Source organism: Heloderma suspectum, chromosome W (genome assembly GCF_057233095.1).
Source record: "Heloderma suspectum isolate Gila_16-S chromosome W, 16-S_ref, whole genome shotgun sequence".
NCBI classification, from domain to species: domain Eukaryota; kingdom Metazoa; phylum Chordata; class Lepidosauria; order Squamata; family Helodermatidae; genus Heloderma; species Heloderma suspectum.
In genome coordinates this window covers 55,549,302-55,621,390 of record NC_139475.1, presented here as the reverse complement: position 1 = coordinate 55,621,390, position 72,089 = coordinate 55,549,302, and positions in this window count along the sequence as shown.

Genomic DNA, 72,089 nt, shown 5'->3' with positions numbered 1-72,089 from the left:
GATGCCATCTAGCCATCTCAGCCATATTCAAGTCCATATTCATTGCATCGGTGATGCCATCTAGCCATCTCAGCCATATTCAAGTCCATGTTCATTGCATCAGTGATTCTATCTAGCAATCTCAGCCATATTCAAGTCCATATTCATTGCAACGGTGATGCTATCTAGCCATCTCATCCACATTCAAGTCCATATTCATTGCATCGGTGATGCTATCTGGCCGTCTCAGCCATATTCAAGTCCATATTCATTGCATCAGTGATGCTATCTAGCCATCTCAGCCATATTCAAGTCCATATTCATTGCATCGGTGATGCTATCTAGCCATCTCATCGATATTCAAGTCCATATTCATTGCATCGGTGATGCTATCTTGCCATCTCATCCATATTCAAGTCCATATTCATTGCCTCGGTGATGCTATCTAGCCGTCTCAGCCATATTCAAGTCCATATTCATTGCATCAGTGATGCTATCTAGCCATCTCAGCCATATTCAAGTCCATATTCATTGCATCGGTGATGCCATCTAGCCATCTCAGCCATATTCAAGTCCATGTTCATTGCATCGGTGATGCTATCTAGCCATCTCAGCCATATTCAAGTCCATATTCATTGCATCAGTGATGCTGTCTAGCCATCTCAGCCATATTCAAGTCCATATTCATTGCATCGGTGATGCTATCTAGCCATCTCATCCATATTCAAGACCATATTCATTGCATCGGTGATGCTATCTTGCCATCTCAGCCATATTCAAGTCCATATTCATTGCATCGGTGATGCTATCTAGCTATCTCAGCCATATTCAAGTCCATATTCATTGCATCAGTGATGCTATCTTGCCATACCATCAATATTCTAGTCCATATTCATTGAATCGGTGATGCTATCTAGCCATCTCATCCATATTCAAGTCCATATTCATTGCATCGGTGATGCTATCTTGCCATCTCAGCCATATTCAAGTCCATATTCATTGCATCGGTGATGCTATCTAGCCATCTCATCCATATTCAAGTCCATATTCATTGCATCGGTGATGCTATCTTGCCATCTCATCCATATTCAAGTCCATATTCATTGCATCGGTGATGCTATCTAGCCGTCTCAGCCATATTCAAGTCCATATTCATTGCATCAGTGATGCTATCTACCCATCTCAGCCATATTCAAGGCCATATTCATTGCATCGGTGATGCTATCTAGCCATCTCAGCCATATTCAAGTCCATATTCATTGCATCGGTGATGCCATCTAGCCATCTCAGCCATATTCAAGTCCATATTCATTGCATCGGTGATGCTATCTAGCCATCTCAGCCATATTCAAGGCCATATTCATTGCATCGGTGATGCTATCTAGCCATCTCATCCATATTCAAGTCCATATTCATTGAAACGGTGATGCCATCTAGCCATCTCAGCCATATTCAAGTCCATATTCATTGCATCGGTGATGCTATCTTGCCATGTCAGCCATATTCAAGTCCATATTCATTGCATCGGTGATGCTATCTAGCCGTCTCAGCCCTATTCAAGTCCATATTCATTGCATCAATGATGCTATCTAGCTATCTCAGCCATATTCAAGTCCATATTCATTGCATCGGTGATGCTATCTAGCCATCTCATCCATATTCTAGTCCATATTCATTGCATCGGTGATGCTATCTAGCCATCTCATCCATATTCAAGTCCATATTCATTGCATCGGTGATGCTATCTAGCCGTCTCAGCCATATTCAAGTCCATATTCATTGCATCGGTGATGCTATCTAGCCATCTCATCCATATTCAAGTCCATATTCATTGCATCGGTGATGCTATCTTGCCATCTCATCCATATTCAAGTCCATATTCATTGCATCGGTGATGCTATCTAGCCGTCTCAGCCATATTCAAGTCAATATTCATTGCATCAGTGATGCTATCTAGCCATCTCAGCCATATTCAAGTCCATATTCATTGCATCGGTGATGCTATCTTGCCATCTCATCCATATTCTAGTACATACTCATTGCATCGCTGTTGCTATCTAGCCATCTCATCCATATTCAAGTCCATATTCATTGCATCGGTGATGCTATCTTGCCATCTCATCCATATTCAAGTCCATATTCATTGCATCGGTGATGCTATCTAGCCGTCTCAGCCATATTCAAGTCCATATTCATTGCATCAGTGATGCTATCTAGCCATCTCAGCCATATTCAAGGCCATATTCATTGCATCGGTGATGCTATCTAGCCATCTCAGCCATATTCAAGTCCATATTCACTGCATCGGTGATGCCATCTAGCCATCTCAGCCATATTCAAGTCCATATTCATTGCATCGGTGATGCTATTTAGCCATCTCAGCCATATTCAAGGCCATATTCATTGCATCGGTGATGCTATCTAGCCATCTCATCCATATTCAAGTCCATATTCATTGCATCGGTGATGCTATCTTGCCATCTCATCCATATTCAATTCCATATTCATTGCATCGGTGATGCTATCTAGCCGTCTCAGCCATATTCAAGTCCATATTCATTGCATCAGTGATGCTATCTAGCCATCTCAGCCATATTCAAGGCCATATTCATTGCATCGGTGATGCTATCTAGCCATCTCAGCCATATTCAAGTCCATATTCACTGCATCGGTGATGCCATCTAGCCATCTCAGCCATATTCAAGTCCATATTCATTGCATCGGTGATGCTATCTAGCCATCTCAGCCATATTCAAGGCCATATTCATTGCATCGGTGATGCTATCTAGCCATCTCATCCATATTCAAGTCCATATTCATTGCAACGGTGATGCCATCTAGCCATCTCAGCCATATTCAAGTCCATATTCATTGCATCGGTGATGCCATCTAGCCATCTCAGCCATATTCAAGTCCATATTCATTGCATCGGTGATGCTATCTAGCCGTCTCAGCCATATTCAAGTCCATATTCATTGCATCAATGATGCTATCTAGCTATCTCAGCCATATTCAAGTCCATATTCATTGCATCAGTGATGCTATCTTGCCATCCCATCCATATTCTAGTCCATATTCATTGCATCGGTGATGCTATCTAGCCATCTCATCCATATTCAAGTCCATATTCATTGCATCGGTGATGCTATCTTGCCATCTCAGCCATATTCAAGTCCATATTCATTGCATCGGTGATGCTATCTAGCCATCTCATCCATATTCAAGTCCATATTCATTGCATCGGTGATGCTATCTTGCCATCTCATCCATATTCAAGTCCATATTCATTGCATCGGTGATGCTATCTAGCCGTCTCAGCCATATTCAAGTCCATATTCATTGCATCAGTGATGCTATCTAGCCATCTCATCCATATTCAAGTCCATATTCATTGGATCGGTGATGCTATCTTGCCATCTCATCCATATTCTAGTCCATACTCATTGCATCGGTGATGCTATCTAGCCATCTCATCCATATTCAAGTCCATATTCATTGCATCGGTGATGCTATCTTGCCATCTCATCCATATTCAAGTCCATATTCATTGTATCGGTGATGCTATCTAGCCGTCTCAGCCATATTCAAGTCCATATTCATTGCATCGGTGATGCTATCTAGCCATCTCATCCACATTCAAGTCCATATTCATTGCATCGGTGATGCTATCTTGCCATCTCAGCCAAATTCAAGTCCATATTCATTGCATCGGTGATGCTATCTAGCCATCTCATCGATATTCAAGTCCATATTCATTGCATCGGTGATGCTATCTTGCCATCTCATCCATATTCAAGTCCATATTCATTGCATCGGTGATGCTATCTAGCCGTCTCAGCCATATTCAAGTCCATATTCATTGCATCAGTGATGCTATCTAGCCATCTCAGCTATATTCAAGGCCATATTCATTGCATCGGTGATGCTATCTAGCCATCTCATCCATATTCAAGTCCATATTCATTGCATCGGTGATGCTATCTTGCCATCTCAGCCATATTCAAGTCCATATTCATTGCATCGGTGATGCCATCTAGCCATCTCAGCCATATTCAAGTCCATATTCATTGCATCGGTGATGCCATCTAGCCATCTCATCCATATTCAAGTCCAGATTCATTGCATCGGTGATGCTATCTAGCCGTCTCAGCCATATTCAAGTCCATATTCATTGCATCGGTGATGCTATCTTGCCATCTCATCCATATTCAAGTCCATATTCATTGCATCGGTGATGCTATCTAGCCGTCTCAGCCATATTCAAGTCCATATTCATTGCATCAGTGATGCTATCTAGCCATCTCAGCCATATTCAAGGCCATATTCATTGCATCGGTGATGCTATCTAGCCATCTCATCCACATTCAAGTCCATATTCATTGCATCGGTGATGCTATCTAGCCGTCTCAGCCATATTCAAGTCCATATTCATTGCATCAGTGATGCTATCTAGCCATCTCAGCCATATTCAAGTCCATATTTATTGCATCGGTGATGCTATCTAGGAATCACATCCAGATTCCATATTCATTGCATCGGTGATGCTATCTAGCCATCTCAGCCATATTCAAGTCCATATTCATTGCATCGGTGATGCCATCTAGCCATCTCAGCCATATTCAAGTCCATATTCATTGCATCGGTGATGCCATCTAGCCATCTCAGCCATATTCAAGTCCATGTTCATTGCATCAGTGATTCTATCTAGCAATCTCAGCCATATTCAAGTCCATATTCATTGCAACGGTGATGCTATCTAGCCATCTCATCCACATTCAAGTCCATATTCATTGCATCGGTGATGCTATCTGGCCGTCTCAGCCATATTCAAGTCCATATTCATTGCATCAGTGATGCTATCTAGCCATCTCAGCCATATTCAAGTCCATATTCATTGCATCGGTGATGCTATCTAGCCATCTCATCGATATTCAAGTCCATATTCATTGCATCGGTGATGCTATCTTGCCATCTCATCCATATTCAAGTCCATATTCATTGCCTCGGTGATGCTATCTAGCCGTCTCAGCCATATTCAAGTCCATATTCATTGCATCAGTGATGCTATCTAGCCATCTCAGCCATATTCAAGTCCATATTCATTGCATCGGTGATGCCATCTAGCCATCTCAGCCATATTCAAGTCCATGTTCATTGCATCGGTGATGCTATCTAGCCATCTCAGCCATATTCAAGTCCATATTCATTGCATCAGTGATGCTGTCTAGCCATCTCAGCCATATTCAAGTCCATATTCATTGCATCGGTGATGCTATCTAGCCATCTCATCCATATTCAAGACCATATTCATTGCATCGGTGATGCTATCTTGCCATCTCAGCCATATTCAAGTCCATATTCATTGCATCGGTGATGCTATCTAGCTATCTCAGCCATATTCAAGTCCATATTCATTGCATCAGTGATGCTATCTTGCCATACCATCAATATTCTAGTCCATATTCATTGAATCGGTGATGCTATCTAGCCATCTCATCCATATTCAAGTCCATATTCATTGCATCGGTGATGCTATCTTGCCATCTCAGCCATATTCAAGTCCATATTCATTGCATCGGTGATGCTATCTAGCCATCTCATCCATATTCAAGTCCATATTCATTGCATCGGTGATGCTATCTTGCCATCTCATCCATATTCAAGTCCATATTCATTGCATCGGTGATGCTATCTAGCCGTCTCAGCCATATTCAAGTCCATATTCATTGCATCAGTGATGCTATCTACCCATCTCAGCCATATTCAAGGCCATATTCATTGCATCGGTGATGCTATCTAGCCATCTCAGCCATATTCAAGTCCATATTCATTGCATCGGTGATGCCATCTAGCCATCTCAGCCATATTCAAGTCCATATTCATTGCATCGGTGATGCTATCTAGCCATCTCAGCCATATTCAAGGCCATATTCATTGCATCGGTGATGCTATCTAGCCATCTCATCCATATTCAAGTCCATATTCATTGAAACGGTGATGCCATCTAGCCATCTCAGCCATATTCAAGTCCATATTCATTGCATCGGTGATGCTATCTTGCCATGTCAGCCATATTCAAGTCCATATTCATTGCATCGGTGATGCTATCTAGCCGTCTCAGCCCTATTCAAGTCCATATTCATTGCATCAATGATGCTATCTAGCTATCTCAGCCATATTCAAGTCCATATTCATTGCATCAGTGATGCTATCTTGCCATCCCATCCATATTCTAGTCCATATTCATTGCATCGGTGATGCTATCTAGCCATCTCATCCATATTCAAGTCCATATTCATTGCATCGGTGATGCTATCTTGCCATCTCAGCCATATTCAAGTCCATATTCATTGCATCGGTGATGCTATCTAGCCATCTCATCCATATTCAAGTCCATATTCATTGCATCGGTGATGCTATCTTGCCATCTCATCCATATTCAAGTCCATATTCATTGCATCGGTGATGCTATCTAGCCGTCTCAGCCATATTCAAGTCAATATTCATTGCATCAGTGATGCTATCTAGCCATCTCAGCCATATTCAAGTCCATATTCATTGCATCGGTGATGCTATCTTGCCATCTCATCCATATTCTAGTACATACTCATTGCATCGCTGATGCTATGTAGCCATCTCATCCATATTCAAGTCCATATTCATTGCATCGGTGATGCTATCTTGCCATCTCATCCATATTCAAGTCCATATTCATTGCATCGGTGATGCTATCTAGCCGTCTCAGCCATATTCAAGTCCATATTCATTGCATCGGTGATGCTATCTAGCCATCTCATCCACATTCAAGTCCATATTCATTGCATCGGTGATGCTATCTTGCCATCTCAGCCATATTCAAGTCGATATTCATTGCATCGGTGATGCTATCTAGCCATCTCATCGATATTCAAGTCCATATTCATTGCATCGGTGATGCTATCTTGCCATCTCATCCATATTCAAGTCCATATTCATTGCATCGGTGATGCTATCTAGCCGTCTCATCCATATTCAAGTCCATATTCATTGCATCAGTGATGCTACCTAGCCATCTCAGCCATATTCAAGTCCATATTCATTGCATCGGTGATGCCATCTAGCCATCTCAGCCATATTCAAGTCCATATTCATTGCATCGGTGATGCCATCTAGCCATCTCATCCATATTCAAGTCCAGATTCATTGCATCGGTGATGCTATCTAGCCGTCTCAGCCATATTCAAGTCCATATTCATTGCATCGGTGATGCTATCTTGCCATCTCATCCATATTCAAGTCCATATTCATTGCATCGGTGATGCTACCTAGCCGTCTCAGCCATATTCAAGTCCATATTCATTGCATCAGTGATGCTATCTAGCCATCTCAGCCATATTCAAGGCCATATTCATTGCATCGGTGATGCTATCTAGCCATCTCATCCACATTCAAGTCCATATTCATTGCATCGGTGATGCTATCTAGCCGTCTCAGCCATATTCAAGTCCATATTCATTGCATCAGAGATGCTATCTAGCCATCTCAGCCATATTCAAGTCCATATTTATTGCATCGGTGATGCTATCTAGCCATCTCATCCACATTCCATATTCATTGCATCGGTGATGCTATCTAGCCATCTCAGCCATATTCAAGTCCATATTCATTGCATCGGTGATGCCATCTAGCCATCTCAGCCATATTCAAGTCCATATTCATTGCATCGGTGATGCCATCTAGCCATCTCAGCCATATTCAAGTCCATGTTCATTGCATCGGTGATGCTATCTAGCAATCTCAGCCATATTCAAGTCCATATTCATTGCAACGGTGATGCTATCTAGCCATCTCATCCACATTCAAGTCCATATTCATTGCATCGGTGATGCTATCTGGCCGTCTCAGCCATATTCAAGTCCATATTCATTGCATCAGTGATGCTATCTAGCCATCTCAGCCATATTCAAGTCCATATTCATTGCATCGGTGATGCTATCTAGCCATCTCATCGATATTCAAGTCCATATTCATTGCATCGGTGATGCTATCTTGCCATCTCATCCATATTCAAGTCCATATTCATTGCATCGGTGATGCTATCTAGCTATCTCAGCCATATTCAAGTCCATATTCATTGCATCAGTGATGCTATCTAGCCATCTCAGCCATATTCAAGTCCATATTCATTGCATCGGTGATGCCATCTAGCCATCTCAGCCATATTCAAGTCCATGTTCATTGCATCGGTGATGCTATCTAGCCATCTCAGGCATATTCAAGTCCATATTCATTGCATCAGTGATGCTGTCTAGCCATCTCAGCCATATTCAAGTCCATATTCATTGCATCGGTGATGCTATGTAGCCATCTCATCCATATTCAAGACCATATTCATTGCATCGGTGATGCTATCTTGCCATCTCATCCATATTCAAGTCCATATTCATTGCATTGGTGATGCTATCTAGCTATCTCAGCCATATTCAAGTCCATATTCATTGCATCAGTGATGCTATCTTGCCATACCATCAATATTCTAGTCCATATTCATTGAATCGGTGATGCTATCTAGCCATCTCATCCATATTCAAGTCCATATTCATTGCATCGGTGATGCTATCTTGCCATCTCAGCCATATTCAAGTCCATATTCATTGCATCGGTGATGCTATCTAGCCATCTCATCCATATTCAAGTCCATATTCATTGCATCGGTGATGCTATCTTGCCATCTCATCCATATTCAAGTCCATATTCATTGCATCGGTGATGCTATCTAGCCGTCTCAGCCATATTCAAGTCCATATTCATTGCATCAGTGATGCTATCTAGCCATCTCAGCCATATTCAAGGCCATATTCATTGCATCGGTGATGCTATCTAGCCATCTCAGCCATATTCAAGTCCATATTCATTGCATCGGTGATGCCATCTAGCCATCTCAGCCATATTCAAGTCCATATTCATTGCATCGGTGATGCTATCTAGCCATCTCAGCCATATTCAAGGCCATATTCATTGCATCGGTGATGCTATCTAGCCATCTCATCCATATTCAAGTCCATATTCATTGAAACGGTGATGCCATCTAGCCATCTCAGCCATATTCAAGTCCATATTCATTGCATCAGTGATGCTATCTTGCCATCTCAGCCATATTCAAGTCCATATTCATTGCATCAGTGATGCTATCTAGCCGTCTCAGCCATATTCAAGTCCATATTCATTGCATCAATGATGCTATCTAGCTATCTCAGCCATATTCAAGTCCATATTCATTGCATCAGTGATGCTATCTTGCCATCCCATCCATATTCTAGTCCATATTCATTGCATCGGTGATGCTATCTTGCCATCTCATCCATATTCAAGTCCATATTCATTGCATCGGTGATGCTATCTTGCCATCTCAGCCATATTCAAGTCCATATTCATTGCATCGGTGATGCTATCTAGCCATCTCATCCATATTCAAGTCCATATTCATTGCATCGGTGATGCTATCTTGCCATCTCATCCATATTCAAGTCCATATTCATTGCATCGGTGATGCTATCTATCCGTCTCAGCCATATTCAAGTCCATATTCATTGCATCAGTGATGCTATCTAGCCATCTCAGCCATATTCAAGTCCATATTCATTGCATCGGTGATGCTATCTTGCCATCTCATCCATATTCTAGTACATACTCATTGCATCGGTGATGCTATCTTGCCATCCCATCCATATTAAAGTCCATATTCATTGCATCGGTGATGCTATCTAGCCGTCTCATCCATATTCAAGTCCATATTCATTGCATCAGTGATGCTACCTAGCCATCTCAGCCATATTCAAGGCCATATTCATTGCATCGGTGATGCTATCTAGCCATCTCAGCCATATTCAAGTCCATATTCATTGCATCGGTGATGCTATCTTGCCATCTCAGCCATATTCAAGTCCATATTCATTGCATCGGTGATGCCATCTAGCCATCTCAGCCATATTCAAGTCCATATTCATTGCATCGGTGATGCCATCTAGCCATCTCATCCATATTCAAGTCCAGATTCATTGCATCGGTGATGCTATCTAGCCATCTCAGCCATATTCAAGTCCATATTCATTGCATCAGTGATGCTATCTTGCCATACCATCAATATTCTAGTCCATATTCATTGAATCGGTGATGCTATCTAGCCATCTCATCCATATTCAAGTCCATATTCATTGCATCGGTGATGCTATCTTGCCATCTCAGCCATATTCAAGTCCATATTCATTGCATCGGTGATGCTATCTAGCCATCTCATCCATATTCAAGTCCATATTCATTGCATCGGTGATGCTATCTTGCCATCTCATCCATATTCAAGTCCATATTCATTGCATCGGTGATGCTATCTAGCCGTCTCAGCCATATTCAAGTCCATATTCATTGCATCAGTGATGCTATCTACCCATCTCAGCCATATTCAAGGCCATATTCATTGCATCGGTGATGCTATCTAGCCATCTCAGCCATATTCAAGTCCATATTCATTGCATCGGTGATGCCATCTAGCCATCTCAGCCATATTCAAGTCCATATTCATTGCATCGGTGATGCTATCTAGCCATCTCAGCCATATTCAAGGCCATATTCATTGCATCGGTGATGCTATCTAGCCATCTCATCCATATTCAAGTCCATATTCATTGAAACGGTGATGCCATCTAGCCATCTCAGCCATATTCAAGTCCATATTCATTGCATCGGTGATGCTATCTTGCCATGTCAGCCATATTCAAGTCCATATTCATTGCATCGGTGATGCTATCTAGCCGTCTCAGCCCTATTCAAGTCCATATTCATTGCATCAATGATGCTATCTAGCTATCTCAGCCATATTCAAGTCCATATTCATTGCATCAGTGATGCTATCTTGCCATCCCATCCATATTCTAGTCCATATTCATTGCATCGGTGATGCTATCTAGCCATCTCATCCATATTCAAGTCCATATTCATTGCATCGGTGATGCTATCTTGCCATCTCAGCCATATTCAAGTCCATATTCATTGCATCGGTGATGCTATCTAGCCATCTCATCCATATTCAAGTCCATATTCATTGCATCGGTGATGCTATCTTGCCATCTCATCCATATTCAAGTCCATATTCATTGCATCGGTGATGCTATCTAGCCGTCTCAGCCATATTCAAGTCAATATTCATTGCATCAGTGATGCTATCTAGCCATCTCAGCCATATTCAAGTCCATATTCATTGCATCGGTGATGCTATCTTGCCATCTTATCCATATTCTAGTACATACTCATTGCATCGCTGATGCTATGTAGCCATCTCATCCATATTCAAGTCCATATTCATTGCATCGGTGATGCTATCTTGCCATCTCATCCATATTCAAGTCCATATTCATTGCATCGGTGATGCTATCTAGCCGTCTCAGCCATATTCAAGTCCATATTCATTGCATCGGTGATGCTATCTAGCCATCTCATCCACATTCAAGTCCATATTCATTGCATCGGTGATGCTATCTTGCCATCTCAGCCATATTCAAGTCCATATTCATTGCATCGGTGATGCTATCTAGCCATCTCATCGATATTCAAGTCCATATTCATTGCATCGGTGATGCTATCTTGCCATCTCATCCATATTCAAGTCCATATTCATTGCATCGGTGATGCTATCTAGCCGTCTCATCCATATTCAAGTCCATATTCATTGCATCAGTGATGCTACCTAGCCATCTCAGCCATATTCAAGTCCATATTCATTGCATCGGTGATGCCATCTAGCCATCTCAGCCATATTCAAGTCCATATTCATTGCATCGGTGATGCCATCTAGCCATCTCATCCATATTCAAGTCCAGATTCATTGCATCGGTGATGCTATCTAGCCGTCTCAGCCATATTCAAGTCCATATTCATTGCATCGGTGATGCTATCTTGCCATCTCATCCATATTCAAGTCCATATTCATTGCATCGGTGATGCTACCTAGCCGTCTCAGCCATATTCAAGTCCATATTCATTGCATCAGTGATGCTATCTAGCCATCTCAGCCATATTCAAGGCCATATTCATTGCATCGGTGATGCTATCTAGCCATCTCATCCACATTCAAGTCCATATTCATTGCATCGGTGATGCTATCTAGCCGTCTCAGCCATATTCAAGTCCATATTCATTGCATCAGAGATGCTATCTAGCCATCTCAGCCATATTCAAGTCCATATTTATTGCATCGGTGATGCTATCTAGCCATCTCATCCACATTCCATATTCATTGCATCGGTGATGCTATCTAGCCATCTCAGCCATATTCAAGTCCATATTCATTGCATCGGTGATGCCATCTAGCCATCTCAGCCATATTCAAGTCCATATTCATTGCATCGGTGATGCCATCTAGCCATCTCAGCCATATTCAAGTCCATGTTCATTGCATCGGTGATGCTATCTAGCAATCTCAGCCATATTCAAGTCCATATTCATTGCAACGGTGATGCTATCTAGCCATCTCATCCACATTCAAGTCCATATTCATTGCATCGGTGATGCTATCTGGCCGTCTCAGCCATATTCAAGTCCATATTCATTGCATCAGTGATGCTATCTAGCCATCTCAGCCATATTCAAGTCCATATTCATTGCATCGGTGATGCTATCTAGCCATCTCATCGATATTCAAGTCCATATTCATTGCATCGGTGATGCTATCTTGCCATCTCATCCATATTCAAGTCCATATTCATTGCATCGGTGATGCTATCTAGCTATCTCAGCCATATTCAAGTCCATATTCATTGCATCAGTGATGCTATCTAGCCATCTCAGCCATATTCAAGTCCATATTCATTGCATCGGTGATGCCATCTAGCCATCTCAGCCATATTCAAGTCCATGTTCATTGCATCGGTGATGCTATCTAGCCATCTCAGGCATATTCAAGTCCATATTCATTGCATCAGTGATGCTGTCTAGCCATCTCAGCCATATTCAAGTCCATATTCATTGCATCGGTGATGCTATGTAGCCATCTCATCCATATTCAAGACCATATTCATTGCATCGGTGATGCTATCTTGCCATCTCATCCATATTCAAGTCCATATTCATTGCATTGGTGATGCTATCTAGCTATCTCAGCCATATTCAAGTCCATATTCATTGCATCAGTGATGCTATCTTGCCATACCATCAATATTCTAGTCCATATTCATTGAATCGGTGATGCTATCTAGCCATCTCATCCATATTCAAGTCCATATTCATTGCATCGGTGATGCTATCTTGCCATCTCAGCCATATTCAAGTCCATATTCATTGCATCGGTGATGCTATCTAGCCATCTCATCCATATTCAAGTCCATATTCATTGCATCGGTGATGCTATCTTGCCATCTCATCCATATTCAAGTCCATATTCATTGCATCGGTGATGCTATCTAGCCGTCTCAGCCATATTCAAGTCCATATTCATTGCATCAGTGATGCTATCTAGCCATCTCAGCCATATTCAAGGCCATATTCATTGCATCGGTGATGCTATCTAGCCATCTCAGCCATATTCAAGTCCATATTCATTGCATCGGTGATGCCATCTAGCCATCTCAGCCATATTCAAGTCCATATTCATTGCATCGGTGATGCTATCTAGCCATCTCAGCCATATTCAAGGCCATATTCATTGCATCGGTGATGCTATCTAGCCATCTCATCCATATTCAAGTCCATATTCATTGAAACGGTGATGCCATCTAGCCATCTCAGCCATATTCAAGTCCATATTCATTGCATCAGTGATGCTATCTTGCCATCTCAGCCATATTCAAGTCCATATTCATTGCATCAGTGATGCTATCTAGCCGTCTCAGCCATATTCAAGTCCATATTCATTGCATCAATGATGCTATCTAGCTATCTCAGCCATATTCAAGTCCATATTCATTGCATCAGTGATGCTATCTTGCCATCCCATCCATATTCTAGTCCATATTCATTGCATCGGTGATGCTATCTTGCCATCTCATCCACATTCCATATTCATTGCATCGGTGATGCTATCTAGCCATCTCAGCCATATTCAAGTCCATATTCATTGCATCGGTGATGCCATCTAGCCATCTCAGCCATATTCAAGTCCATATTCATTGCATCGGTGATGCCATCTAGCCATCTCAGCCATATTCAAGTCCATGTTCATTGCATCGGTGATGCTATCTAGCAATCTCAGCCATATTCAAGTCCATATTCATTGCAACGGTGATGCTATCTAGCCATCTCATCCACATTCAAGTCCATATTCATTGCATCGGTGATGCTATCTGGCCGTCTCAGCCATATTCAAGTCCATATTCATTGCATCAGTGATGCTATCTAGCCATCTCAGCCATATTCAAGTCCATATTCATTGCATCGGTGATGCTATCTAGCCATCTCATCGATATTCAAGTCCATATTCATTGCATCGGTGATGCTATCTTGCCATCTCATCCATATTCAAGTCCATATTCATTGCATCGGTGATGCTATCTAGCTATCTCAGCCATATTCAAGTCCATATTCATTGCATCAGTGATGCTATCTAGCCATCTCAGCCATATTCAAGTCCATATTCATTGCATCGGTGATGCCATCTAGCCATCTCAGCCATATTCAAGTCCATGTTCATTGCATCGGTGATGCTATCTAGCCATCTCAGGCATATTCAAGTCCATATTCATTGCATCAGTGATGCTGTCTAGCCATCTCAGCCATATTCAAGTCCATATTCATTGCATCGGTGATGCTATGTAGCCATCTCATCCATATTCAAGACCATATTCATTGCATCGGTGATGCTATCTTGCCATCTCATCCATATTCAAGTCCATATTCATTGCATTGGTGATGCTATCTAGCTATCTCAGCCATATTCAAGTCCATATTCATTGCATCAGTGATGCTATCTTGCCATACCATCAATATTCTAGTCCATATTCATTGAATCGGTGATGCTATCTAGCCATCTCATCCATATTCAAGTCCATATTCATTGCATCGGTGATGCTATCTTGCCATCTCAGCCATATTCAAGTCCATATTCATTGCATCGGTGATGCTATCTAGCCATCTCATCCATATTCAAGTCCATATTCATTGCATCGGTGATGCTATCTTGCCATCTCATCCATATTCAAGTCCATATTCATTGCATCGGTGATGCTATCTAGCCGTCTCAGCCATATTCAAGTCCATATTCATTGCATCAGTGATGCTATCTAGCCATCTCAGCCATATTCAAGGCCATATTCATTGCATCGGTGATGCTATCTAGCCATCTCAGCCATATTCAAGTCCATATTCATTGCATCGGTGATGCCATCTAGCCATCTCAGCCATATTCAAGTCCATATTCATTGCATCGGTGATGCTATCTAGCCATCTCAGCCATATTCAAGGCCATATTCATTGCATCGGTGATGCTATCTAGCCATCTCATCCATATTCAAGTCCATATTCATTGAAACGGTGATGCCATCTAGCCATCTCAGCCATATTCAAGTCCATATTCATTGCATCAGTGATGCTATCTTGCCATCTCAGCCATATTCAAGTCCATATTCATTGCATCAGTGATGCTATCTAGCCGTCTCAGCCATATTCAAGTCCATATTCATTGCATCAATGATGCTATCTAGCTATCTCAGCCATATTCAAGTCCATATTCATTGCATCAGTGATGCTATCTTGCCATCCCATCCATATTCTAGTCCATATTCATTGCATCGGTGATGCTATCTTGCCATCTCATCCATATTCAAGTCCATATTCATTGCATCGGTGATGCTATCTTGCCATCTCAGCCATATTCAAGTCCATATTCATTGCATCGGTGATGCTATCTAGCCATCTCATCCATATTCAAGTCCATATTCATTGCATCGGTGATGCTATCTTGCCATCTCATCCATATTCAAGTCCATATTCATTGCATCGGTGATGCTATCTATCCGTCTCAGCCATATTCAAGTCCATATTCATTGCATCAGTGATGCTATCTAGCCATCTCAGCCATATTCAAGTCCATATTCATTGCATCGGTGATGCTATCTTGCCATCTCATCCATATTCTAGTACATACTCATTGCATCGGTGATGCTATCTTGCCATCCCATCCATATTAAAGTCCATATTCATTGCATCGGTGATGCTATCTAGCCGTCTCATCCATATTCAAGTCCATATTCATTGCATCAGTGATGCTACCTAGCCATCTCAGCCATATTCAAGGCCATATTCATTGCATCGGTGATGCTATCTAGCCATCTCAGCCATATTCAAGTCCATATTCATTGCATCGGTGATGCTATCTTGCCATCTCAGCCATATTCAAGTCCATATTCATTGCATCGGTGATGCCATCTAGCCATCTCAGCCATATTCAAGTCCATATTCATTGCATCGGTGATGCCATCTAGCCATCTCATCCATATTCAAGTCCAGATTCATTGCATCGGTGATGCTATCTAGCCGTCTCAGCCATATTCAAGTCCATATTCATTGCATCGGTGATGCTATCTTGCCATCTCATCCATATTCAAGTCCATATTCATTGCATCGGTGATGCTACCTAGCCGTCTCAGCCATATTCAAGTCCATATTCATTGCATCAGTGATGCTATCTAGCCATCTCAGCCATATTCAAGGCCATATTCATTGCATCGGTGATGCTATCTAGCCATCTCATCCACATTCAAGTCCATATTCATTGCATCGGTGATGCTATCTAGCCGTCTCAGCCATATTCAAGTCCATATTCATTGCATCAGAGATGCTATCTAGCCATCTCAGCCATATTCAAGTCCATATTTATTGCATCGGTGATGCTATCTAGCCATCTCATCCACATTCCATATTCATTGCATCGGTGATGCTATCTAGCCATCTCAGCCATATTCAAGTCCATATTCATTGCATCGGTGATGCCATCTAGCCATCTCAGCCATATTCAAGTCCATATTCATTGCATCGGTGATGCCATCTAGCCATCTCAGCCATATTCAAGTCCATGTTCATTGCATCGGTGATGCTATCTAGCAATCTCAGCCATATTCAAGTCCATATTCATTGCAACGGTGATGCTATCTAGCCATCTCATCCACATTCAAGTCCATATTCATTGCATCGGTGATGCTATCTGGCCGTCTCAGCCATATTCAAGTCCATATTCATTGCATCAGTGATGCTATCTAGCCATCTCAGCCATATTCAAGTCCATATTCATTGCATCGGTGATGCTATCTAGCCATCTCATCGATATTCAAGTCCATATTCATTGCATCGGTGATGCTATCTTGCCATCTCATCCATATTCAAGTCCATATTCATTGCATCGGTGATGCTATCTAGCTATCTCAGCCATATTCAAGTCCATATTCATTGCATCAGTGATGCTATCTAGCCATCTCAGCCATATTCAAGTCCATATTCATTGCATCGGTGATGCCATCTAGCCATCTCAGCCATATTCAAGTCCATGTTCATTGCATCGGTGATGCTATCTAGCCATCTCAGGCATATTCAAGTCCATATTCATTGCATCAGTGATGCTGTCTAGCCATCTCAGCCATATTCAAGTCCATATTCATTGCATCGGTGATGCTATGTAGCCATCTCATCCATATTCAAGACCATATTCATTGCATCGGTGATGCTATCTTGCCATCTCATCCATATTCAAGTCCATATTCATTGCATTGGTGATGCTATCTAGCTATCTCAGCCATATTCAAGTCCATATTCATTGCATCAGTGATGCTATCTTGCCATACCATCAATATTCTAGTCCATATTCATTGAATCGGTGATGCTATCTAGCCATCTCATCCATATTCAAGTCCATATTCATTGCATCGGTGATGCTATCTTGCCATCTCAGCCATATTCAAGTCCATATTCATTGCATCGGTGATGCTATCTAGCCATCTCATCCATATTCAAGTCCATATTCATTGCATCGGTGATGCTATCTTGCCATCTCATCCATATTCAAGTCCATATTCATTGCATCGGTGATGCTATCTAGCCGTCTCAGCCATATTCAAGTCCATATTCATTGCATCAGTGATGCTATCTAGCCATCTCAGCCATATTCAAGGCCATATTCATTGCATCGGTGATGCTATCTAGCCATCTCAGCCATATTCAAGTCCATATTCATTGCATCGGTGATGCCATCTAGCCATCTCAGCCATATTCAAGTCCATATTCATTGCATCGGTGATGCTATCTAGCCATCTCAGCCATATTCAAGGCCATATTCATTGCATCGGTGATGCTATCTAGCCATCTCATCCATATTCAAGTCCATATTCATTGAAACGGTGATGCCATCTAGCCATCTCAGCCATATTCAAGTCCATATTCATTGCATCAGTGATGCTATCTTGCCATCTCAGCCATATTCAAGTCCATATTCATTGCATCAGTGATGCTATCTAGCCGTCTCAGCCATATTCAAGTCCATATTCATTGCATCAATGATGCTATCTAGCTATCTCAGCCATATTCAAGTCCATATTCATTGCATCAGTGATGCTATCTTGCCATCCCATCCATATTCTAGTCCATATTCATTGCATCGGTGATGCTATCTTGCCATCTCATCCATATTCAAGTCCATATTCATTGCATCGGTGATGCTATCTTGCCATCTCAGCCATATTCAAGTCCATATTCATTGCATCGGTGATGCTATCTAGCCATCTCATCCATATTCAAGTCCATATTCATTGCATCGGTGATGCTATCTTGCCATCTCATCCATATTCAAGTCCATATTCATTGCATCGGTGATGCTATCTATCCGTCTCAGCCATATTCAAGTCCATATTCATTGCATCAGTGATGCTATCTAGCCATCTCAGCCATATTCAAGTCCATATTCATTGCATCGGTGATGCTATCTTGCCATCTCATCCATATTCTAGTACATACTCATTGCATCGGTGATGCTATCTTGCCATCCCATCCATATTAAAGTCCATATTCATTGCATCGGTGATGCTATCTAGCCGTCTCATCCATATTCAAGTCCATATTCATTGCATCAGTGATGCTACCTAGCCATCTCAGCCATATTCAAGGCCATATTCATTGCATCGGTGATGCTATCTAGCCATCTCAGCCATATTCAAGTCCATATTCATTGCATCGGTGATGCTATCTTGCCATCTCAGCCATATTCAAGTCCATATTCATTGCATCGGTGATGCCATCTAGCCATCTCAGCCATATTCAAGTCCATATTCATTGCATCGGTGATGCCATCTAGCCATCTCATCCATATTCAAGTCCAGATTCATTGCATCGGTGATGCTATCTAGCCATCTCAGCCATATTCAAGTCCATATTCATTGCATCAGTGATGCTATCTTGCCATACCATCAATATTCTAGTCCATATTCATTGAATCGGTGATGCTATCTAGCCATCTCATCCATATTCAAGTCCATATTCATTGCATCGGTGATGCTATCTTGCCATCTCAGCCATATTCAAGTCCATATTCATTGCATCGGTGATGCTATCTAGCCATCTCATCCATATTCAAGTCCATATTCATTGCATCGGTGATGCTATCTTGCCATCTCATCCATATTCAAGTCCATATTCATTGCATCGGTGATGCTATCTAGCCGTCTCAGCCATATTCAAGTCCATATTCATTGCATCAGTGATGCTATCTACCCATCTCAGCCATATTCAAGGCCATATTCATTGCATCGGTGATGCTATCTAGCCATCTCAGCCATATTCAAGTCCATATTCATTGCATCGGTGATGCCATCTAGCCATCTCAGCCATATTCAAGTCCATATTCATTGCATCGGTGATGCTATCTAGCCATCTCAGCCATATTCAAGGCCATATTCATTGCATCGGTGATGCTATCTAGCCATCTCATCCATATTCAAGTCCATATTCATTGAAACGGTGATGCCATCTAGCCATCTCAGCCATATTCAAGTCCATATTCATTGCATCGGTGATGCTATCTTGCCATGTCAGCCATATTCAAGTCCATATTCATTGCATCGGTGATGCTATCTAGCCGTCTCAGCCCTATTCAAGTCCATATTCATTGCATCAATGATGCTATCTAGCTATCTCAGCCATATTCAAGTCCATATTCATTGCATCAGTGATGCTATCTTGCCATCCCATCCATATTCTAGTCCATATTCATTGCATCGGTGATGCTATCTAGCCATCTCATCCATATTCAAGTCCATATTCATTGCATCGGTGATGCTATCTTGCCATCTCAGCCATATTCAAGTCCATATTCATTGCATCGGTGATGCTATCTAGCCATCTCATCCATATTCAAGTCCATATTCATTGCATCGGTGATGCTATCTTGCCATCTCATCCATATTCAAGTCCATATTCATTGCATCGGTGATGCTATCTAGCCGTCTCAGCCATATTCAAGTCAATATTCATTGCATCAGTGATGCTATCTAGCCATCTCAGCCATATTCAAGTCCATATTCATTGCATCGGTGATGCTATCTTGCCATCTTATCCATATTCTAGTACATACTCATTGCATCGCTGATGCTATGTAGCCATCTCATCCATATTCAAGTCCATATTCATTGCATCGGTGATGCTATCTTGCCATCTCATCCATATTCAAGTCCATATTCATTGCATCGGTGATGCTATCTAGCCGTCTCAGCCATATTCAAGTCCATATTCATTGCATCGGTGATGCTATCTAGCCATCTCATCCACATTCAAGTCCATATTCATTGCATCGGTGATGCTATCTTGCCATCTCAGCCATATTCAAGTCCATATTCATTGCATCGGTGATGCTATCTAGCCATCTCATCGATATTCAAGTCCATATTCATTGCATCGGTGATGCTATCTTGCCATCTCATCCATATTCAAGTCCATATTCATTGCATCGGTGATGCTATCTAGCCGTCTCATCCATATTCAAGTCCATATTCATTGCATCAGTGATGCTACCTAGCCATCTCAGCCATATTCAAGTCCATATTCATTGCATCGGTGATGCCATCTAGCCATCTCAGCCATATTCAAGTCCATATTCATTGCATCGGTGATGCCATCTAGCCATCTCATCCATATTCAAGTCCAGATTCATTGCATCGGTGATGCTATCTAGCCGTCTCAGCCATATTCAAGTCCATATTCATTGCATCGGTGATGCTATCTTGCCATCTCATCCATATTCAAGTCCATATTCATTGCATCGGTGATGCTACCTAGCCGTCTCAGCCATATTCAAGTCCATATTCATTGCATCAGTGATGCTATCTAGCCATCTCAGCCATATTCAAGGCCATATTCATTGCATCGGTGATGCTATCTAGCCATCTCATCCACATTCAAGTCCATATTCATTGCATCGGTGATGCTATCTAGCCGTCTCAGCCATATTCAAGTCCATATTCATTGCATCAGAGATGCTATCTAGCCATCTCAGCCATATTCAAGTCCATATTTATTGCATCGGTGATGCTATCTAGCCATCTCATCCACATTCCATATTCATTGCATCGGTGATGCTATCTAGCCATCTCAGCCATATTCAAGTCCATATTCATTGCATCGGTGATGCCATCTAGCCATCTCAGCCATATTCAAGTCCATATTCATTGCATCGGTGATGCCATCTAGCCATCTCAGCCATATTCAAGTCCATGTTCATTGCATCGGTGATGCTATCTAGCAATCTCAGCCATATTCAAGTCCATATTCATTGCAACGGTGATGCTATCTAGCCATCTCATCCACATTCAAGTCCATATTCATTGCATCGGTGATGCTATCTGGCCGTCTCAGCCATATTCAAGTCCATATTCATTGCATCAGTGATGCTATCTAGCCATCTCAGCCATATTCAAGTCCATATTCATTGCATCGGTGATGCTATCTAGCCATCTCATCGATATTCAAGTCCATATTCATTGCATCGGTGATGCTATCTTGCCATCTCATCCATATTCAAGTCCATATTCATTGCATCGGTGATGCTATCTAGCTATCTCAGCCATATTCAAGTCCATATTCATTGCATCAGTGATGCTATCTAGCCATCTCAGCCATATTCAAGTCCATATTCATTGCATCGGTGATGCCATCTAGCCATCTCAGCCATATTCAAGTCCATGTTCATTGCATCGGTGATGCTATCTAGCCATCTCAGGCATATTCAAGTCCATATTCATTGCATCAGTGATGCTGTCTAGCCATCTCAGCCATATTCAAGTCCATATTCATTGCATCGGTGATGCTATGTAGCCATCTCATCCATATTCAAGACCATATTCATTGCATCGGTGATGCTATCTTGCCATCTCATCCATATTCAAGTCCATATTCATTGCATTGGTGATGCTATCTAGCTATCTCAGCCATATTCAAGTCCATATTCATTGCATCAGTGATGCTATCTTGCCATACCATCAATATTCTAGTCCATATTCATTGAATCGGTGATGCTATCTAGCCATCTCATCCATATTCAAGTCCATATTCATTGCATCGGTGATGCTATCTTGCCATCTCAGCCATATTCAAGTCCATATTCATTGCATCGGTGATGCTATCTAGCCATCTCATCCATATTCAAGTCCATATTCATTGCATCGGTGATGCTATCTTGCCATCTCATCCATATTCAAGTCCATATTCATTGCATCGGTGATGCTATCTAGCCGTCTCAGCCATATTCAAGTCCATATTCATTGCATCAGTGATGCTATCTAGCCATCTCAGCCATATTCAAGGCCATATTCATTGCATCGGTGATGCTATCTAGCCATCTCAGCCATATTCAAGTCCATATTCATTGCATCGGTGATGCCATCTAGCCATCTCAGCCATATTCAAGTCCATATTCATTGCATCGGTGATGCTATCTAGCCATCTCAGCCATATTCAAGGCCATATTCATTGCATCGGTGATGCTATCTAGCCATCTCATCCATATTCAAGTCCATATTCATTGAAACGGTGATGCCATCTAGCCATCTCAGCCATATTCAAGTCCATATTCATTGCATCAGTGATGCTATCTTGCCATCTCAGCCATATTCAAGTCCATATTCATTGCATCAGTGATGCTATCTAGCCGTCTCAGCCATATTCAAGTCCATATTCATTGCATCAATGATGCTATCTAGCTATCTCAGCCATATTCAAGTCCATATTCATTGCATCAGTGATGCTATCTTGCCATCCCATCCATATTCTAGTCCATATTCATTGCATCGGTGATGCTATCTTGCCATCTCATCCATATTCAAGTCCATATTCATTGCATCGGTGATGCTATCTTGCCATCTCAGCCATATTCAAGTCCATATTCATTGCATCGGTGATGCTATCTAGCCATCTCATCCATATTCAAGTCCATATTCATTGCATCGGTGATGCTATCTTGCCATCTCATCCATATTCAAGTCCATATTCATTGCATCGGTGATGCTATCTATCCGTCTCAGCCATATTCAAGTCCATATTCATTGCATCAGTGATGCTATCTAGCCATCTCAGCCATATTCAAGTCCATATTCATTGCATCGGTGATGCTATCTTGCCATCTCATCCATATTCTAGTACATACTCATTGCATCGGTGATGCTATCTTGCCATCCCATCCATATTAAAGTCCATATTCATTGCATCGGTGATGCTATCTAGCCGTCTCATCCATATTCAAGTCCATATTCATTGCATCAGTGATGCTACCTAGCCATCTCAGCCATATTCAAGGCCATATTCATTGCATCGGTGATGCTATCTAGCCATCTCAGCCATATTCAAGTCCATATTCATTGCATCGGTGATGCTATCTTGCCATCTCAGCCATATTCAAGTCCATATTCATTGCATCGGTGATGCCATCTAGCCATCTCAGCCATATTCAAGTCCATATTCATTGCATCGGTGATGCCATCTAGCCATCTCATCCATATTCAAGTCCAGATTCATTGCATCGGTGATGCTATCTAGCCATCTCAGCCATATTCAAGTCCATATTCATTGCATCGGTGATGCTATCTTGCCCTCTCATCCATATTCAAGTCCATATTCATTGCATCGGTGATGCTATCTAGCCGTCTCAGCCATATTCAAGTCCATATTCATTGCATCAGTGATGCTATCTAGCCATCTCATCCATATTCAAGTCCATATTCATTGCATCGGTGATGCTATCTTGCCATCTCAGCCATATTCAAGTCCATATTCATTGCATCGGTGATGCTATCTAGCCATCTCATCCATATTCAAGTCCATATTCATTGCATCGGTGATGCTATCTTGCCATCTCATCCATATTCAAGTCCATATTCATTGCATCGGTGATGCTATCTAGCCGTCTCAGCCATATTCAAGTCCATATTCATTGCATCAGTGATGCTATCTAGCCATCTCAGCCATATTCAAGTCCATATTCATTGCATCGGTGATGCTATCTTGCCATCTCATCCATATTCTAGTACATACTCATTGCATCGGTGATGCTATCTTGCCATCCCATCCATATTAAAGTCCATATTCATTGCATCGGTGATGCTATCTAGCCGTCTCATCCATATTCAAGTCCATATTCATTGCATCAGTGATGCTACCTAGCCATCTCAGCCATATTCAAGGCCATATTCATTGCATCGGTGATGCTATCTAGCCATCTCAGCCATATTCAAGTCCATATTCATTGCATCGGTGATGCTATCTTGCCATCTCAGCCATATTCAAGTCCATATTCATTGCATCGGTGATGCCATCTAGCCATCTCAGCCATATTCAAGTCCATATTCATTGCATCGGTGATGCCATCTAGCCATCTCATCCATATTCAAGTCCAGATTCATTGCATCGGTGATGCTATCTAGCCATCTCAGCCATATTCAAGTCCATATTCATTGCATCGGTGATGCTATCTTGCCCTCTCATCCATATTCAAGTCCATATTCATTGCATCGGTGATGCTATCTAGCCGTCTCAGCCATATTCAAGTCCATATTCATTGCATCAGTGATGCTATCTAGCCATCTCAGCCATATTCAAGGCCATATTCATTGCATCGGTGATGCTATCTAGCAATCTCAGCCATATTCAAGTCCATATTCATTGCATCGGTGATGCTATCTAGCCATCTCATCCACATTCAAGTCCATATTCATTGCATCGGTGATGCTATCTAGCAATCTCAGCCATATTCAAGTCCATATTCATTGCATCAGTGATGCTATCTAGCCATCTCAGCCATATTCAAGTCCATATTTATTGCATCGGTGATGCTATCTAGCCATCTCATCCACATTCCATATTCATTGCATCGGTGATGCTATCTAGCCATCTCAGCCATATTCAAGTCCATATTCATTGCATCGGTGATGCCATCTAGCCATCTCAGCCATATTCAAGTCCATATTCATTGCATCGGTGATGCCATCTAGCCATCTCAGCCATATTCAAGTCCATGTTCATTGCATCGTTGATGCCATCTAGCCATCTCATCCATATTCAAGTCCATATTCATTGCATCGGTGATGCTATCTTGCCATCTCAGCCATATTCAAGTCCATATTCATTGCATCACTGATGCTATCTGGCCATCTCAGCCATATTCAAGGCCATATGCATTGCATCGGTGATGCTATCTAGCAATCTCATCCACATTCCATATTCATTGCATCGGTGATGCTATCTAGCCATCTCATCCATATTCAAGTCCATATTCATTGCATCGGTGATGCCATCTAGCCATCTCAGCCATATTCAAGTCCATATTCATTGCATCGGTGATGCCATCTAGCCATCTCAGCCATATTGAAGTCCATGTTCATTGCATCGTTGATGCCATCTAGCCATCTCATCCATATTCAAGTCCATATTCATTGCATCGGTGATGCTATCTGGCCATCTCAGCCATATTCAAGTCCATATTCATAGCATCGGTGATGCTATCTAGCCATCTCATCCACATTCAAGTCCATATTCATTGCATCGGTGATGCTATCTTGCCATCTCAGCCATATTCAAGTCCATATTCATTGCATCGGTGATGCTATCTTGCCATCTCATCCATATTCAAGTCCATATTCATTGCATCGGTGATGCTATCTAGCCGTCTCACCCATATTCAAGTCCATATTCATTGCATCAGTGATGCTATCTAGCCGTCTTATCCATATTCAAGTCCATATTCATTGCATCAGTGATGCTATCTAGCCGTCTCAGCCATATTCAAGTCCATATTCATGGCATCGGTGATGCTATCTAACCATCTCAGCCATATTCAAGTCCATATTCATTGCATCGGTGATGCTATCTAGCCGTCTCAGCCATATTCAAGTCCATATTCATTGCATCAGTGATGCTATCTAGCCATCTCAGCCATATTCAAGGCCATATTCATTGCATCGGTGATGCTATTTAGCCATCTCAGCCATATTCAAGTCCATATTCATTGCAACGGTGATGCCATCTAGCCATCTCAGCCATATTCAAGTCCATATTCATTGCATCGGTGATGCCATCTAGCCATCTCAGCCATATTCAAGTCCATATTCATTGCATCGGTGATGCTATCTAGCCGTCTCAGCCATATTCAAGTCCATATTCATTGCATCAATGATGCTATCTAGCTATCTCAGCCATATTCAAGTCCATATTCATTGCATCAGTGATGCTATCTTGCCATCCCATCCATATTCTAGTCCATATTCATTGCATCGGTGATGCTATCTAGCCATCTCATCCATATTCAAGTCCATATTCATTGCATCGGTGATGCTATCTAGCCGTCTCAGCCATATTCAAGTCCATATTCATTGCATCGGTGATGCTATCTAGCCATCTCATCCATATTCAAGTCCATATTCATTGCATCGGTGATGCTATCTTGCCATCTCATCCATATTCAAGTCCATATTCATTGCATCGGTGATGCTATCTAGCCGTCTCAGCCATATTCAAGTCAATATTCATTGCATCAGTGATGCTATCTAGCCATCTCAGCCATATTCAAGTCCATATTCATTGCATCGGTGATGCTATCTTGCCATCTCATCCATATTCTAGTACATACTCATTGCATCGCTGATGCTATCTAGCCATCTCATCCATATTCAAGTCCATATTCATTGCATCGGTGATGCTATCTTGCCATCTCATCCATATTCAAGTCCATATTCATTGCATCAGTGATGCTACCTAGCCATCTCAGCCATATTCAAGGCCATATTCATTGCATCGGTGATGCTATCTAGCCATCTCAGCCATATTCAAGTCCATATTCATTGCATCGGTGATGCTATCTTGCCATCTCAGCCATATTCAAGTCCATATTCATTGCATCGGTGATGCCATCTAGCCATCTCAGCCATATTCAAGTCCATATTCATTGCATCGGTGATGCCATCTAGCCATCTCATCCATATTCAAGTCCAGATTCATTGCATCGGTGATGCTATCTAGCCATCTCAGCCATATTCAAGTCCATATTCATTGCATCGGTGATGCTATCTTGCCCTCTCATCCATATTCAAGTCCATATTCATTGCATCGGTGATGCTATCTAGCCGTCTCAGCCATATTCAAGTCCATATTCATTGCATCAGTGATGCTATCTAGCCATCTCATCCATATTCAAGTCCATATTCATTGCATCGGTGATGCTATCTTGCCATCTCAGCCATATTCAAGTCCATATTCATTGCATCGGTGATGCTATCTAGCCATCTCATCCATATTCAAGTCCATATTCATTGCATCGGTGATGCTATCTTGCCATCTCATCCATATTCAAGTCCATATTCATTGCATCGGTGATGCTATCTAGCCGTCTCAGCCATATTCAAGTCCATATTCATTGCATCAGTGATGCTATCTAGCCATCTCAGCCATATTCAAGTCCATATTCATTGCATCGGTGATGCTATCTTGCCATCTCATCCATATTCTAGTACATACTCATTGCATCGGTGATGCTATCTTGCCATCCCATCCATATTAAAGTCCATATTCATTGCATCGGTGATGCTATCTAGCCGTCTCATCCATATTCAAGTCCATATTCATTGCATCAGTGATGCTACCTAGCCATCTCAGCCATATTCAAGGCCATATTCATTGCATCGGTGATGCTATCTTGCCATCTCAGCCATATTCAAGTCCATATTCATTGCATCGGTGATGCCATCTAGCCATCTCAGCCATATTCAAGTCCATATTCATTGCATCGGTGATGCCATCTAGCCATCTCATCCATATTCAAGTCCAGATTCATTGCATCGGTGATGCTATCTAGCCATCTCAGCCATATTCAAGTCCATATTCATTGCATCGGTGATGCTATCTTGCCCTCTCATCCATATTCAAGTCCATATTCATTGCATCGGTGATGCTATCTAGCCGTCTCAGCCATATTCAAGTCCATATTCATTGCATCAGTGATGCTATCTAGCCATCTCAGCCATATTCAAGGCCATATTCATTGCATCGGTGATGCTATCTAGCAATCTCAGCCATATTCAAGTCCATATTCATTGCATCGGTGATGCTATCTAGCCATCTCATCCACATTCAAGTCCATATTCATTGCATCGGTGATGCTATCTAGCAATCTCAGACATATTCAAGTCCATATTCATTGCATCAGTGATGCTATCTAGCCATCTCAGCCATATTCAAGTCCATATTTATTGCATCGGTGATGCTATCTAGCCATCTCATCCACATTCCATATTCATTGCATCGGTGATGCTATCTAGCCATCTCAGCCATATTCAAGTCCATATTCATTGCATCGGTGATGCCATCTAGCCATCTCAGCCATATTCAAGTCCATATTCATTGCATCGGTGATGCCATCTAGCCATCTCAGCCATATTCAAGTCCATGTTCATTGCATCGTTGATGCCATCTAGCCATCTCATCCATATTCAAGTCCATATTCATTGCATCGGTGATGCTATCTTGCCATCTCAGCCATATTCAAGTCCATATTCATTGCATCACTGATGCTATCTGGCCATCTCAGCCATATTCAAGGCCATATGCATTGCATCGGTGATGCTATCTAGCAATCTCATCCACATTCCATATTCATTGCATCGGTGATGCTATCTAGCCATCTCATCCATATTCAAGTCCATATTCATTGCATCGGTGATGCCATCTAGCCATCTCAGCCATATTCAAGTCCATATTCATTGCATCGGTGATGCCATCTAGCCATCTCAGCCATATTGAAGTCCATGTTCATTGCATCGTTGATGCCATCTAGCCATCTCATCCATATTCAAGTCCATATTCATTGCATTGGTGATGCTATCTGGCCATCTCAGCCATATTCAAGTCCATATTCATAGCATCGGTGATGCTATCTAGCCATCTCATCCACATTCAAGTCCATATTCATTGCATCGGTGATGCTATCTTGCCATCTCAGCCATATTCAAGTCCATATTCATTGCATCGGTGATGCTATCTTGCCATCTCATCCATATTCAAGTCCATATTCATTGCATCGGTGATGCTATCTAGCCGTCTCACCCATATTCAAGTCCATATTCATTGCATCAGTGATGCTATCTAGCCGTCTTATCCATATTCAAGTCCATATTCATTGCATCAGTGATGCTATCTAGCCGTCTCAGCCATATTCAAGTCCATATTCATGGCATCGGTGATGCTATCTAACCATCTCAGCCATATTCAAGTCCATATTCATTGCCTCGGTGATGCTATCTAGCCGTCTCAGCCATATTCAAGTCCATATTCATTGCATCAGTGATGCTATCTAGCCATCTCAGCCATATTCAAGGCCATATTCATTGCATCGGTGATGCTATTTAGCCATCTCAGCCATATTCAAGTCCATATTCATTGCAACGGTGATGCCATCTAGCCATCTCAGCCATATTCAAGTCCATATTCATTGCATCGGTGATGCCATCTAGCCATCTCAGCCATATTCAAGTCCATATTCATTGCATCGGTGATGCTATCTAGCCGTCTCAGCCATATTCAAGTCCATATTCATTGCATCAATGATGCTATCTAGCTATCTCAGCCATATTCAAGTCCATATTCATTGCATCAGTGATGCTATCTTGCCATCCCATCCATATTCTAGTCCATATTCATTGCATCGGTGATGCTATCTAGCCATCTCATCCATATTCAAGTCCATATTCATTGCATCGGTGATGCTATCTAGCCGTCTCAGCCATATTCAAGTCCATATTCATTGCATCGGTGATGCTATCTAGCCATCTCATCCATATTCAAGTCCATATTCATTGCATCGGTGATGCTATCTTGCCATCTCATCCATATTCAAATCCATATTCATTGCATCGGTGATGCTATCTAGCCGTCTCAGCCATATTCAAGTCAATATTCATTGCATCAGTGATGCTATCTAGCCATCTCAGCCATATTCAAGTCCATATTCATTGCATCGGTGATGCTATCTTGCCATCTCATCCATATTCTAGTACATACTCATTGCATCGCTGATGCTATCTAGCCATCTCATCCATATTCAAGTCCATATTCATTGCATCGGTGATGCTATCTTGCCATCTCATCCATATTCAAGTCCATATTCATTGCATCGGTGATGCTATCTAGCCGTCTCAGCCATATTCAAGTCCATATTCATTGCATCAGTGATGCTATCTAGCCATCTCAGCCATATTCAAGGCCATATTCATTGCATCGGTGATGCTATCTAGCCATCTCAGCCATATTCAAGTCCATATTCACTGCATCGGTGATGCCATCTAGCCATCTCAGCCATATTCAAGTCCATATTCATTGCATCGGTGATGCTATTTAGCCATCTCAGCCATATTCAAGGCCATATTCATTGCATCGGTGATGCTATCTAGCCATCTCATCCATATTCAAGTCCATATTCATTGCAACGGTGATGCCATCTAGCCATCTCAGCCATATTCAAGTCCATATTCATTGCATCGGTGATGCCATCTAGCCATCTCAGCCATATTCAAGTCCATATTCATTGCATCGGTGATGCTATCTAGCCGTCTCAGCCATATTCAAGTCCATATTCATTGCATCAATGATGCTATCTAGCTATCTCAGCCATATTCAAGTCCATATTCATTGCATCAGTGATGCTACCTTGCCATCCCATCCATATTCTAGTCCATATTCATTGCATCGGTGATGCTATCTAGCCATCTCATCCATATTCAAGTCCATATTCATTGCATCGGTGATGCTATCTTGCCATCTCAGCCATATTTAAGTCCATATTCATTGCATCGGTGATGCTATCTAGCCATCTCATCCATATTCAAGTCCATATTCATTGCATCGGTGATGCTATCTTGCCATCTCATCCATATTCAAGTCCATATTCATTGCATCGGTGATGCTATCTAGCCGTCTCAGCCATATTCAAGTCCATATTCATTGCATCAGTGATGCTATCTAGCCATCTCATCCATATTCAAGTCCATATTCATTGGATCGGTGATGCTATCTTGCCATCTCATCCATATTCTAGTCCATACTCATTGCATCGGTGATGCTATCTAGCCATCTCATCCATATTCAAGTCCATATTCATTGTATCGGTGATGCTATCTTGCCATCTCATCCATATTCAAGTCCATATTCATTGCATCGGTGATGCTATCTAGCCGTCTCAGCCATATTCAAGTCCATATTCATTGCATCGGTGATGCTATCTAGCCATCTCATCCACATTCAAGTTCATATTCATTGCATCGGTGATGCTATCTTGCCATCTCAGCCAAATTCAAGTCCATATTCATTGCATCGGTGATGCTATCTAGCCATCTCATCGATATTCAAGTCCATATTCATTGCATCGGTGATGCTATCTTGCCATCTCATCCATATTCAAGTCCATATTCATTGCATCGGTGATGCTATCTAGCCGTCTCAGCCATATTCAAGTCCATATTCATTGCATCAGTGATGCTATCTAGCCATCTCAGCCATATTCAAGGCCATATTCATTGTATCGGTGATGCTATCTAGCCATCTCAGCCATATTCAAGTCCATATTCATTGCATCGGTGATGCTATCTTGCCATCTCAGCCATATTCAAGTCCATATTCATTGCATCGGTGATGCCATCTAGCCATCTCAGCCATATTCAAGTCCATATTCATTGCATCGGTGATGCCATCTAGCCATCTCAGCCATATTCAAGTCCATATTCATTGCATCGGTGATGCTATCTAGCCGTCTCAGCCATATTCAAGTCCATATTCATTGCATCAATGATGCTATCTAGCGATCTCAGCCATATTCAAGTCCATATTCATTGCATCAGTGATGCTATCTTGCCATCCCATCCATATTCTAGTCCATATTCATTGCATCGGTGATGCTATCTAGCCATCTCATCCATATTCAAGTCCATATTCATTGCATCGGTGATGCTATCTAGCCGTCTCAGCCATATTCAAGTCCATATTCATTGCATCGGTGATGCTATCTAGCCATCTCATCCATATTCAAGTCCATATTCATTGCATCGGTGATGCTATCTTGCCATCTCATCCATATTCAAGTCCATATTCATTGCATCGGTGATGCTATCTAGCCGTCTCAGCCATATTCAAGTCAATATTCATTGCATCAGTGATGCTATCTAGCCATCTCAGCCATATTCAAGTCCATATTCATTGCATCGGTGATGCTATCTTGCCATCTCATCCATATTCTAGTACATACTCATTGCATCGCTGATGCTATCTAGCCATCTCATCCATATTCAAGTCCATATTCATTGCATCGGTGATGCTATCTTGCCATCTCATCCATATTCAAGTCCATATTCATTGCATCGGTGATGCTATCTAGCCGTCTCAGCCATATTCAAGTCCATATTCATTGCATCAGTGATGCTATCTAGCCATCTCAGCCATATTCAAGGCCATATTCATTGCATCGGTGATGCTATCTAGCCATCTCAGCCATATTCAAGTCCATATTCACTGCATCGGTGATGCCATCTAGCCATCTCAGCCATATTCAAGTCCATATTCATTGCATCGGTGATGCTATCTAGCCATCTCAGCCATATTCAAGGCCATATTCATTGCATCGGTGATGCTATCTAGCCATCTCATACATATTCAAGTCCATATTCATTGCAACGGTGATGCCATCTAGCCATCTCAGCCATATTCAAGTCCATATTCATTGCATCGGTGATGCCATCTAGCCATCTCAGCCATATTCAAGTCCATATTCATTGCATCGGTGATGCTATCTAGCCGTCTCAGCCATATTCAAGTCCATATTCATTGCATCAATGATGCTATCTAGCTATCTCAGCCATATTCAAGTCCATATTCATTGCATCAGTGATGCTATCTTGCCATCCCATCCATATTCTAGTCCATATTCATTGCATCGGTGATGCTATCTAGCCATCTCATCCATATTCAAGTCCATATTCATTGCATCGGTGATGCTATCTTGCCATCTCAGCCATATTTAAGTCCATATTCATTGCATCGGTGATGCTATCTAGCCATCTCATCCATATTCAAGTCCATATTCATTGCATCGGTGATGCTATCTTGCCATCTCATCCATATTCAAGTCCATATTCATTGCATCGGTGATGCTATCTAGCCGTCTCAGCCATATTCAAGTCCATATTCATTGCATCAGTGATGCTATCTAGCCATCTCATCCATATTCAAGTCCATATTCATTGGATCGGTGATGCTATCTTGCCATCTCATCCATATTCTAGTCCATACTCATTGCATCGGTGATGCTATCTAGCCATCTCATCCATATTCAAGTCCATATTCATTGCATCGGTGATGCTATCTTGCCATCTCATCCATATTCAAGTCCATATTCATTGCATCGGTGATGCTATCTAGCCGTCTCAGCCATATTCAAGTCCATATTCATTGCATCGGTGATGCTATCTAGCCATCTCATCCACATTCAAGTCCATATTCATTGTATCGGTGATGCTATCTTGCCATCTCAGCCAAATTCAAGTCCATATTCATTGCATCGGTGATGCTATCTAGCCATCTCATCGATATTCAAGTCCATATTCATTGCATCGGTGATGCTATCTTGCCATCTCATCCATATTCAAGTCCATATTCATTGCATCGGTGATGCTATCTAGCCGTCTCAGCCATATTCAAGTCCATATTCATTGCATCAGTGATGCTATCTAGCCATCTCAGCCATATTCAAGGCCATATTCATTGCATCGGTGATGCTATCTAGCCATCTCAGCCATATTCAAGTCCATATTCATTGCATCGGTGATGCTATCTTGCCATCTCAGCCATATTCAAGTCCATATTCATTGCATCGGTGATGCCATCTAGCCATCTCAGCCATATTCAAGTACATATTCATTGCATCGGTGATGCTATCTAGCCATCTCATCCATATTCAAGTCCAGATTCATTGCATCGGTGATGCTATCTAGCCGTCTCAGCCATATTCAAGTCCATATTCATTGCATCGGTGATGCTATCTTGCCATCTCAGCCATATTCAAGTCCATATTCATTGCATCGGTGATGCTATCTAGCCGTCTCAGCCATATTCAAGTCCATATTCATTGCATCAGTGATGCTATCTAGCCATCTCAGCCATATTCAAGGCCATATTCATTGCATCGGTGATGCTATCTAGCCATCTCATCCACATTCAAGTCCATATTCATTGCATCGGTGATGCTATCTAGCCGTCTCAGCCATATTCAAGTCCATATTCATTGCATCAGTGATGCTATCTAGCCATCTCAGCCATATTCAAGTCCATATTTATTGCATCGGTGATGCTATCTAGCCATCTCATCCACATTCCATATTCATTGCATCGGTGATGCTATCTAGCCATCTCATCCATATTCAAGTCCATATTCATTGCATCGTTGATGCCATCTAGCCATCTCATCCACATTCAAGTCCATATTCATTGCATCGGTGATGCTATCTGGCCGTCTCAGCCATATTCAAGTCCATATTCATTGCGTCAGTGATGCTATCTAGCCATCTCAGCCATATTCAAGTCCATATTCATTGCATCGGTGATGCTATCTAGCCATCTCATCGATATTCAAGTCCATATTCATTGCATCGGTGATGCTATCTTGCCATCTCATCCATATTCAAGTCCATATTCATTGCCTCGGTGATGCTATCTAGCCGTCTCAGCCATATTCAAGTCCATATTCATTGCATCAGTGATGCTATCTAGCCATCTCAGCCATATTCAAGTCCATATTCATTGCATCGGTGATGCCATCTAGCCATCTCAGCCATATTCAAGTCCATGTTCATTGCATCGGTGATGCTATCTAGCCATCTCAGCCATATTCAAGTCCATATTCATTGCATCAGTGATGCTGTCTAGCCATCTCAGCCATATTCAAGTCCATATTCATTGCATCGGTGATGCTATCTAGCCATCTCATCCATATTCAAGACCATATTCATTGCATCGGTGATGCTATCTTGCCATCTCATCCATATTCAAGTCCATATTCATTGCATCGGTGATGCTATCTAGCTATCTCAGCCATATTCAAGTCCATATTCATTGCATCAGTGATGCTATCTTGCCATACCATCAATATTCTAGTCCATATTCATTGAATCGGTGATGCTATCTAGCCATCTCATCCATATTCAAGTCCATATTCATTGCATCGGTGATGCTATCTTGCCATCTCAGCCATATTCAAGTCCATATTCATTGCATCGGTGATGCTATCTAGCCATCTCATCCATATTCTAGTCCATATTCATTGCATTGGTGATGCTATCTTGCCATCTCATCCATATTCAAGTCCATATTCATTGCATCGGTGATGCTATCTAGCCGTCTCAGCCATATTCAAGTCCATATTCATTGCATCAGTGATGCTATCTAGCCATCTCAGCCATATTCAAGGCCATATTCATTGCATCGGTGATGCTATCTAGCCATCTCAGCCATATTCAAGTCCATATTCATTGCATCGGTGATGCCATCTAGCCATCTCAGCCATATTCAAGTCCATATTCATTGCATCGGTGATGCTATCTAGCCATCTCAGCCATATTCAAGGCCATATTCATTGCATCGGTGATGCTATCTAGCCATCTCATCCATATTCAAGTCCATATTCATTGAAACGGTGATGCCATCTAGCCATCTCAGCCATATTCAAGTCCATATTCATTGCATCGGTGATGCTATCTTGCCATCTCAGCCATATTCAAGTCCATATTCATTGCATCGGTGATGCTATCTAGCCATCTCAGCCATATTCAAGTCCATATTCATTGCATCGGTGATGCCATCTAGCCATCTCAGCCATATTCAAGTCCATATTCATTGCATCGGTGATGCCATCTAGCCATCTCAGCCATATTCAAGTCCATGTTCATTGCATCAGTGATGCTATCTAGCAATCTCAGCCATATTCAAGTCCATATTCATTGCAACGGTGATGCTATCTAGCCATCTCATCCACATTCAAGTCCATATTCATTGCATCGGTGATGCTATCTGGCCGTCTCAGCCATATTCAAGTCCATATTCATTGCATCAGTGATGCTATCTAGCCATCTCAGCCATATTCAAGTCCATATTCATTGCATCGGTGATGCTATCTAGCCATCTCATCGATATTCAAGTCCATATTCATTGCATCGGTGATGCTATCTTGCCATCTCATCCATATTCAAGTCCATATTCATTGCCTCGGTGATGCTATCTAGCCGTCTCAGCCATATTCAAGTCCATATTCATTGCATCAGTGATGCTATCTAGCCATCTCAGCCATATTCAAGTCCATATTCATTGCATCGGTGATGCCATCTAGCCATCTCAGCCATATTCAAGTCCATGTTCATTGCATCGGTGATGCTATCTAGCCATCTCAGCCATATTCAAGTCCATATTCATTGCATCAGTGATGCTGTCTAGCCATCTCAGCCATATTCAAGTCCATATTCATTGCATCGGTGATGCTATCTAGCCATCTCATCCATATTCAAGACCATATTCATTGCATCGGTGATGCTATCTTGCCATCTCATCCATATTCAAGTCCATATTCATTGCATCGGTGATGCTATCTAGCTATCTCAGCCATATTCAAGTCCATATTCATTGCATCAGTGATGCTATCTTGCCATACCATCAATATTCTAGTCCATATTCATTGAATCGGTGATGCTATCTAGCCATCTCATCCATATTCAAGTCCATATTCATTGCATCGGTGATGCTATCTTGCCATCTCAGCCATATTCATTTCCATATTCATTGCATCGGTGATGCTATCTAGCCATCTCATCCATATTCAAGTCCATATTCATTGCATTGGTGATGCTATCTTGCCATCTCATCCATATTCAAGTCCATATTCATTGCATCAGTGATGCTATCTAGCCGTCTCAGCCATATTCAAGTCCATATTCATTGCATCAGTGATGCTATCTAGCCATCTCAGCCATATTCAAGGCCATATTCATTGCATCGGTGATGCTATCTAGCCATCTCAGCCATATTCAAGTCCATATTCATTGCATCGGTGATGCCATCTAGCCATCTCAGCCATATTCAAGTCCATATTCATTGCATCGGTGATGCTATCTAGCCATCTCAGCCATATTCAAGGCCATATTCATTGCATCGGTGATGCTATCTAGCCATCTCATCCATATTCAAGTCCATATTCATTGAAACGGTGATGCCATCTAGCCATCTCAGCCATATTCAAGTCCATATTCATTGCATCGGTGATGCTATCTTGCCATCTCAGCCATATTCAAGTCCATATTCATTGCATCGGTGATGCTATCTAGCCATCTCAGCCATATTCAAGTCCATATTCATTGCATCGGTGATGCCATCTAGCCATCTCAGCCATATTCAAGTCCATATTCATTGCATCGGTGATGCCATCTAGCCATCTCAGCCATATTCAAGTCCATGTTCATTGCATCAGTGATGCTATCTAGCAATCTCAGCCATATTCAAGTCCATATTCATTGCATCGGTGATGCTATCTGGCCGTCTCAGCCATATTCAAGTCCATATTCATTGCATCAGTGATGCCATCTAGCCATCTCAGCCATATTCAAGTCCATATTCATTGCATCGGTGATGCTATCTAGCCATCTCAGCCATATTCAAGGCCATATTCATTGCATCGGTGATGCTATCTAGCCATCTCATCCATATTCAAGTCCATATTCATTGAAACGGTGATGCCATCTAGCCATCTCAGCCATATTCAAGTCCATATTCATTGCATCGGTGATGCTATCTTGCCATCTCAGCCATATTCAAGTCCATATTCATTGCATCGGTGATGCTATCTAGCCATCTCAGCCATATTCAAGTCCATATTCATTGCATCGGTGATGCCATCTAGCCATCTCAGCCATATTCAAGTCCATATTCATTGCATCGGTGATGCCATCTAGCCATCTCAGCCATATTCAAGTCCATGTTCATTGCATCAGTGATGCTATCTAGCAATCTCAGCCATATTCAAGTCCATATTCATTGCATCGGTGATGCTATCTGGCCGTCTCAGCCATATTCAAGTCCATATTCATTGCATCAGTGATGCTATCTAGCCATCTCAGCCATATTCAAGTCCATATTTATTGCATCGGTGATGCTATCTAGCCATCTCATCGATATTCAAGTCCATATTCATTGCATCGGTGATGCTATCTTGCCATCTCATCCATATTCAAGTCCATATTCATTGCCTCGGTGATGCTATCTAGCCGTCTCAGCCATATTCAAGTCCATATTCATTGCATCAGTGATGCTATCTAGCCATCTCAGCCATATTCAAGTCCATATTCATTGCATCGGTGATGCCATCTAGCCATCTCAGCCATATTCAAGTCCATGTTCATTGCATCGGTGATGCTATCTAGCCATCTCAGCCATATTCAAGTCCATATTCATTGCATCAGTGATGCTGTCTAGCCATCTCAGCCATATTCAAGTCCATATTCATTGCATCGGTGATGCTATCTAGCCATCTCATCCATATTCAAGACCATATTCATTGCATCGGTGATGCTATCTTGCCATCTCATCCATATTCAAGTCCATATTCATTGCATCGGTGATGCTATCTAGCTATCTCAGCCATATTCAAGTCCATATTCATTGCATCAGTGATGCTATCTTGCCATACCATCAATATTCTAGTCCATATTCATTGAATTGGTGATGCTATCTAGCCATCTCATCCATATTCAAGTCCATATTCATTGCATCGGTGATGCTATCTTGCCATCTCAGCCATATTCAAGTCCATATTCATTGCATCGGTGATGCTATCTAGCCATCTCATCCATATTCAAGTCCATATTCATTGCATCGGTGATGCTATCTTGCCATCTCATCCATATTCAAGTCCATATTCATTGCATCGGTGATGCTATCTAGCCGTCTCAGCCATATTCAAGTCCATATTCATTGCATCAGTGATGCTATCTAGCCATCTCAGCCATATTCAAGGCCATATTCATTGCATCGGTGATGCTATCTAGCCATCTCAGCCATATTCAAGTCCATATTCATTGCATCGGTGATGCCATCTAGCCATCTCAGCCATATTCAAGTCCATATTCATTGCATCGGTGATGCTATCTAGCCATCTCAGCCATATTCAAGGCCATATTCATTGCATCGGTGATGCTATCTAGCCATCTCATCCATATTCAAGTCCATATTCATTGAAACGGTGATGCCATCTAGCCATCTCAGCCATATTCAAGTCCATATTCATTGCATCGGTGATGCTATCTTGCCATCTCAGCCATATTCAAGTCCATATTCATTGCATCGGTGATGCTATCTAGCCGTCTCAGCCATATTCAAGTCCATATTCATTGCATCAATGATGCTATCTAGCTATCTCAGCCATATTCAAGTCCATATTCATTGCATCAGTGATGCTATCTTGCCATCCCATCCATATTCTAGTCCATATTCATTGCATCGGTGATGCTATCTAGCCATCTCATCCATATTCAAGTCCATATTCATTGCATCAGTGATGCTATCTTGCCATCTCAGCCATATTCAAGTCCATATTCATTGCATCGGTGATGCTATCTAGCCATCTCATCCATATTCAAGTCCATATTCATTGCATCGGTGATGCTATCTTGCCATCTCATCCATATTCAAGTCCATATTCATTGCATCGGTGATGCTATCTAGCCGTCTCAGCCATATTCAAGTCAATATTCATTGCATCAGTGATGCTATCTAGCCATCTCAGCCATATTCAAGTCCATATTCATTGCATCGGTGATGCTATCTTGCCATCTCATCCATATTCTACTACATACTCATTGCATCGCTGATGCTATCTAGCCATCTCATCCATATTCAAGTCCATATTCATTGCATCGGTGATGCTATCTTGCCATCTCATCCATATTCAAGTCCATATTCATTGCATCGGTGATGCTATCTAGCCGTCTCAGCCATATTCAAGTCCATATTCATTGCATCGGTGATGCTATCTAGCCATCTCATCCACATTCAAGTCCATATTCATTGCATCGGTGATGCTATCTTGCCATCTCAGCCATATTCAAGTCCATATTCATTGCATCGGTGATGCTATCTAGCCATCTCATCGATATTCAAGTCCATATTCATTGCATCGGTGATGCTATCTTGCCATCTCATCCATATTCAAGTCCATATTCATTGCATCGGTGATGCTATCTAGCCGTCTCATCCATATTCAAGTCCATATTCATTGCATCAGTGATGCTACCTAGCCATCTCAGCCATATTCAAGGCCATATTCATTGCATCGGTGATGCTATCTAGCCATCTCAGCCATATTCAAGTCCATATTCATTGCATCGGTGATGCTATCTTGCCATCTCAGCCATATTCAAGTCCATATTCATTGCATCGGTGATGCCATCTAGCCATCTCAGCCATATTCAAGTCCATATTCATTGCATCGGTGATGCCATCTAGCCATCTCATCCATATTCAAGTCCAGATTCATTGCATCGGTGATGCTATCTAGCCGTCTCAGCCATATTCAAGTCCATATTCATTGCATCGGTGATGCTATCTTGCCATCTCATCCATATTCAAGTCCATATTCATTGCATCGGTGATGCTACCTAGCCGTCTCAGCCATATTCAAGTCCATATTCATTGCATCAGTGATGCTATCTAGCCATCTCAGCCATATTCAAGGCCATATTCATTGCATCGGTGATGCTACCTAGCCATCTCATCCACATTCAAGTCCATATTCATTGCATCGGTGATGCTATCTAGCCGTCTCAGCCATATTCAAGTCCATATTCATTGCATCGGATATGCTATCTAGCCATCTCAGCCATATTCAAGTCCATATTTATTGCATCGGTGATGCTATCTAGCCATCTCATCCACATTCCATATTCATTGCATCGGTGATGCTATCTAGCCATCTCAGCCATATTCAAGTCCATATTCATTGCATCGGTGATGCCATCTAGCCATCTCAGCCATATTCAAGTCCATATTCATTGCATCGGTGATGCCATCTAGCCATCTCAGCCATATTCAAGTCCATGTTCATTGCATCGGTGATGCTATCTAGCAATCTCAGCCATATTCAAGTCCATATTCATTGCAACGGTGATGCTATCTAGCCATCTCATCCACATTCAAGTCCATATTCATTGCATCGATGATGCTATCTGGCCGTCTCAGCCATATTCAAGTCCATATTCATTGCATCAGTGATGCTATCTAGCCATCTCAGCCATATTCAAGTCCATATTCATTGCATCGGTGATGCTATCTAGCCATCTCATCGATATTCAAGTCCATATTCATTGCATCGGTGATGCTATCTTGCCATCTCATCCATATTCAAGTCCATATTCATTGCATCGGTGATGCTATCTAGCTATCTCAGCCATATTCAAGTCCATATTCATTGCATCAGTGATGCTATCTAGCCATCTCAGCCATATTCAAGTCCATATTCATTGCATCGGTGATGCCATCTAGCCATCTCAGCCATATTCAAGTCCATGTTCATTGCATCGGTGATGCTATCTAGCCATCTCAGCCATATTCAAGTCCATATTCATTGCATCAGTGATGCTGTCTAGCCATCTCAGCCATATTCAAGTCCATATTCATTGCATCGGTGATGCTATCTTGCCATCTCATCCATATTCAAGACCATATTCATTGCATCGGTGATGCTATCTTGCCATCTCATCCATATTCAAGTCCATATTCATTGCATCGGTGATGCTATCTAGCTATCTCAGCCATATTCAAGTCCATATTCATTGCATCAGTGATGCTATCTTGCCATACCATCAATATTCTAGTCCATATTCATTGAATCGGTGATGCTATCTAGCCATCTCATCCAAATTCAAGTCCATATTCATTGCATCGGTGATGCTATCTTGCCATCTCAGCCATATTCAAGTCCATATTCATTGCATCGGTGATGCTATCTAGCCATCTCATCCATATTCAAGTCCATATTCATTGCATCGGTGATGCTATCTTGCCATCTCATCCATATTCAAGTCCATATTCATTGCATCGGTGATGCTATCTAGCCGTCTCAGCCATATTCAAGTCCATATTCATTGCATCAGTGATGCTATCTAGCCATCTCAGCCATATTCAAGGCCATATTCATTGCATCGGTGATGCTATCTAGCCATCTCAGCCATATTCAAGTCCATATTCATTGCATCGGTGATGCCATCTAGCCATCTCAGCCATATTCAAGTCCATATTCATTGCATCGGTGATGCTATCTAGCCATCTCAGCCATATTCAAGGCCATATTCATTGCATCGGTGATGCTATCTAGCCATCTCATCCATATTCAAGTCCATATTCATTGAAACGGTGATGCCATCTAGCCATCTCAGCCATATTCAAGTCCATATTCATTGCATCAGTGATGCTATCTTGCCATCTCAGCCATATTCAAGTCCATATTCATTGCATCAGTGATGCTATCTAGCCGTCTCAGCCATATTCAAGTCCATATTCATTGCATCAATGATGCTATCTAGCTATCTCAGCCATATTCAAGTCCATATTCATTGCATCAGTGATGCTATCTTGCCATCCCATCCATATTCTAGTCCATATTCATTGCATCGGTGATGCTATCTAGCCATCTCATCCATATTCAAGTCCATATTCATTGCATCGGTGATGCTATCTTGCCATCTCAGCCATATTCAAGTCCATATTCATTGCATCGGTGATGCTATCTGGCCATCTCAGCCATATTCAAGTCCATATTCATTGCATCGGTGATGCTATCTTGCCATCTCATCCATATTCAAGTCCATATTCATTGCATCGGTGATGCTATCTAGCCGTCTCAGCCATATTCAAGTCCATATTCATTGCATCAGTGATGCTATCTAGCCATCTCAGCCATATTCAAGTCCATATTCATTGCATCGGTGAAGCTATCTTGCCATCTCATCCATATTCTAGTACATACTCATTGCATCGGTAATGCTATCTTGCCATCCCATCCATATTAAAGTCCATATTCATTGCATCGGTGATGCTATCTAGCCGTCTCATCCATATTCAAGTCCATATTCATTGCATCAGTGATGCTACCTAGCCATCTCAGCCATATTCAAGGCCATATTCATTGCATCGGTGATGCTATCTAGCCATCTCAGCCATAATCAAGTCCATATTCATTGCATCGGTGATGCTATCTTGCCATCTCAGCCATATTCAAGTCCATATTCATTGCATCGGTGATGCCATCTAGCCATCTCAGCCATATTCAAGTCCATATTCATTGCATCGGTGATGCCATCTAGCCATCTCATCCATATTCAAGTCCAGATGCATTGCATCGGTGATGCTATCTAGCCATCTCAGCCATATTCAAGTCCATATTCATTGCATCGGTGATGCTATCTTGCCCTCTCATCCATATTCAAGTCCATATTCATTGCATCGGTGATGCTATCTAGCCGTCTCAGCCATATTCAAGTCCATATTCATTGCATCAGTGATGCTATCTAGCCATCTCAGCCATATTCAAGGCCATATTCATTGCATCGGTGATGCTATCTAGCAATCTCAGCCATATTCAAGTCCATATTCATTGCATCGGTGATGCTATCTAGCCATCTCATCCACATTCAAGTCCATATTCATTGCATCGGTGATGCTATCTAGCCGTCTCAGCCATATTCAAGTCCATATTCATTGCATCAGTGATGCTATCTAGCCATCTCAGCCATATTCAAGTCCATATTTATTGCATCGGTGATGCTATCTAGCCATCTCATCCACATTCCATATTCATTGCATCGGTGATGCTATCTAGCCATCTCAGCCATATTCAAGTCCATATTCATTGCATCGGTGATGCCATCTAGCCATCTCAGCCATATTCAAGTCCATATTCATTGCATCGGTGATGCCATCTAGCCATCTCAGCCATATTCAAGTCCATGTTCATTGCATCGTTGATGCCATCTAGCCATCTCATCCATATTCAAGTCCATATTCATTGCATCGGTGATGCTATCTTGCCATCTCAGCCATATTCAAGTCCATATTCATTGCATCACTGATGCTATCTGGCCATCTCAGCCATATTCAAGGCCATATGCATTGCATCGGTGATGCTATCTAGCAATCTCATCCACATTCCATATTCATTGCATCGGTGATGCTATCTAGCCATCTCAGCCATATTCAAGTCCATATTCATTGCATCGGTGATGCCATCTAGCCATCTCAGCCATATTCAATTCCATATTCATTGCATCGGTGATGCCATCTAGCCATCTCAGCCATATTGACGTCCATGTTCATTGCATCGTTGATGCCATCTAGCCATCTCATCCATATTCAAGTCCATATTCATTGCATCGGTGATGCTATCTTGCCATCTCATCCATATTCAAGTCCATATTCATTGCATCGGTGATGCTATCTGGCCATCTCAGCCATATTCAAGTCCATATTCATAGCATCGGTGATGCTATCTAGCCATCTCATCCACATTCAAGTCCATATTCATTGCATCGGTGATGCTATCTTGCCATCTCATCCATATTCAAGTCCATATTCATTGCATCGGTGATGCTATCTAGCCGTCTCACCCATATTCAAGTCCATATTCATTGCATCAGTGATGCTATCTAGCCGTCTTATACATATTCAAGTCCATATTCATTGCATCAGTGATGCTATCTAGCCGTCTCAGCCATATTCAAGTCCATATTCATGGCATCGGTGATGCTATCTAACCATCTCAGCCATATTCAAGTCCATATTCATTGCATCGGTGATGCTATCTAGCCGTCTTAGCCATATTCAAGTCCATATTCATTGCATCAGTGATGCTATCTAGCCATCTCAGCCATATTCAAGGCCATATTCATTGCATCGGTGATGCTATCTTGCCATCTCAGCCATATTCAAGTCCATATTCATTGCATCGGTGATGCTATCTAGCCATCTCATCCATATTCAAGTCCATATTCATTGCATCGGTGATGCTATCTTGCCATCTCATCCATATTCAAGTCCATATTCATTGCATCGGTGATGCTATCTAGCCGTCTCAGCCATATTCAAGTCAATATTCATTGCATCAGTGATGCTATCTAGCCATCTCAGCCATATTCAAGTCCATATTCATTGCATCGGTGATGCTATCTTGCCATCTCATCCATATTCTAGTACATACTCATTGCATCGCTGATGCTATCTAGCCATCTCATCCATATTCAAGTCCATATTCATTGCATCGGTGATGCTATCTTGCCATCTCATCCATATTCAAGTCCATATTCATTGCATCGGTGATGCTATCTAGCCGTCTCAGCCATATTCAAGTCCATATTCATTGCATCGGTGATGCTATCTAGCCATCTCATCCACATTCAAGTCCATATTCATTGCATCGGTGATGCTATCTTGCCATCTCAGCCATATTCAAGTCCATATTCATTGCATCGGTGATGCTATCTAGCCATCTCATCGATATTCAAGTCCATATTCATTGCATCGGTGATGCTATCTTGCCATCTCATCCATATTCAAGTCCATATTCATTGCATCGGTGATGCTATCTAGCCGTCTCATCCATATTCAAGTCCATATTCATTGCATCGGTGATGCTACCTAGCCATCTCAGCCATATTCAAGGCCATATTCATTGCATCGGTGATGCTATCTTGCCATCTCAGCCATATTCAAGTCCATATTCATTGCATCGGTGATGCCATCTAGCCATCTCAGCCATATTCAAGTCCATATTCATTGCATCGGTGATGCCATCTAGCCATCTCATCCATATTCAAGTCCAGATTCATTGCATCGGTGATGCTATCTAGCCGTCTCAGCCATATTCAAGTCCATATTCATTGCATCGGTGATGCTATATTTCCATCTCATCCATATTCAAGTCCATATTCATTGCATCGGTGATGCTACCTAGCCGTCTCAGCCATATTCAAGTCCATATTCATTGCATCAGTGATGCTATCTAGCCATCTCAGCCATATTCAAGGCCATATTCATTGCATCGGTGATGCTATCTAGCCATCTCATCCACATTCAAGTCCATATTCATTGCATCGGTGATGCTATCTAGCCGTCTCAGCCATATTCAAGTCCATATTCATTGCATCAGAGATGCTATCTAGCCATCTCAGCCATATTCAAGTCCATATTTATTGCATCGGTGATGCTATCTAGCCATCTCATCCACATTCCATATTCATTGCATCGGTGATGCTATCTAGCCATCTCAGCCATATTCAAGTCCATATTCATTGCATCGGTGATGCCATCTAGCCATCTCAGCCATATTCAAGTCCATATTCATTGCATCGGTGATGCCATCTAGCCATCTCAGCCATATTCAAGTCCATGTTCATTGCATCGGTGATGCTATCTAGCAATCTCAGCCATATTCAAGTCCATATTCATTGCATCGGTGATGCTATCTGGCCATCTCAGCCATATTCAAGTCCATATTCATTGCATCAGTGATGCTATCTAGCCATCTCAGCCATATTCAAGTCCATATTCATTGCATCGGTGATGCTATCTTGCCATCTCATCCATATTCAAGTCCATATTCATTGCATCGGTGATGCTATCTTGCCATCTCATCCATATTCAAGTCCATATTCATTGCATCGGTGATGCTATCTAGCTATCTCAGCCATATTCAAGTCCATATTCATTGCATCAGTGATGCTATCTAGCCATCTCAGCCATATTCAAGTCCATATTCATTGCATCGGTGATGCCATCTAGCCATCTCAGCCATATTCAAGTCCATGTTCATTGCATCGGTGATGCTATCTAGCCATCTCAGCCATATTCAAATCCATATTCATTGCATCAGTGATGCTGTCTAGCCATCTCAGCCATATTCAAGTCCATATTCATTGCATCGGTGATGCTATCTAGCCATCTCATCCATATTCAAGACCACATTCATTGCATCGGTGATGCTATCTTGCCATCTCATCCATATTCAAGTCCATATTCATTGCATCGGTGATGCTATCTAGCTATCTCAGCCATATTCAAGTCCATATTCATTGCATCAGTGATGCTATCTTGCCATACCATCAATATTCTAGTCCATATTCATTGAATCGGTGATGCTATCTAGCCATCTCATCCATATTCAAGTCCATATTCATTGCATCGGTGATGCTATCTTGCCATCTCAGCCATATTCAAGTCCATATTCATTGCATCGGTGATGCTATCTAGCCATCTCATCCATATTCAAGTCCATATTCATTGCATCGGTGATGCTATCTTGCCATCTCATCCATATTCAAGTCCATATTCATTGCATCGGTGATGCTATCTAGCCGTCTCAGCCATATTCAAGTCCATATTCATTGCATCAGTGATGCTATCTAGCCATCTCAGCCATATTCAAGGCCATATTCATTGCATCGGTGATGCTATCTAGCCATCTCAGCCATATTCAAGTCCATATTCATTGCATCGGTGATGCCATCTAGCCATCTCAGCCATATTCAAGTCCATATTCATTGCATCGGTGATGCTATCTAGCCATCTCAGCCATATTCAAGGCCATATTCATTGCATCGGTGATGCTATCTAGCCATCTCATCCATATTCAAGTCCATATTCATTGAAACGGTGATGCCATCTAGCCATCTCAGCCATATTCAAGTCCATATTCATTGCATCAGTGATGCTATCTTGCCATCTCAGCCATATTCAAGTCCATATTCATTGCATCAGTGATGCTATCTAGCAGTCTCAGCCATATTCAAGTCCATATTCATTGCATCAATGATGCTATCTAGCTATCTCAGCCATATTCAAGTCCATATTCATTGCATCAGTGATGCTATCTTGCCATCCCATCCATATTCTAGTCCATATTCATTGCATCGGTGATGCTATCTAGCCATCTCATCCATATTCAAGTCCATATTCATTGCATCGGTGATGCTATCTTGCCATCTCAGCCATATTCAAGTCCATATTCATTGCATCGGTGATGCTATCTAGCCATCTCATCCATATTCAAGTCCATATTCATTGCATCGGTGATGCTATCTTGCCATCTCATCCATATTCAAGTCCATATTCATTGCATCGGTGATGCTATCTAGCCGTCTCAGCCATATTCAAGTCCATATTCATTGCATCAGTGATGCTATCTAGCCATCTCAGCCATATTCAAGTCCATATTCATTGCATCGGTGATGCTATCTTGCCATCTCAGCCATATTCTAGTACATACTCATTGCATCGGTGATGCTATCTTGCCATCCCATCCATATTAAAGTCCATATTCATTGCATCGGTGATGCTATCTAGCCGTCTCATCCATATTCAAGTCCATATTCATTGCATCAGTGATGCTACCTAGCCATCTCAGCCATATTCAAGGCCATATTCATTGCATCGGTGATGCTATCTAGCCATCTCAGCCATATTCAAGTCCATATTCATTGCATCGGTGATGCTATCTTGCCATCTCAGCCATATTCAAGTCCATATTCATTGCATCGGTGATGCCATCTAGCCATCTCAGCCATATTCAAGTCCATATTCATTGCATCGGTGATGCCATCTAGCCATCTCATCCATATTCAAGTCCAGATTCATTGCATCGGTGATGCTATCTAGCCATCTCAGCCATATTCAAGTCCATATTCATTGCATCGGTGATGCTATCTTGCCCTCTCATCCATATTCAAGTCCATATTCATTGCATCGGTGATGCTATCTAGCCGTCTCAGCCATATTCAAGTCCATATTCATTGCATCAGTGATGCTATCTAGCCATCTCAGCCATATTCAAGGCCATATTCATTGCATCGGTGATGCTATCTAGCAATCTCAGCCATATTCAAGTCCATATTCATTGCATCGGTGATGCTATCTAGCCATCTCATCCACATTCAAGTCCATATTCATTGCATCGGTGATGCTATCTAGCCGTCTCAGCCATATTCAAGTCCATATTCATTGCATCAGTGATGCTATCTAGCCATCTCAGCCATATTCAAGTCCATATTTATTGCATCGGTGATGCTATCTAGCCATCTCATCCACATTCCATATTCATTGCATCGGTGATGCTATCTAGCCATCTCAGCCATATTCAAGTCCATATTCATTGCATCGGTGATGCCATCTAGCCATCTCAGCCATATTCAAGTCCATATTCATTGCATCGGTGATGCCATCTAGCCATCTCAGCCATATTCAAGTCCATGTTCATTGCATCGTTGATGCCATCTAGCCATCTCATCCATATTCAAGTCCATATTCATTGCATCGGTGATGCTATCTTGCCATCTCAGCCATATTCAAGTCCATATTCATTGCATCACTGATGCTATCTGGCCATCTCAGCCATATTCAAGGCCATATGCATTGCATCGGTGATGCTATCTAGCAATCTCATCCACATTCCATATTCATTGCATCGGTGATGCTATCTAGCCATCTCAGCCATATTCAAGTCCATATTCATTGCATCGGTGATGCCATCTAGCCATCTCAGCCATATTCAAGTCCATATTCATTGCATCGGTGATGCCATCTAGCCATCTCAGCCATATTGAAGTCCATGTTCATTGCATCGTTGATGCCATCTAGCCATCTCATCCATATTCAAGTCCATATTCATTGCATCGGTGATGCTATCTTGCCATCTCATCCATATTCAAGTCCATATTCATTGCATCGGTGATGCTATCTGGCCATCTCAGCCATATTCAAGTCCATATTCATAGCATCGGTGATGCTATCTAGCCATCTCATCCACATTCAAGTCCATATTCATTGCATCGGTGATGCTATCTTGCCATCTCAGCCATATTCAAGTCCATATTCATTGCATCGGTGATGCTATCTTGCCATCTCAGCCATATTCAAGTCCATATTCATTGCATCGGTGATGCTATCTAGCCGTCTCACCCATATTCAAGTCCATATTCATTGCATCAGTGATGCTATCTAGCCGTCTTATCCATATTCAAGTCCATATTCATTGCATCAGTGATGCTATCTAGCCGTCTCAGCCATATTCAAGTCCATATTCATGGCATCGGTGATGCTATCTAACCATCTCAGCCATATTCAAGTCCATATTCATTGCATCGGTGATGCTATCTAGCCGTCTCAGCCATATTCAAGTCCATATTCATTGCATCAGTGATGCTATCTAGCCATCTCAGCCATATTCAAGGCCATATTCATTGCATCGGTGATGCTATCTAGCCATCTCAGCCATATTCAAGTCCATATTCATTGCAACGGTGATGCCATCTAGCCATCTCAGCCATATTCAAGTCCATATTCATTGCATCGGTGATGCCATCTAGCCATCTCAGCCATATTCAAGTCCATATTCATTGCATCGGTGATGCTATCTAGCCGTCTCAGCCATATTCAAGTCCATATTCATTGCATCAATGATGCTATCTAGCTATCTCAGCCATATTCAAGTCCATATTCATTGCATCAGTGATGCTATCTTGCCATCCCATCCATATTCTACTCCATATTCATTGCATCGGTGATGCTATCTAGCCATCTCATCCATATTCAAGTCCATATTCATTGCATCGGTGATGCTATCTAGCCGTCTCAGCCATATTCAAGTCCATATTCATTGCATCGGTGATGCTATCTAGCCATCTCATCCATATTCAAGTCCATATTCATTGCATCGGTGATGCTATCTTGCCATCTCATCCATATTCAAGTCCATATTCATTGCATCGGTGATGCTATCTAGCCGTCTCAGCCATATTCAAGTCCATATTCATTGCATCAGTGATGCTATCTAGCCATCTCAGCCATATTCAAGTCCATATTCATTGCATCGGTGATGCTATCTTGCCATCTCATCCATATTCTAGTCCATACTCATTGCATCGGTGATGCTATCTAGCCATCTCATCCATATTCAAGTCCATATTCATTGCATCGGTGATGCTATCTTGCCATCTCATCCATATTCAAGTCCATATTCATTGCATCGGTGATGCTATCTAGCCGTCTCAGCCATATTCAAGTCCATATTCATTGCATCGGTGATGCTATCTAGCCATCTCATCCACATTCAAGTCCATATTCATTGCATCGGTGATGCCATCTTGCCATCTCAGCCATATTCAAGTCCATATTCATTGCATCGGTGATGCTATCTAGCCATCTCATCGATATTCAAGTCCATATTCATTGCATCGGTGATGCTATCTTGCCATCTCAGCCATATTCAAGTCCATATTCATTGCATCGGTGATGCCATCTAGCCATCTCAGCCATATTCAAGTCCATATTCATTGCATCGGTGATGCCATCTAGCCATCTCATCCATATTCAAGTCCAGATTCATTGCATCGCTGATGCTATCTAGCCATCTCAGCCATATTCAAGTCCATATTTATTGCATCGGTGATGCTATCTTGCCCTCTCATCCATATTCAAGTCCATATTCATTGCATCGGTGATGCTATCTAGCCGTCTCAGCCATATTCAAGTCCATATTCATTGCATCAGTGATGCTATCTAGCCATCTCAGCCATATTCAAGGCCATATTCATTGCATCGGTGATGCTATCTAGCAATCTCAGCCATATTCAAGTCCATATTCATTGCATCGGTGATGCTATCTAGCCATCTCATCCACATTCAAGTCCATATTCATTGCATCGGTGATGCTATCTAGCCGTCTCAGCCATATTCAAGTCCATATTCATTGCATCAGTGATGCTATCTAGCCATCTCAGCCATATTCAAGTCCATATTTATTGCATCGGTGATGCTATCTAGCCATCTCATCCACATTCCATATTCATTGCATCGGTGATGCTATCTAGCCATCTCAGCCATATTCAAGTCCATATTCATTGCATCGGTGATGCCATCTAGCCATCTCAGCCATATTCAAGTCCATATTCATTGCATCGGTGATGCCATCTAGCCATCTCAGCCATATTCAAGTCCATGTTCATTGCATCGTTGATGCCATCTAGCCATCTCATCCATATTCAAGTCCATATTCATTGCATCGGTGATGCTATCTTGCCATCTCAGCCATATTCAAGTCCATATTCATTGCATCACTGATGCTATCTGGCCATCTCAGCCATATTCAAGGCCATATGCATTGCATCGGTGATGCTATCTAGCAATCTCATCCACATTCCATATTCATTGCATCGGTGATGCTATCTAGCCATCTCAGCCATATTCAAGTCCATATTCATTGCATCGGTGATGCCATCTAGCCATCTCAGCCATATTCAAGTCCATATTCATTTCATCGGTGATGCCATCTAGCCATCTCAGCCATATTGAAGTCCATGTTCATTGCATCGTTGATGCCATCTAGCCATCTCATCCATATTCAAGTCCATATTCATTGCATCGGTGATGCTATCTTGCCATCTCATCCATATTCAAGTCCATATTCATTGCATCGGTGATGCTATCTAGCCATCTCAGCCATATTCAAGTCCATATTCATAGCATCGGTGATGCTATCTAGCCATCTCATCCACATTCAAGTCCATATTCATTGCATCGGTGATGCTATCTTGCCATCTCAGCCATATTCAAGTCCATATTCATTGCATCGGTGATGCTATCTTGCCATCTCATCCATATTCAAGTCCATATTCATTGCATCGGTGATGCTATCTAGCCGTCTCACCCATATTCAAGTCCATATTCATTGCATCAGTGATGCTATCTAGCCGTCTTATCCATATTCAAGTCCATATTCATTGCATCAGTGATGCTATCTAGCCGTCTCAGCCATATTCAAGTCCATATTCATGGCATCGGTGATGCTATCTAACCATCTCAGCCATATTCAAGTCCATATTCATTGCATCGGTGATGCTATCTAGCCGTCTCAGCCATATTCAAGTCCATATTCATTGCATCAGTGATGCTATCTAGCCATCTCAGCCATATTCAAGGCCATATTCATTGCATCGGTGATGCTATCTAGCCATCTCAGCCATATTCAAGTCCATATTCATTGCAACGGTGATGCCATCTAGCCATCTCATCCATATTCAAGTCCATATTCATTGCATCGGTGATGCCATCTAGCCATCTCAGCCATATTCAAGTCCATATTCATTGCATCGGTGATGCTATCTAGCCGTCTCAGCCATATTCAAGTCCATATTCATTGCATCAATGATGCTATCTAGCTATCTCAGCCATATTCAAGTCCATATTCATTGCATCAGTGATGCTATCTTGCCATCCCATCCATATTCTAGTCCATATTCATTGCATCGGTGATGCTATCTAGCCATCTCATCCATATTCAAGTCCATATTCATTGCATCGGTGATGCTATCTTGCCATCTCAGCCATATTCAAGTCCATATGCATTGCATCGGTGATGCCATCTAGCCAACTCATCCATATTCAAGTCCATATTCATTGCATCGGTGATGCTATCTTGCCATCTCATCCATATTCAAGTCCATATTCATTGCATCGGTGATGCTATCTAGCCGTCTCAGCCATATTCAAGTCCATATTCATTGCATCAGTGATGCTATCTAGCCATCTCAGCCATATTCAAGTCCATATTCATTGCATCGGTGATGCTATCTTGCCATCTCATCCATATTCTAGTCCATACTCATTGCATCGGTGATGCTATCTAGCCATCTCATCCATATTCAAGTCCATATTCATTGCATCGGTGATGCTATCTTGCCATCTCATCCATATTCAAGTCCATATTCATTGCATCGGTGATGCTATCTAGCCGTCTCAGCCATATTCAAGTCCATATTCATTGCATCGGTGATGCTATCTAGCCATCTCATCCACATTCAAGTCCATATTCATTGCATCGGTGATGCCATCTTGCCATCTCAGCCATATTCAAGTCCATATTCATTGCATCGGTGATGCTATCTAGCCATCTCATCGATATTCAAGTCCATATTCATTGCATCGGTGATGCTATCTTGCCATCTCATCCATATTCAAGTCCATATTCATTGCATCGGTGATGCTATCTAGCCATCTCAGCCATATTCAAGGCCATATTCATTGCATCGGTGATGCTATCTAGCCATCTCAGCCATATTCAAGTCCATATTCATTGCATCGGTGATGCTATCTTGCCATCTCAGCCATATTCAAGTCCATATTCATTGCATCGGTGATGCCATCTAGCCATCTCATCCATATTCAAGTCCAGATTCATTGCATCCGTGATGCTATCTAGCCGTCTCAGCCATATTAAAGTCCATATTCATTGCATCGGTGATGCTATCTTGCCATCTCATCCATATTCAAGTCCATATTCATTGCATCGGTGATGCTATCTAGCCGTCTCAGCCATATTCAAGTCCATATTCATTGCATCAGTGATGCTATCTAGCCATCTCAGCCATATTCAAGGCCATATTCATTGCATCGGTGATGCTATCTAGCAATCTCAGCCATATTCAAGTCCATATTCATTGCATCGGTGATGCTATCTAGCCATCTCATCCACATTCAAGTCCATATTCATTGCATCGGTGATGCTATCTAGCCGTCTCAGCCATATTGAAGTCCATATTCATTGCATCAGTGATGCTATCTAGCCATCTCAGCCATATTCAAGTCCATATTCATTGCATCGGTGATGCCATCTAGCCATCTCAGCCATATTCAAGTCCATGTTCATTGCATCGTTGATGCCATCTAGCCATCTCATCCATATTCAAGTCCATATTCATTGCATCGGTGATGCTATCTTGCCATCTCAGCCATATTCAAGTCCATATTCATTGCATCACTGATGCTATCTGGCCATCTCAGCCATATTCAAGGCCATATGCATTGCATCGGTGATGCTATCTAGCAATCTCATCCACATTCCATATTCATTGCATCGGTGATGCTATCTAGCCATCTCAGCCATATTCAAGTCCATATTCATTGCATCGGTGATGCCATATAGCCATCTCAGCCATATTCAAGTCCAAATTCATTGCATCGGTGATGCCATCTAGCCATCTCAGCCATATTGAAGTCCATGTTCATTGCATCGTTGATGCCATCTAGCCATCTCATCCATATTCAAGTCCATATTCATTGCATCGGTGATGCTATCTTGCCATCTCATCCATATTCAAGTCCATGTTCATTGCATCGGTGATGCTATCTAGCCATCTCAGCCATATTCAAGTCCATATTCATAGCATCGGTGATGCTATCTAGCCATCTCATCCACATTCAAGTCCATATTCATTGCATCGGTGATGCTATCTTGCCATCTCAGCCATATTCAAGTCCATATTCATAGCATCGGTGATGCTATCTAGCCATCTCATCCACATTCAAGTCCATATTCATTGCATCGGTGATGCTATCTTGCCATCTCAGCCATATTCAAGTCCATCTTCATTGCATCGGTGATGCTATCTAGCCGTCTCACCCATATTCAAGTCCATATTCATTGCATCAGTGATGCTATCTAGCCGTCTCATCCATATTCAAGTCCATATTCATTGCATCAGTGATGCTATCTAGCCGTCTCAGCCATATTCAAGTCCATATTCATGGCATCGGTGATGCTATCTAACCGTCTCAGCCATATTCAAGTCCATATTCATTGCATCGGTGATGCTATCTAGCCGTCTCAGCCATATTCAAGTCCATATTCATTGCATCAGTGATGCTATCTAGCCATCTCAGCCATATTCAAGGCCATATTCATTGCATCGGTGATGCTATCTAGCCATCTCAGCCATATTCAAGTCCATATTCATTGCAACGGTGATGCCATCTAGCCATCTCAGCCATATTCAAGTCCATATTCATTGCATCGGTGATGCCATCTAGCCATCTCAGCCATATTCAAGTCCATATTCATTGCATCGGTGATGCTATCTAGCCGTCTTAGCCATATTCAAGTCCATATTCATTGCATCAATGATGCTATCTAGCTATCTCAGCCATATTTAAGGCCATATTCATTGCATAGGTGATGCTATCTAGCCATCTCAGCCATATTCAAGTCCATATTTATTGCATCGGTGATGCTATCTAGCCATCTCATCCACATTCCATATTCATTGCATCGGTGATGCTATCTAGCCATCTCAGCCATATTCAAGTCCATATTCATTGCATCGGTGATGCCATCTAGCCATCTCAGCCATATTCAAGTCCATATTCATTGCATCGGTGATGCCATCTAGCCATCTCAGCCATATTCAAGTCCATGTTCATTGCATCGGTGATGCTATCTAGCAATCTCAGCCATATTCAAGTCCATATTCATTGCAACGGTGATGCTATCTAGCCATCTCATCCACATTCAAGTCCATATTCATTGCATCGGTGATGCTATCTGGCCGTCTCAGCCATATTCAAGTCCATATTCATTGCATCAGTGATGCTATCTAGCCATCTCATCCATATTCAAGTCCATATTCATTGCATCAGTGATGCTACCTAGCCATCTCAGCCATATTCAAGGCCATATTCATTGCATCGGTGATGCTATCTAGCCATCTCAGCCATATTCAAGTCCATATTCATTGCATCGGTGATGCTATCTTGCCATCTCAGCCATATTCAAGTCCATATTCATTGCATCGGTGATGCCATCTAGCCATCTCAGCCATATTCAAGTCCATATTCATTGCATCGGTGATGCCATCTAGCCATCTCATCCATATTCAAGTCCAGATTCATTGCATCGGTGATGCTATCTAGCCATCTCAGCCATATTCAAGTCCATATTCATTGCATCGGTGATGCTATCTTGCCCTCTCATCCATATTCAAGTCCATATTCATTGCATCGGTGATGCTATCTAGCCGTCTCAGCCATATTCAAGTCCATATTCATTGCATCAGTGATGCTATCTAGCCATCTCAGCCATATTCAAGGCCATATTCATTGCATCGGTGATGCTATCTAGCAATCTCAGCCATATTCAAGTCCATATTCATTGCATCGGTGATGCTATCTAGCCATCTCATCCACATTCAAGTCCATATTCATTGCATCGGTGATGCTATCTAGCAATCTCAGACATATTCAAGTCCATATTCATTGCATCAGTGATGCTATCTAGCCATCTCAGCCATATTCAAGTCCATATTTATTGCATCGGTGATGCTATCTAGCCATCTCATCCACATTCCATATTCATTGCATCGGTGATGCTATCTAGCCATCTCAGCCATATTCAAGTCCATATTCATTGCATCGGTGATGCCATCTAGCCATCTCAGCCATATTCAAGTCCATATTCATTGCATCGGTGATGCCATCTAGCCATCTCAGCCATATTCAAGTCCATGTTCATTGCATCGTTGATGCCATCTAGCCATCTCATCCATATTCAAGTCCATATTCATTGCATCGGTGATGCTATCTTGCCATCTCAGCCATATTCAAGTCCATATTCATTGCATCACTGATGCTATCTGGCCATCTCAGCCATATTCAAGGCCATATGCATTGCATCGGTGATGCTATCTAGCAATCTCATCCACATTCCATATTCATTGCATCGGTGATGCTATCTAGCTATCTCATCCATATTCAAGTCCATATTCATTGCATCGGTGATGCCATCTAGCCATCTCAGCCATATTCAAGTCCATATTCATTGCATCGGTGATGCCATCTAGCCATCTCAGCCATATTGAAGTCCATGTTCATTGCATCGTTGATGCCATCTAGCCATCTCATCCATATTCAAGTCCATATTCATTGCATCGGTGATGCTATCTGGCCATCTCAGCCATATTCAAGTCCATATTCATAGCATCGGTGATGCTATCTAGCCATCTCATCCACATTCAAGTCCATATTCATTGCATCGGTGATGCTATCTTGCCATCTCAGCCATATTCAAGTCCATATTCATTGCATCGGTGATGCTATCTTGCCATCTCATCCATATTCAAGTCCATATTCATTGCATCGGTGATGCTATCTAGCCGTCTCACCCATATTCAAGTCCATATTCATTGCATCAGTGATGCTATCTAGCCGTCTTATCCATATTCAAGTCCATATTCATTGCATCAGTGATGCTATCTAGCCGTCTCAGCCATATTCAAGTCCATATTCATGGCATCGGTGATGCTATCTAACCATCTCAGCCATATTCAAGTCCATATTCATTGCATCGGTGATGCTATCTAGCCGTCTCAGCCATATTCAAGTCCATATTCATTGCATCAGTGATGCTATCTAGCCATCTCAGCCATATTCAAGGCCATATTCATTGCATCGGTGATGCTATTTAGCCATCTCAGCCATATTCAAGTCCATATTCATTGCAACGGTGATGCCATCTAGCCATCTCAGCCATATTCAAGTCCATATTCATTGCATCGGTGATGCCATCTAGCCATCTCATCCATATTCAAGTCCATATTCATTGCATCGGTGATGCTATCTAGCCGTCTCAGCCATATTCAAGTCCATATTCATTGCATCAATGATGCTATCTAGCCATCTCAGCCATATTCAAGTCCATATTTATTGCATCGGTGATGCTATCTTGCCCTCTCATCCATATTCAAGTCCATATTCATTGCATCGGTGATGCTATCTAGCCGTCTCAGCCATATTCAAGTCCATATTCATTGCATCAGTGATGCTATCTAGCCATCTCAGCCATATTCAAGGCCATATTCATTGCATCGGTGATGCTATCTAGCAATCTCAGCCATATTCAAGTCCATATTCATTGCATCGGTGATGCTATCTAGCCATCTCATCCACATTCAAGTCCATATTCATTGCATCGGTGATGCTATCTAGCCGTCTCAGCCATATTCAAGTCCATATTCATTGCATCAGTGATGCTATCTAGCCATCTCAGCCATATTCAAGTCCATATTTATTGCATCGGTGATGCTATCTAGCCATCTCATCCACATTCCATATTCATTGCATCGGTGATGCTATCTAGCCATCTCAGCCATATTCAAGTCCATATTCATTGCATCGGTGATGCCATCTAGCCATCTCAGCCATATTCAAGTCCATATTCATTGCATCGGTGATGCCATCTAGCCATCTCAGCCATATTCAAGTCCATGTTCATTGCATCGTTGATGCCATCTAGCCATCTCATCCATATTCAAGTCCATATTCATTGCATCGGTGATGCTATCTTGCCATCTCAGCCATATTCAAGTCCATATTCATTGCATCACTGATGCTATCTGGCCATCTCAGCCATATTCAAGGCCATATGCATTGCATCGGTGATGCTATCTAGCAATCTCATCCACATTCCATATTCATTGCATCGGTGATGCTATCTAGCCATCTCAGCCATATTCAAGTCCATATTCATTGCATCGGTGATGCCATCTAGCCATCTCAGCCATATTCAAGTCCATATTCATTTCATCGGTGATGCCATCTAGCCATCTCAGCCATATTGAAGTCCATGTTCATTGCATCGTTGATGCCATCTAGCCATCTCATCCATATTCAAGTCCATATTCATTGCATCGGTGATGCTATCTTGCCATCTCATCCATATTCAAGTCCATATTCATTGCATCGGTGATGCTATCTAGCCATCTCAGCCATATTCAAGTCCATATTCATAGCATCGGTGATGCTATCTAGCCATCTCATCCACATTCAAGTCCATATTCATTGCATCGGTGATGCTATCTTGCCATCTCAGCCATATTCAAGTCCATATTCATTGCATCGGTGATGCTATCTTGCCATCTCATCCATATTCAAGTCCATATTCATTGCATCGGTGATGCTATCTAGCCGTCTCACCCATATTCAAGTCCATATTCATTGCATCAGTGATGCTATCTAGCCGTCTTATCCATATTCAAGTCCATATTCATTGCATCAGTGATGCTATCTAGCCGTCTCAGCCATATTCAAGTCCATATTCATGGCATCGGTGATGCTATCTAACCATCTCAGCCATATTCAAGTCCATATTCATTGCATCGGTGATGCTATCTAGCCGTCTCAGCCATATTCAAGTCCATATTCATTGCATCAGTGATGCTATCTAGCCATCTCAGCCATATTCAAGGCCATATTCATTGCATCGGTGATGCTATCTAGCCATCTCAGCCATATTCAAGTCCATATTCATTGCAACGGTGATGCCATCTAGCCATCTCATCCATATTCAAGTCCATATTCATTGCATCGGTGATGCCATCTAGCCATCTCAGCCATATTCAAGTCCATATTCATTGCATCGGTGATGCTATCTAGCCGTCTCAGCCATATTCAAGTCCATATTCATTGCATCAATGATGCTATCTAGCTATCTCAGCCATATTCAAGTCCATATTCATTGCATCAGTGATGCTATCTTGCCATCCCATCCATATTCTAGTCCATATTCATTGCATCGGTGATGCTATCTAGCCATCTCATCCATATTCAAGTCCATATTCATTGCATCGGTGATGCTATCTTGCCATCTCAGCCATATTCAAGTCCATATGCATTGCATCGGTGATGCCATCTAGCCATCTCATCCATATTCAAGTCCATATTCATTGCATCGGTGATGCTATCTTGCCATCTCATCCATATTCAAGTCCATATTCATTGCATCGGTGATGCTATCTAGCCGTCTCAGCCATATTCAAGTCCATATTCATTGCATCAGTGATGCTATCTAGCCATCTCAGCCATATTCAAGTCCATATTCATTGCATCGGTGATGCTATCTTGCCATCTCATCCATATTCTAGTCCATACTCATTGCATCGGTGATGCTATCTAGCCATCTCATCCATATTCAAGTCCATATTCATTGCATCGGTGATGCTATCTTGCCATCTCATCCATATTCAAGTCCATATTCATTGCATCGGTGATGCTATCTAGCCGTCTCAGCCATATTCAAGTCCATATTCATTGCATCGGTGATGCTATCTAGCCATCTCATCCACATTCAAGTCCATATTCATTGCATCGGTGATGCCATCTTGCCATCTCAGCCATATTCAAGTCCATATTCATTGCATCGGTGATGCTATCTAGCCATCTCATCGATATTCAAGTCCATATTCATTGCATCGGTGATGCTATCTTGCCATCTCATCCATATTCAAGTCCATATTCATTGCATCGGTGATGCTATCTAGCCATCTCAGCCATATTCAAGGCCATATTCATTGCATCGGTGATGCTATCTAGCCATCTCAGCCATATTCAAGTCCATATTCATTGCATCGGTGATGCTATCTTGCCATCTCAGCCATATTCAAGTCCATATTCATTGCATCGGTGATGCCATCTAGCCATCTCATCCATATTCAAGTCCAGATTCATTGCATCCGTGATGCTATCTAGCCGTCTCAGCCATATTAAAGTCCATATTCATTGCATCGGTGATGCTATCTTGCCATCTCATCCATATTCAAGTCCATATTCATTGCATCGGTGATGCTATCTAGCCGTCTCAGCCATATTCAAGTCCATATTCATTGCATCAGTGATGCTATCTAGCCATCTCAGCCATATTCAAGGCCATATTCATTGCATCGGTGATGCTATCTAGCAATCTCAGCCATATTCAAGTCCATATTCATTGCATCGGTGATGCTATCTAGCCATCTCATCCACATTCAAGTCCATATTCATTGCATCGGTGATGCTATCTAGCCGTCTCAGCCATATTGAAGTCCATATTCATTGCATCAGTGATGCTATCTAGCCATCTCAGCCATATTCAAGTCCATATTCATTGCATCGGTGATGCCATCTAGCCATCTCAGCCATATTCAAGTCCATGTTCATTGCATCGTTGATGCCATCTAGCCATCTCATCCATATTCAAGTCCATATTCATTGCATCGGTGATGCTATCTTGCCATCTCAGCCATATTCAAGTCCATATTCATTGCATCACTGATGCTATCTGGCCATCTCAGCCATATTCAAGGCCATATGCATTGCATCGGTGATGCTATCTAGCAATCTCATCCACATTCCATATTCATTGCATCGGTGATGCTATCTAGCCATCTCAGCCATATTCAAGTCCATATTCATTGCATCGGTGATGCCATATAGCCATCTCAGCCATATTCAAGTCCAAATTCATTGCATCGGTGATGCCATCTAGCCATCTCAGCCATATTGAAGTCCATGTTCATTGCATCGTTGATGCCATCTAGCCATCTCATCCATATTCAAGTCCATATTCATTGCATCGGTGATGCTATCTTGCCATCTCATCCATATTCAAGTCCATGTTCATTGCATCGGTGATGCTATCTAGCCATCTCAGCCATATTCAAGTCCATATTCATAGCATCGGTGATGCTATCTAGCCATCTCATCCACATTCAAGTCCATATTCATTGCATCGGTGATGCTATCTTGCCATCTCAGCCATATTCAAGTCCATATTCATAGCATCGGTGATGCTATCTAGCCATCTCATCCACATTCAAGTCCATATTCATTGCATCGGTGATGCTATCTTGCCATCTCAGCCATATTCAAGTCCATCTTCATTGCATCGGTGATGCTATCTAGCCGTCTCACCCATATTCAAGTCCATATTCATTGCATCAGTGATGCTATCTAGCCGTCTCATCCATATTCAAGTCCATATTCATTGCATCAGTGATGCTATCTAGCCGTCTCAGCCATATTCAAGTCCATATTCATGGCATCGGTGATGCTATCTAACCGTCTCAGCCATATTCAAGTCCATATTCATTGCATCGGTGATGCTATCTAGCCGTCTCAGCCATATTCAAGTCCATATTCATTGCATCAGTGATGCTATCTAGCCATCTCAGCCATATTCAAGGCCATATTCATTGCATCGGTGATGCTATCTAGCCATCTCAGCCATATTCAAGTCCATATTCATTGCAACGGTGATGCCATCTAGCCATCTCAGCCATATTCAAGTCCATATTCATTGCATCGGTGATGCCATCTAGCCATCTCAGCCATATTCAAGTCCATATTCATTGCATCGGTGATGCTATCTAGCCGTCTTAGCCATATTCAAGTCCATATTCATTGCATCAATGATGCTATCTAGCTATCTCAGCCATATTTAAGGCCATATTCATTGCATCGGTGATGCTATCTAGCCATCTCAGCCATATTCAAGTCCATATTTATTGCATCGGTGATGCTATCTAGCCATCTCATCCACATTCCATATTCATTGCATCGGTGATGCTATCTAGCCATCTCAGCCATATTCAAGTCCATATTCATTGCATCGGTGATGCCATCTAGCCATCTCAGCCATATTCAAGTCCATATTCATTGCATCGGTGATGCCATCTAGCCATCTCAGCCATATTCAAGTCCATGTTCATTGCATCGGTGATGCTATCTAGCAATCTCAGCCATATTCAAGTCCATATTCATTGCAACGGTGATGCTATCTAGCCATCTCATCCACATTCAAGTCCATATTCATTGCATCGGTGATGCTATCTGGCCGTCTCAGCCATATTCAAGTCCATATTCATTGCATCAGTGATGCTATCTAGCCATCTCATCCATATTCAAGTCCATATTCATTGCATCAGTGATGCTACCTAGCCATCTCAGCCATATTCAAGGCCATATTCATTGCATCGGTGATGCTATCTAGCCATCTCAGCCATATTCAAGTCCATATTCATTGCATCGGTGATGCTATCTTGCCATCTCAGCCATATTCAAGTCCATATTCATTGCATCGGTGATGCCATCTAGCCATCTCAGCCATATTCAAGTCCATATTCATTGCATCGGTGATGCCATCTAGCCATCTCATCCATATTCAAGTCCAGATTCATTGCATCGGTGATGCTATCTAGCCATCTCAGCCATATTCAAGTCCATATTCATTGCATCGGTGATGCTATCTTGCCCTCTCATCCATATTCAAGTCCATATTCATTGCATCGGTGATGCTATCTAGCCGTCTCAGCCATATTCAAGTCCATATTCATTGCATCAGTGATGCTATCTAGCCATCTCAGCCATATTCAAGGCCATATTCATTGCATCGGTGATGCTATCTAGCAATCTCAGCCATATTCAAGTCCATATTCATTGCATCGGTGATGCTATCTAGCCATCTCATCCACATTCAAGTCCATATTCATTGCATCGGTGATGCTATCTAGCAATCTCAGACATATTCAAGTCCATATTCATTGCATCAGTGATGCTATCTAGCCATCTCAGCCATATTCAAGTCCATATTTATTGCATCGGTGATGCTATCTAGCCATCTCATCCACATTCCATATTCATTGCATCGGTGATGCTATCTAGCCATCTCAGCCATATTCAAGTCCATATTCATTGCATCGGTGATGCCATCTAGCCATCTCAGCCATATTCAAGTCCATATTCATTGCATCGGTGATGCCATCTAGCCATCTCAGCCATATTCAAGTCCATGTTCATTGCATCGTTGATGCCATCTAGCCATCTCATCCATATTCAAGTCCATATTCATTGCATCGGTGATGCTATCTTGCCATCTCAGCCATATTCAAGTCCATATTCATTGCATCACTGATGCTATCTGGCCATCTCAGCCATATTCAAGGCCATATGCATTGCATCGGTGATGCTATCTAGCAATCTCATCCACATTCCATATTCATTGCATCGGTGATGCTATCTAGCCATCTCATCCATATTCAAGTCCATATTCATTGCATCGGTGATGCCATCTAGCCATCTCAGCCATATTCAAGTCCATATTCATTGCATCGGTGATGCCATCTAGCCATCTCAGCCATATTGAAGTCCATGTTCATTGCATCGTTGATGCCATCTAGCCATCTCATCCATATTCAAGTCCATATTCATTGCATCGGTGATGCTATCTGGCCATCTCAGCCATATTCAAGTCCATATTCATAGCATCGGTGATGCTATCTAGCCATCTCATCCACATTCAAGTCCATATTCATTGCATCGGTGATGCTATCTTGCCATCTCAGCCATATTCAAGTCCATATTCATTGCATCGGTGATGCTATCTTGCCATCTCATCCATATTCAAGTCCATATTCATTGCATCGGTGATGCTATCTAGCCGTCTCACCCATATTCAAGTCCATATTCATTGCATCAGTGATGCTATCTAGCCGTCTTATCCATATTCAAGTCCATATTCATTGCATCAGTGATGCTATCTAGCCGTCTCAGCCATATTCAAGTCCATATTCATGGCATCGGTGATGCTATCTAACCATCTCAGCCATATTCAAGTCCATATTCATTGCATCGGTGATGCTATCTAGCCGTCTCAGCCATATTCAAGTCCATATTCATTGCATCAGTGATGCTATCTAGCCATCTCAGCCATATTCAAGGCCATATTCATTGCATCGGTGATGCTATTTAGCCATCTCAGCCATATTCAAGTCCATATTCATTGCAACGGTGATGCCATCTAGCCATCTCAGCCATATTCAAGTCCATATTCATTGCATCGGTGATGCCATCTAGCCATCTCAGCCATATTCAAGTCCATATTCATTGCATCGGTGATGCTATCTAGCCGTCTCAGCCATATTCAAGTCCATATTCATTGCATCAATGATGCTATCTAGCTATCTCAGCCATATTCAAGTCCATATTCATTGCATCAGTGATGCTATCTTGCCATCCCATCCATATTCTAGTCCATATTCATTGCATCGGTGATGCTATCTAGCCATCTCATCCATATTCAAGTCCATATTCATTGCATCGGTGATGCTATCTAGCCGTCTCAGCCATATTCAAGTCCATATTCATTGCATCGGTGATGCTATCTAGCCATCTCATCCATATTCAAGTCCATATTCATTGCATCGGTGATGCTATCTTGCCATCTCATCCATATTCAAGTCCATATTCATTGCATCGGTGATGCTATCTAGCCGTCTCAGCCATATTCAAGTCAATATTCATTGCATCAGTGATGCTATCTAGCCATCTCAGCCATATTCAAGTCCATATTCATTGCATCGGTGATGCTATCTTGCCATCTCATCCATATTCTAGTACATACTCATTGCATCGCTGATGCTATCTAGCCATCTCATCCATATTCAAGTCCATATTCATTGCATCGGTGATGCTATCTAGCCGTCTCAGCCATATTCAAGTCCATATTCATTGCATCAGTGAAGCTATCTAGCCATCTCAGCCATATTCAAGGCCATATTCATTGCATCGGTGATGCTATCTAGCCATCTCAGCCATATTCAAGTCCATATTCACTGCATCGGTGATGCCATCTAGCCATCTCAGCCATATTCAAGTCCATATTCATTGCATCGGTGATGCTATTTAGCCATCTCAGCCATATTCAAGGCCATATTCATTGCATCGGTGATGCTATCTAGCCATCTCATCCATATTCAAGTCCATATTCATTGCAACGGTGATGCCATCTAGCCATCTCAGCCATATTCAAGTCCATATTCATTGCATCGGTGATGCCATCTAGCCATCTCAGCCATATTCAAGTCCATATTCATTGCATCGGTGATGCTATCTAGCCGTCTCAGCCATATTCAAGTCCATATTCATTGCATCAATGATGCTATCTAGCTATCTCAGCCATATTCAAGTCCATATTCATTGCATCAGTGATGCTACCTTGCCATCCCATCCATATTCTAGTCCATATTCATTGCATCGGTGATGCTATCTAGCCATCTCATCCATATTCAAGTCCATATTCATTGCATCGGTGATGCTATCTTGCCATCTCAGCCATATTTAAGTCCATATTCATTGCATCGGTGATGCTATCTAGCCATCTCATCCATATTCAAGTCCATATTCATTGCATCGGTGATGCTATCTTGCCATCTCATCCATATTCAAGTCCATATTCATTGCATCGGTGATGCTATCTAGCCGTCTCAGCCATATTCAAGTCCATATTCATTGCATCAGTGATGCTATCTAGCCATCTCATCCATATTCAAGTCCATATTCATTGGATCGGTGATGCTATCTTGCCATCTCATCCATATTCTAGTCCATACTCATTGCATCGGTGATGCTATCTAGCCATCTCATCCATATTCAAGTCCATATTCATTGTATCGGTGATGCTATCTTGCCATCTCATCCATATTCAAGTCCATATTCATTGCATCGGTGATGCTATCTAGCCGTCTCAGCCATATTCAAGTCCATATTCATTGCATCGGTGATGCTATCTAGCCATCTCATCCACATTCAAGTTCATATTCATTGCATCGGTGATGCTATCTTGCCATCTCAGCCAAATTCAAGTCCATATTCATTGCATCGGTGATGCTATCTAGCCATCTCATCGATATTCAAGTCCATATTCATTGCATCGGTGATGCTATCTTGCCATCTCATCCATATTCAAGTCCATATTCATTGCATCGGTGATGCTATCTAGCCGTCTCAGCCATATTCAAGTCCATATTCATTGCATCAGTGATGCTATCTAGCCATCTCAGCCATATTCAAGGCCATATTCATTGTATCGGTGATGCTATCTAGCCATCTCAGCCATATTCAAGTCCATATTCATTGCATCGGTGATGCTATCTTGCCATCTCAGCCATATTCAAGTCCATATTCATTGCATCGGTGATGCCATCTAGCCATCTCAGCCATATTCAAGTCCATATTCATTGCATCGGTGATGCCATCTAGCCATCTCAGCCATATTCAAGTCCATATTCATTGCATCGGTGATGCTATCTAGCCGTCTCAGCCATATTCAAGTCCATATTCATTGCATCAATGATGCTATCTAGCGATCTCAGCCATATTCAAGTCCATATTCATTGCATCAGTGATGCTATCTTGCCATCCCATCCATATTCTAGTCCATATTCATTGCATCGGTGATGCTATCTAGCCATCTCATCCATATTCAAGTCCATATTCATTGCATCGGTGATGCTATCTAGCCGTCTCAGCCATATTCAAGTCCATATTCATTGCATCGGTGATGCTATCTAGCCATCTCATCCATATTCAAGTCCATATTCATTGCATCGGTGATGCTATCTTGCCATCTCATCCATATTCAAGTCCATATTCATTGCATCGGTGATGCTATCTAGCCGTCTCAGCCATATTCAAGTCAATATTCATTGCATCAGTGATGCTATCTAGCCATCTCAGCCATATTCAAGTCCATATTCATTGCATCGGTGATGCTATCTTGCCATCTCATCCATATTCTAGTACATACTCATTGCATCGCTGATGCTATCTAGCCATCTCATCCATATTCAAGTCCATATTCATTGCATCGGTGATGCTATCTTGACATCTCATCCATATTCAAGTCCATATTCATTGCATCGGTGATGCTATCTAGCCGTCTCAGCCATATTCAAGTCCATATTCATTGCATCAGTGATGCTATCTAGCCATCTCAGCCATATTCAAGGCCATATTCATTGCATCGGTGATGCTATCTAGCCATCTCAGCCATATTCAAGTCCATATTCACTGCATCGGTGATGCCATCTAGCCATCTCAGCCATATTCAAGTCCATATTCATTGCATCGGTGATGCTATCTAGCCATCTCAGCCATATTCAAGGCCATATTCATTGCATCGGTGATGCTATCTAGCCATCTCATCCATATTCAAGTCCATATTCATTGCAACGGTGATGCCATCTAGCCATCTCAGCCATATTCAAGTCCATATTCATTGCATCGGTGATGCCATCTAGCCATCTCAGCCATATTCAAGTCCATATTCATTGCATCGGTGATGCTATCTAGCCGTCTCAGCCATATTCAAGTCCATATTCATTGCATCAATGATGCTATCTAGCTATCTCAGCCATATTCAAGTCCATATTCATTGCATCAGTGATGCTATCTTGCCATCCCATCCATATTCTAGTCCATATTCATTGCATCGGTGATGCTATCTAGCCATCTCATCCATATTCAAGTCCATATTCATTGCATCGGTGATGCTATCTTGCCATCTCAGCCATATTTAAGTCCATATTCATTGCATCGGTGATGCTATCTAGCCATCTCATCCATATTCAAGTCCATATTCATTGCATCGGTGATGCTATCTTGCCATCTCATCCATATTCAAGTCCATATTCATTGCATCGGTGATGCTATCTAGCCGTCTCAGCCATATTCAAGTCCATATTCATTGCATCAGTGATGCTATCTAGCCATCTCATCCATATTCAAGTCCATATTCATTGGATCGGTGATGCTATCTTGCCATCTCATCCATATTCTAGTCCATACTCATTGCATCGGTGATGCTATCTAGCCATCTCATCCATATTCAAGTCCATATTCATTGCATCGGTGATGCTATCTTGCCATCTCATCCATATTCAAGTCCATATTCATTGCATCGGTGATGCTATCTAGCCGTCTCAGCCATATTCAAGTCCATATTCATTGCATCGGTGATGCTATCTAGCCATCTCATCCACATTCAAGTCCATATTCATTGTATCGGTGATGCTATCTTGCCATCTCAGCCAAATTCAAGTCCATATTCATTGCATCGGTGATGCTATCTAGCCATCTCATCGATATTCAAGTCCATATTCATTGCATCGGTGATGCTATCTTGCCATCTCATCCATATTCAAGTCCATATTCATTGCATCGGTGATGCTATCTAGCCGTCTCAGCCATATTCAAGTCCATATTCATTGCATCAGTGATGCTATCTAGCCATCTCAGCCATATTCAAGGCCATATTCATTGCATCGGTGATGCTATCTAGCCATCTCAGCCATATTCAAGTCCATATTCATTGCATCGGTGATGCTATCTTGCCATCTCAGCCATATTCAAGTCCATATTCATTGCATCGGTGATGCCATCTAGCCATCTCAGCCATATTCAAGTCCATATTCATTGCATCGGTGATGCCATCTAGCCATCTCATCCATATTCAAGTCCAGATTCATTGCATCGGTGATGCTATCTAGCCGTCTCAGCCATATTCAAGTCCATATTCATTGCATCGGTGATGCTATCTTGCCATCTCAGCCATATTCAAGTCCATATTCATTGCATCGGTGATGCTATCTAGCCGTCTCAGCCATATTCAAGTCCATATTCATTGCATCAGTGATGCTATCTAGCCATCTCAGCCATATTCAAGGCCATATTCATTGCATCGGTGATGCTATCTAGCCATCTCATCCACATTCAAGTCCATATTCATTGCATCGGTGATGCTATCTAGCCGTCTCAGCCATATTCAAGTCCATATTCATTGCATCAGTGATGCTATCTAGCCATCTCAGCCATATTCAAGTCCATATTTATTGCATCGGTGATGCTATCTAGCCATCTCATCCACATTCCATATTCATTGCATCGGTGATGCTATCTAGCCATCTCATCCATATTCAAGTCCATATTCATTGCATCGTTGATGCCATCTAGCCATCTCAGCCATATTCAAGTCCATATTCATTGCATCGGTGATGCCATCTAGCCATCTCAGCTATATTCAAGTCCATGTTCATTGCATCAGTGATGCTATCTAGCAATCTCAGCCATATTCAAGTCCATATTCATTGCAACGGTGATGCTATCTAGCCATCTCATCCACATTCAAGTCCATATTCATTGCATCGGTGATGCTATCTGGCCGTCTCAGCCATATTCAAGTCCATATTCATTGCGTCAGTGATGCTATCTAGCCATCTCAGCCATATTCAAGTCCATATTCATTGCATCGGTGATGCTATCTAGCCATCTCATCGATATTCAAGTCCATATTCATTGCATCGGTGATGCTATCTTGCCATCTCATCCATATTCAAGTCCATATTCATTGCCTCGGTGATGCTATCTAGCCGTCTCAGCCATATTCAAGTCCATATTCATTGCATCAGTGATGCTATCTAGCCATCTCAGCCATATTCAAGTCCATATTCATTGCATCGGTGATGCCATCTAGCCATCTCAGCCATATTCAAGTCCATGTTCATTGCATCGGTGATGCTATCTAGCCATCTCAGCCATATTCAAGTCCATATTCATTGCATCAGTGATGCTGTCTAGCCATCTCAGCCATATTCAAGTCCATATTCATTGCATCGGTGATGCTATCTAGCCATCTCATCCATATTCAAGACCATATTCATTGCATCGGTGATGCTATCTTGCCATCTCATCCATATTCAAGTCCATATTCATTGCATCGGTGATGCTATCTAGCTATCTCAGCCATATTCAAGTCCATATTCATTGCATCAGTGATGCTATCTTGCCATACCATCAATATTCTAGTCCATATTCATTGAATCGGTGATGCTATCTAGCCATCTCATCCATATTCAAGTCCATATTCATTGCATCGGTGATGCTATCTTGCCATCTCAGCCATATTCAAGTCCATATTCATTGCATCGGTGATGCTATCTAGCCATCTCATCCATATTCTAGTCCATATTCATTGCATTGGTGATGCTATCTTGCCATCTCATCCATATTCAAGTCCATATTCATTGCATCGGTGATGCTATCTA